The sequence below is a fragment of the Varanus komodoensis genome, unplaced genomic scaffold (genome assembly GCF_004798865.1).
Source record: "Varanus komodoensis strain SLA01 unplaced genomic scaffold, ASM479886v1 scaffold29_1, whole genome shotgun sequence".
Lineage (NCBI taxonomy): Eukaryota > Metazoa > Chordata > Lepidosauria > Squamata > Varanidae > Varanus > Varanus komodoensis.
Window position 1 is genome coordinate 8,537,504 of NW_025335759.1, and position 67,225 is coordinate 8,604,728.

The 67,225-nt window shown below is 44.4% G+C and overlaps 1 protein-coding gene across 1 annotated transcript; it reads right to left on the minus strand.

The window, feature by feature from the left end:
• Positions 1–8,354: 8,354 nt before the first annotated feature.
• Positions 8,355–58,099, minus strand: CLIC4 (chloride intracellular channel 4). Its single transcript, XM_044434788.1, has 6 exons — positions 57,798–58,099; positions 34,073–34,182; positions 24,125–24,250; positions 20,397–20,503; positions 15,181–15,362; positions 8,355–13,819 (listed from the first exon to the last, which is right to left on the minus strand). The coding sequence occupies exons 1-6, from the start codon at positions 57,867–57,869 to the stop codon at positions 13,655–13,657; spliced, it is 762 nt and encodes a 253-aa protein (XP_044290723.1). The 5' UTR covers positions 57,870–58,099; the 3' UTR covers positions 8,355–13,654.
• Positions 58,100–67,225: the final 9,126 nt, after the last annotated feature.

Below are 67,225 nucleotides of genomic sequence, written 5' to 3' on the forward strand. Positions count from 1 at the left end.
GCTACAACCCTCAGGAGCCTTCCTGGTTTGTGCCAAAGTCACTTTCCCACCTGCAGAGTCACCGTGGTGCAGGAGAGCTTGCCCTGGCTTAATAGACAGGGCTGCTTCCCAGAATCCTCTGCTCTTGTGCCGGGCAAGCAACGACTGGTGGCGGGTCTGGCAAGCCCACTCCCAACGGAAGCACAAGCACTTGTGCTCATGGGAAGGACCTCTCCAGTTTCGCCAGCCTTCCCGTTGGTGCTTCTCTTCCTCACACACATGTACAAAAATATCGGGATGCAGCTCATGCTGTGCATCTGGTCCCCAGAAGCTGCCTGTGGTCTCACGTGGCTTGTCACTCTCTGGGAGGTTTTGCTGTCAAGAGATGTGAGCGTGGGCTTGGGCTTAGCCAAACAGAGCTGACTGAGCCAACACAGTGGTACTCCAGCAGTGAGCCCATCCTGGGTTCTGAAATCTAGTAAGCTTTAGCTTTGTATTTTACTCCATTTCGCCAGGTTCTGCTTCGTGGATAATATGGAGATTTTGTCTTCTTAACTGGACCCCCAGCATGGCTTTGCCTCCGCTAAGGGACCAGTGCTCCCCACCCCCTGATTTGTATCCTGCCTTTTTCCTACAAAGGGCTCAAGGCAGCTTACATCATTCTTCTCCTCCATCTTATCCCCACAACAACAACCCTGTGAGGTCGGTTGGGCTGAGAGTCTGTGTCTGGCCCACAGTCACCCCGTTGGCTCCATGGCCGAGTGGGGACTCGAACCCAGATCGCCTGCATCCCAGTCCCACGCTCTTAACCACTGCGCCACACTGGCTCTGCTTTGAAACCTGCTTCTCCGCAGAAAGGAGATGCCCACCCTCCTTCAGTCTGAAATTCAGCTTTGGAGCTGCTCTCAGGGGCTGGTTCCCAGCAGTGCCTGGGCCAACACACGGGACCAAAAGCACCCGCAGACTTTCGCTTAGAGCTCCTGCTGCCCAGAGCAACCCTGGACCTTTCAGAATGGGGAGCCAGCGCACAACGGCCAGCGAGTCTTTCGCCACCATTGGCTGATGATTGCTGGGAAGGGCGAAGGCCAGAGGAGGGGAGTAGCCATCTGGGCAACTCCAGAGGGCCAACGTTGGATCCCCAGGGGGTTAGTGGTCTGCCTTGCGTGGCCAACGCCGGGACATGCCTCTGAAAGCTAGGGACTCAGCCAGGGAGCATGTAAAGAGTCAAAAGCTGCACAAGGACATGCACAGAGTGTCTCCTGGAGCCTTGAACTGCTTGTGCGTGGAGATTAAGCCAGGGTGAAGGGCCTGGAAGTTTTCAGGCAAGCTGGAGCCTCTGTTGGTACAGGGTGGATGCAGGCCCTCGGTCGTCACTGGCACACCTGCCCGCAGAAGCTTTTGTGGCACCTGGAGCAAAGGGACTCACACTGCTCCTGCGGCAGAAGGACCTGCTCCCTCCTGCTGACAGACCCACCTCAGAGGGCCCGCTGCCTTTCCCCTGCTGGACTGGGGCTGGCGGGGTGGAGGGGCTCTGATTTGGCAGCCCTGAGCTCTTGGGAGTGCGCGGTGCATGGAGAGGCCTTGCAAAGTGCAGCAACACGCCAAGCTCTCACGACTGCCCTGGAGCCCCGGCACCGTCCAGCCAGCCGCTCTTTTGCTGCAGAAGGTGGCACAGGAGGGAGGTGGCCACAGGCCTCTCTGGGGGCCCCACGGGGTGGCAGCGAGCTCTCTGGGCAGAAGCGCCGCCTCATCTGCCAGCTGTCCAGTTCTGCCGCCTTGTGCCGCCTCGCGCTGCTTCATGGGCAAGACAACCCGATCCAGCACATGTGCACATGCAAGGCTGGCAGCTGAAAACGGAGGCTTCCCGGGAATGGCCCAACATTCCCAAAGGAAGGAACTGGATTGGCCAGGACATTCGACGGATCTTTACCCAGGTGCAACACATCTTCTAAACCCGCTTTTAAACTGTACTATGCTTCTAGCCCTCAGCGTTGACTTGAAAGGTACATGACAGTAGATTCAAGAAGAAGGCTTCTTTTACGGCCTTTCCAAAGATGCAGCCGTAAGGGAGGCGGGGAAGGCTAGAGGGGAACTCTCTCGCCACCACGGCCAGGCAAGAGCGGCAGCTGCTTGGGGAGGGTGTTGGAAGGTGGGACCGTGCCCTGGCACACCATCTCAAGGCCTCATCAGCTCGAGGCTGGGGAAACAGTCTGGCTGGCCAAGCACAGTAACGACCCAAGCCAGGGCAGGGCAGGATGGTGTGGCTGGCCATCAATACTCTCCAGGGAGGTATTTGCTGGGCTCCTTTGCTTGCTTGGCTGGGGCTCGGGTTTCATTGGCCAGGGAGCCGCACTGGGAGTGACCATGCTTTCACGAAGTTCCAGTCCTGCGGCTGTGGGTGCAGGGGAAGCACCAACCTACCCAGCCTCACTGATACCCAGAGCAGTGCAGGGTCTCCTCAGCCGCCCCGTCCAGACAGACAAGCTCATGTCACGGTGGACGCTGGAACTGCAGAACAGAGGACCTGCATCACCAGAAGAGGGGAAAGCTGTTTGCATGTTGTAACTAATATTTGGAGGAGTTATTATACTTTAAATAGAAATTCTCTCTCTCCATGACCAGCTGGCCTGCCTTCCCCGTCTGCTGTCCAAGGGCCAGCTGTGGATGGGCAAATTTTATGCCGAGCGCTGTCCTCAGTTGTCTTTTTGGTGGGAGGGAGCTTCAAAAGCAGCTGGTCTACTTAATGCTCTCGCCTTCTGCTGAAGTGTCCTGTCAGAGGCAGCCCACGATGCTTGCTGCCTGAGGCAGAGCAGAACACGTCTCTCTCCCACCCCGCAAATCCAGGCAAATAATAAATCTGATCTTTATCAACCTGCAGCCATCGCTTGACATCCAAATTTGCTTCTTACACAGTCACCAGCCCACTCTGCCTAATGGGGCACCAGTCTCAGTTTCTTGGCTGCCCACCAAAGCAGTGGTGCAGACATCTGAGAAGTTCCAGTTCTTCTATTAGGAGGATGGAGAATATCTTGGGGAAGTGCCACATCTGTCTCTTTCCCATCCTCCCTTTTGCTTGGAGTAGCAAACAGGAACAACTTCGTTTTGTCCTGAGCTTTGCTGCTGCTTGTCCACTTTATTCTGAAGCAATGTTTAGAAAGCTGGGCCTGTTTTCAGATAGAGCTTCAGTGTCTGCATGTATCTGTTTTAGGCTGCAATCCTGAGGAAACTCCATCGAGATAAGTGGGATTTACTTCCAAGGAAATATGCAGTGGACGCTCTGGCAGTCTGTGGGAGTTCTGTTGACAACCTCTCAAGCCAGGAGATACAAACAAAAATGGGCTCTTTCATAAGGTAAATGTAGCCAAGCATGGCCTGAAGTCACTCCTTGTGATTTATAGTTGCATGTGATTTGAAGCCAGACCTTTCTAGTCCATGCCTGACCCATGGCACCACAGATGTTGGAAGCAGGGGGGGAAGACAACTGGATTCTTCAAGTGAACAAGAGTCTACAACACAGAAAACTAGAGTTTGTGCATGAACTGAGGGGGAACAGAATTCCTGTTTGCCTTCCCTGCCTCACAAAAAACACGCTGATGAAAACCTTCCTGTAGGACGGCTTGAAGAACATTTTACAGAGGTTTAAGGGGCTACTGGCTTTTCAACCAACAACATCCAATCCTTAACTTCTGCCATGCCACTGGGGCACACTAGGATTTTTTTCAGAGGCACCAAAGGGGTCCCTTCCATAGGGGACACGAGGAGACACATCAATGTCCATCAACAGTGGTGCAACTGGATAATTTTAGATCTCAGACAAAAAGGACTTTTGGGGGTCTCACTTAAGTTGACTGGGTGTTTGCCTGAACTTGCACCTGGCCTCCGGCTTCCCCTACCCCTGCACAGAAGACGTACCCAGAAGATGTGTCGCTTTGTACACTGAAACCCTCGGAGCACCACAAATGTGGGGAGAACCTGGGATGGGCTTCGGTCGTCCCACATCACCAGCCACTCCCTGGGAAGTTGTCCAAGGTGGGCAGCAGGCTCGGCTCCATGGAAAGGTCCTGGCTGCAGAGGAAAGGTGCCAGAGAAACCTGCCACCATTCCCCAGGGCTGCACCAGCTTGAAAGAGCAACCTCGCTTCAGATCAAATCAGAGCTTTTCCTTGGTGGAATCCTCATTATTAAAAAAAGAAAAAAAGACTGACAAAAATCATTCTGACAGTGCTCCACCAAGCCCTCTGCCTGAGGCATCGAAGATGTGGGAGCTGTCACTTGGCATTCCCTTGTTTGAAGTTCACATGCTTGATCTTTGTCTTGGAACCAGTTGATTCATCTGTGTGTCCAGTGGGAAAAACACAAGCCTCCCATCAAAAGGATCATGAGTTTTGTCTTTTTCTGCCTTCACTGGAACTTTTCCAGCATCAGCTGGGAGTGAGTGGCAAAGCACACAAGGCACATACGCAGCAGCCGTACCAGCCCACGGAGCCCTGCGCATGGAAAGCCCAGCAGCCACGCCAGCTGGCCCTCCCTGGCTCTCTGCACGGCTGTTCCAGGCTGCCCCTCTGAGAGCAGAGGGGCAGGGGCCAACAGCCAGGGTCCCTTCCCCCGGGCCCACCCCCATCACCCAATGACTGGCTGGCGCTGTCCTGGTTTTCCCCCATTCCGGAAGTTTAAAACCCTCCTCCCTCTTGTGGCTTGATTACTGGCTGCAAGCGCTGAGGGGGGAGGGGTGCAGTTGTGGCTCCCCCACTGGAATGCAACCTGCCAACAGCTTTTCCAAATCTGAATTGGTCCATTCAGGAAATAACCCGGCGGGGAACACAAGGCATCTCTTCAGGGGCACCAAAAGGGTCCCTTCCACAGGGAGGGACCTATGGCTCCCCACCCATTCTAAGCAGCTTGCCGTGGTCCCGATTTGCCAGCGTGGGAGGTGGGCATGGCTGCACAGCCCAGGAGGGGAACCCGGTGGTGCTCCAGGTGCTGGACTGCTGCTCCTACACCCTTCGCATTGGCCCAAGGTGGCAACAGCTGCAGCTGAAGTGCCAGGCGCCCCACCCCTGGTCTGGACGACACACAGGGAGGGGGAACAAGGGTCTGAATGGGCTTAAGGCAGCTCCTAATGCTTCTGCGCTGGGGGTGGGCAACAGCAGGCCATATAAAGGGGGCCCTGGCAGTTCTCCACTTCTCACTCCCCTCATCGCTACCCCAGTTGCCGCAGTGGTGGGAAATCAGGCAGTGACTGAATTGAGGCCACCCAGGTGAGCTCCCATCAGAATCACACACTAACTGCATCCAGGGCAGTGCAGCAGGACAGTAAAAATATAAAAGGCTGACGGGAGATCAAGAGGGAAGGTGACGGTCAGCATTAAATGGTGCTAGGATGGAGCTCTTGGCCAGTGTGTAGAGAGAGCCACTTCAAAATATCCCCAGCAAGCCCCAAGCCCCGAGAGAAATGGAGGAGTCACTTTTTCCTCCCGGCTGCAGCAGTCACACTCCGGCCTCAGAGCGGTTCATCCTGTTTCAGAAAGAGGCCTGATGCTGCCCCGGGACCTTTCTGCAAACCCACTTGGAGGGCTTGTGCTGTGCCGTGGGGAACCTTTAGGGGCTGGAGGGTGGAGATTTGTAAAGGAATTAAAAAGCCATGCCATACCCCACACACACACACATGTGCAAACCAATCTGGAAGATCATTTTAAAACGCTAACTAGCCAGTGAATGTGGTGGCTTCCAATGGCACAGTGGAACGGGTTGCGTCTCTTCCCAAGCAAAAAATGGGGAGGGGGCTCTGAGCTGGTGACCTGGAAAGCAGAAATACGCTTTAAAAGCCAACAGTGGGGAACATGTGTCTCCTCAGTGTTGTCAGAGGGGCGATTCCTGTAAGCTCTAGCCAATAAACCCTACAAGCATGATGGGTGTTGGGGTCCATCAGCATGTGGAGGGCCACATGTTCCCCGACTCTAAGCTAAATCCACGCCCTGTTTTCAGGGCCTTCTCAGCATTATTTTCTAATATCTTTCCTGCCCCCAGTTGGAAATGGGAATGGCTCTGAGCTGGCGCTTGGAGCAGTCAGCATGCCATGACTGGGCACCTGCTTGGCGTGTGGAGGCTGGCGGTTGATCCAGGGCTTCTCCAGTGGAAATGCTCTGATGCGGGCAATATGGAAGAGCACAGGCAGCCAGCGTGGAGGGAAGGCCCTCTTGGGCTGAGGCCCAGGAGCTCCCATGCAGTCGGGGTAGAGAAAACTGGGCTAGCAAGGCCAGAAGAAACATCTGGCTTGTTCAAAGGGAAGCAAGCCCAGCTCAGGCCCCCGAATGCATCCCAGTCTCGCTCGAACTCAGCAAGCAGCCGTCAGTTACCTGCTAACAGCAGTCCCTACTTGGAGGAGCCACAGAGGGAGCTGAGGACCTTCTGCAAGCAAACCAAGCACAGGTCCCTTTCAGAGACACGGCCTTGCAAGCAAGATGCAGCAAGAGCGCCATCTATTGGCCATCCTGATGAGACCAGAGGTCCCCAGGAGCCAGCAGTCTATTATTATTATTATTATTATTATTATTATTATTATTATTATTATTATTATTATTCATTACATTCCTATACTGCCTGTAGCAGAAGCTCTCTGGGCAGTCTGCAATGTTAAGTCACCCATCCAGATTTCAACCAGGCACAACCCTGCTTAGCTTCCAAGATTGGACAGGAACAGGCACTTCTGCCTACATGGAAGCTGCTCCACTCCCGCCACCTCCAGTTCAGGCAACCAATTTCCCACATCAGGCACTCGAATGGCAGTAAGCTACAGGCCCTGCCCAGGAAGCTGTCCTCTGTGCAGAATTCAGAACCGTCCGGGCCAGCAGCCTCTGGCTCCCAGCATCGCAGATGGGAAGGGGGATCTTTCCCAGCCCTATGTGGCGCTGACAGGCCACAAAGCAGGGGCCCTTTCCAGGCAACGTATGTGAGCCCCCCGAGTTCTGGTAAGCCCAGAAGCGAAATGGGACAACGGGGGCACCTCACTGAATGAACACCACGACTCCCTGCAGACAGCCACTCTCACTTTAAAAAAAAATTACCACCACTAGATAAAACCATACAAATAAAATGTGACCGCAGAGTTTCATTTCAAATTAGTAATTTAATCTGTATATATTAGGAAGTTCAGCTTTCTGGAAAAAATACAGGAAGTGCAGACAAAATGGTGTATGTAACCGCTGCCTCCCGCTCAGTCTACATTCTTCCCCAGCTAACTTCCCATACCAGAGGCAAGAAGGGAGCAAAATCAATGACCCAAATCCATGCCAGAAGCCACCTCCTTGGGAGGCAGCGGTGGATGGCCTCGCATGTTTTCCTTCCGCTCATTAAAAGGTCTCCACTTCCCCATTTGGGCAAGCACTAGAACCATGCTCCCGAATCCCTCAGTCCTGGGCAGCCAACTTGCAGGCCGAAACAATTGAACTCTGATTTCTGCTTGCATTTATCTTGCAGCCCCTTGGCTCAAGGAAATATGATGACATTTATCACTCCCTGCCCATTATTGGATCTTTGGTAGCGTTTTTTTCCCCCCTCCTCCAGGTCATAGTGATGGAGTGTCAGACCAGAGAATGCAGATTACTGAGTGGTACCAGTGTGCTGTGCTTTTAAATTTTTAAAAAAATTTTGAAGCATTTTTATGCCACCCCCTTTGCAACAAGCCTCGGGGTGGCTTACAAACTGCTTCCCAGTGGACAAGAGCTCAGATAGTTCAAAACTCAGAATGTTCGTATATTCACCTTTTAAAAGTTGAATATGAGTTAAGACATACCTTCAACCTCAGCTTCCCATCTGCAAAATGGACACATGGATCCACATGGTACGGTCAAGGTGACAGTGCTGCATTTGCAAACTGTGAAGCAGATCACGCTGTAGATTCAAAACCACCAGTGTAGTGCAAGTACTAAACTAAAAGATAAATGTTTCTTGCAAGCTCCACTATGTACCAGATTGAGACTATTTCTTGCATCTCTGCAAGATCCATTGCTCTGCTTTTAAGTCTGATCACACCTCTCTATTATGGACTATTCAATCTTTCCAACAGCTAAGATGCATTGGAAGGACTGAAACACCTTCTTTGCATAGGCACCACAAATTCTAGTTGTAGATGGGCAAGTCTTTTGTTCTTCTGAACAGAGCTAACAAGGATCCTTACTCGAATGAGCTGGGAGATGAAGCTGTTTTACATTTCTCTGCATGAATGGACACAGGTCAAATCCCAATTTTCTTAAAGCTTTCCCGTGTGGTCTCCTGATGAAGAATCGCATTCATCGCAGACTAGATAGGCTATTTTACATGCCCGCTGTACACTTTACACACCCGCTTTATTTTTTAAGAGAACAGTCCAGTCATCTGTAAGTGAAAATATAAATTTTATTCTTTAAAACAATAGCTGCCAGCAGTTTGCCAGTATATCTGTAAAAGATATTCCAGAAAAGTGAGGAGACAAGCATATTACAGTATGTCATATGGAGACTCTAGGTATCTCTCTATACAAAAGCAAAAATTAATGTCCTGCCTACCCTGGGAATTTGTTCCCACTCACGATAGGTGAGCAGATTAAAATACCAAAAAAAAAAAAAAAGTATCTGCCCCTCCCCCAAATAATCTTCTTTTCAGATATGTTCCAGAAGAAAAGAAGGAACATGCACGTCTATCAGCAATTACGGCTTGAGGTGACACTGCTTCTTTCATTGTCACAGCTGAAAGGAACACAAATTAGCATTGCCTGGCTGCCAAGGAAGCTTTTAGCTAAATACTCTTCCGTAGGAAAGGCAGGGTCATCCCTACACATTGGGGAGGGGAAGGAGCAGGGCTAGCACGTTCCCCACGGCCCCCAGTATGGCTTGAGGCATTCTGCATCTCTGCCCTCCCTGTACTTCCCCAGGATCCTTGGGCACAACCCACAGGGGACATCTCCCGCTGAAATGAACACGAGTGGCATCAGGAAGGTGGCACAGGAGACCCTCCCGAGTGCCTCATGGGTTGCCTTCCAGTTTCCACTCTGCCCGCCCTAACCAGTGCCGACACCAGCAGCACCTGGAAGACACACGGGAGCGGGCCCGCATGTACCGCCATTTGCAATACACCTCCTGGCCTACGGTTAGGCCAGTTCTGGGAATATTTGATGTTAGAATAAAGAAACTTTGGGTCAGCCTTCTTCAATTTCGTGCCCTTCGGGCCTGCTAAGCATTCAGCTCACATAGTCTTCCCCATGGCCAGACTGGCTGGGAATTATGGGAGCTGTAGTCTAATGTATCTGGAGGAAACAGATTTGGGGAAAGTGACTCTGAATGGGAACTGGAATCATTTTTAATGCAGGAGGAGTTCATCATGCCTCCAGAAAGCTATTTGGAAAGACCAAATAACGTGACGACTGTATAGGAGGAGTTGTGCCACCTGTGGCCGCTTGCCCACATCTGATGTCATCAGGGCAACTCGGTTTAAGGACTGGCTACAGTCCAGCATAAGCTGCTTTTGCTTGCACTTCTGGTTCTCATGTGACTATCCACCCATGCTCACAAGTCCAAGGACGATCTGGCAGAGGGAGAAATTTCTAAGAGAAGAGTTCCTACTTCTGTTAATTAGGATGGCTGGAAGCAGAATGCCGTACCCAGATAGAGTCAACCTATTGAGATCAATAGGACTTCACTGAGTTATGATTCATTCAAGTCTTGTACCCATATCACTAGGTTCACTCTGACTAACCTGGATCCAATCCAGAATGTTTGAAAATTGAAACAGGATGAACATAAAAGGTCAGTTTTGTAAGAAACTGGCAGACAGCAAGATCATTAATGACACATATAGTTAATTCTTTACAGTAATTAATTCTCCACAACCCCTAAACTATACAGTATGTATCACAGCTCAAGCAGAGGAGGGAGATTTTCCAAGTTCTGGACTAAAGCTTTCCCTCCTTTCTAACCTTAAACTGCAACAAAATCAAGATGGAATCTCTCAATCTTCTAGAAAGCTGGTCAGTCTGTTTCACCAATGAATGCTATTAATCTGACAAACTAAAACAGATACCAACTAATGGCCTTCTAACTAACCATGACAAAAGATAGCTATACTGATGGTGGGACATAGCCCCTCAGCAGAAACTGCACCACTTTCATCTATGTGAGCTGTTGAGGACACTCAAATGATCATTATGTGTACCCTAACATGTGGGAGCAATTACCTTGACTATACACAGTGGATAACTGGCCAGAGAAGAAACCATCATTCTTGACAGAAAGCTAAGGCTGTTTTCAGAAATCTATTTTCAAAAAACTTCCCTGTTCTAGCTGAATAGAATCACACATATAAATTTAATCACTTCCAGTATTTCAAATATTAAGTTGCTTGAACAGTGCAAAGGCACAGCCAGTATCAAATGAAAGATTGTCCTAGGTGATATACAGTACAGTTTAAATTAACTTGAAAGCTGCTCCCTCCCTTTTGATTGATGCAGGTGGGAGGTGTTAACTTAATTAGGTTACAGAAAAGATCTTAACTCGTATCCTGAATCATTAAGGGAAATGTTCCCATGTCCAAAATCATCCAACCACCTCTTCTGGGATAACTGGATTTAGTAACCAAATAGAAAAAAAGCAATTAGGCAACAGGTGGTGTGTACACAGTCATTTGGCAAAATTTAGACTAACAGCCCATATCTTTCTATCTTCTTCCAACCCTTTACATTTTGTTCTAGTTCACCATTACTGTATTGACATGCCAACAAGAAGACAGAATTCTGGGGAATCTTGGCTTATTGTGAGCCAGTTTGCATGTTGGTGAATGCGGCCTACTAGCTCCCACTTTACTCCTCCCCATTAGTATGGGAGGGCTGTCTGAAGCCCAAGCCCCTAAACTGGCACGTCAAGCTTTTTACTCCAACACGAGCCTGGCTTTGAGGGGACCAAGTTCTGTTTTGGAATTCTTAGACAGCATGTGAAATCAGCCCTTCCTGGATGACTTGGCTGTAGCTGGCATTAGAAAAGCGGAAATGGCACGGCACTGTCCACCAGCTCATGCTCAGTAAGACAGGGTTCTCCATGTTCTGGGTCTGCACTGCATCCAGACGCGATCAGTCTGAAGGGGCCAGCTCTACAACGCTGAGTATTCAGTCTGCCGAGAGAGGTGACAACTGGAAGGCCACGCCGGCAGGGGCATTGGGAAAGTTCAGCACCCACCTACCATTTAAAAGTCCACCATGTCGTTACAAATGCAATTCTACCATTTTGTGACCTCATTACTGAATAGGCAACACCAGGTTGGTCAGTAGACCAAAAGGCAACACAGGCAAATCAGCGAGAACTCAGAGCAGATTTCAGTTGTGACAAACTAGGAGTTGATGACACAAATGATTGAGGTGGCTTGTGTTTTAGTACTCATGAGAGACCTAGAGAAGGTTTTGAGTCCATGTGTTGCAACAGCATAGGCAGAGAAAGGATTGTGCCAGTATAGCATATTTTACATCTTAGAAGGAGCAAGATGGCACCGCAGTGTCATGTTTAATGAAAAAAAAAAAGCTATTACTGAAATCATTGCGATCCTTGAAGCAAATCAGTGGAACACTGTAAAGATGCAATCCTATGCAGGTTTAGGCCAAAAAACCCTACAACTTGCAGCATGCAGGCTGGGGCATGCTGGGAGCTGTGTATCTTTTTTTTCTCCGGAAACCTGCAAGGATTGCACCTTAAGTATTAATATGAGGACTTATACCCAAAAGCTATAAAAAAAATCGGTTCATAATCCTCTTCTGTGCTCTGCGCTTATGTTCAGTACCTCAGGCTCCAATCTTGTGCATTCTAACTCAAGAGTAAGTAAACACAGTGGGACTTGCTTCTGCAGCAGCATACAAACCTAAATGAAGCTGTACTTCTTGACTGCCAGAGAGATGTCAATTAACAAATGTCCTTAAACTTTACAAAAAATAGTATGTAAGAGAAAAAGTATGCTGGTGAATCTAATGTTCCTTGGAGGTGTCCTTGATGGCATTTAAAATAAATGAAAAAGTTGCTCCATACCTCAAACTCTGGCCTTACTTTATTAAAGAAAATCCAATTTAGTGGTACAATTTTTGCTTTTTTCAACTACATTAGTTTTCCTTGATATTATAGAAAAAACACAAATGACCTGAAACATGATGACTGTGGCAGGAAAAATTATAGAGGTACAAAAGCAACCCTCAGACAAAGAAACTAGTGGACGTAGGACTGAAAACCTCACACTTGGCTTATTCCTCGGACAGAATCATTGCAATTGGATTACGTACATGGTCTGTTAAGGCAAAGACTCTAGTTTGCGAAGGTCACTTGTATGTTGCTTTAAATAAAAAAAGAGCAAGATCCTGACTTTAGCAAAGTGAGAAAGGAAAGGTGTCTGGCACCCAGCCACTGTACTTCTAACTTGCAACGTAATAGTAACTCTTTCTTGAGAAAAGGCTTCGTACTTTCCCTAGGCCACGTGACAGCTCAGTTTTTGAGTGACAGTTACTTAGGAAGTAAATTCTACAAATTGATAAGTCCCTTAGGGAGCATCCCTATGCAACCTGAGACAGGAACATGGCCTACAAATTCCAGCATCAGGCAGCTATTCCAGCTAGTGAATGTCAGGAGTGACTGGGCTTTTTCTGTCTCAAGTATGTTGGACTGCATGTTCAGGGCCTTAAAAAGAAACCAACTGCTGTTACACCCTCAGGTTATTAGTTTGCACCATGAAAGAAGGACCTCCTGTACTGATGCTTTATGACCAAGGGAGATTGGATGTGATCCAATCATCTGGAGGAACTACAGCAAAATTCTAGACCTCTTCAAGAATACGCAATTAAGGTTACACCTCCCCTCTCCCTCCCCAACTCCTAGAGTATAGTTTGCTGAGCAACAGTTTCTGGTAACTCAGCTTGTTCAAATCTGCCTTTTGCAAGGTCTTTGCCCAAGTATTTCAAAAGTAGTTCTTTTTGCCAAAGGCAGTAACAGCGCTCGTATGTCATTCAAACAGACCAACAGAAGTGTTTCGGAGAGCTGCTACAGCATTCCCAAGCTCCGTAAATCACCATCAGGAAGTGCCCCTGGACTGATGTAAGAATCCCAGATTCAACTGGAGATCTCAGAGCCACTTTCCATGATCAGCAGTATCAAGAGGTAACACTTTCCTAGACTAAGTTTCCTTGGGAGAAGGGGTGAAGAGACTATATAGATCCCCCCATGAAAAATGCTCTGCACATAAAAAATACTTGAGCAAAAAAGGATAGGCTGAACCAATCTTCCTCCAAAGTCAGAGCGCAAGAAATGGAAAGAGTGTTCAGCTCTGCAACCCACCCACACCCCGAAGTGGGTCGGTCCATCTAGTTCATTGAACTATGTACACTGGCCCCCCAGCCACTGTGGGCTCAAGTATCTGCAGACCATGCTAGCGAGCAGAGGTCCACTCAGCCAAATTGCTTCACTGCAAAATTAACCACTGCATTCACCTCATTATAGGAGGCAAAAAGGTAAGCAGCATAATATCAGTTTGCATTTTTAAAAACAAATTACTGTATCTGTTCTACCCAACGTAATACTGCATAACTGCAAATACATGCAAAGTAAATTGCTATCTTAAAAAGACAAAAAGGGAGACGTCTGTTAAAAGAAGCGTTGTTATGCACGTGCGTGAGGTGCTGCTTATTTCGTGAGTCTCTTGGCTACGTCGCTGTAAGCTATTTCGATCTCCTTGTCTCCAGGACAAGTGTTGGTGAACTCATCGCGGCCGTAGGCATTCATCAGGTACCTCCAGACCCCAGTCATTGCCTTGGGAATATCAAAGTCACGATACTTTTTAGCCACCACCTAGAGTCGAAGGAAGGGGGAAACCGCTTTTACGTGGTGTTCACAGCAAACAGAACAAGTCCCAACATTTCTTTTTGGGAGGCAGAAAACAAAAGGGAGCCCACACAGACATGGTGCATAACCCAGTTGGAAGGCTTCCCACACAAGCGTCCCCGAAACGAAGCCACCACCGTGCTCTGGTCCTACTTTTCTGCGATGGACGTACGTGGTTCTCATCCCACCCATTTTACTGTCCCAAGACGGGCAAGTGAGGATCTGAGCCGGCCAGTGGCATGCTGGCAGCTACAGTCCAACACATCTGGTCAGAGAGGCTGGCCGGCCCCAGCATTCAGGGCACTGCACCATCCACTCACTTGCAGGGGCATTTATTCACTACAACAGCGCTTGCACTGCAGACCTTCTTGAACAGCTGTGCCTACCCGTGAGCTTTCCTCAGGATGTCCAGGCCGCCTATCTCTGCCAGCTCACTTTGGCCTAACTGTGCTTGAATCTGACCACATTTCAATACGTCTCTATTTTAAACTGACTTTTAAATTTAATTTGCCACTGCACTTCTGAGGTAGAGTGGAGGGGTCCACTTGATGTGTGCCGAGACCTGGGGAACATGCTCAGTTTTCCCCTCCTGGTGGGCCATGCAGCAAGACCATTGTCTGGAGGGTTCGGCAGTGAGGTTGCTGTTATCCATGCGGAATCCACCTCCTTCTCCAGGAGACCAATCTACTCAGAACAGCTGGTGCTGGGCCTTGGAGGACTGGTGCACCCATTAGTGTCCGGTGGTGCCCGGCATGGTGCTGGAAATCATCAGGTCGGCTGTTTTCAGGGATTGTGATATTCATACCGGAGGACCAGGCCAGACTTCATGGTTGCCACAACCATTGTGGAGCCTGTTTTGACAGGTTCTTGGCACAGCACATTTTGTACATCACAGAGCTGGCCTGTGAGCAGTTTCAGCTGAGGGGGTGGCAGTCTGAAGGCACTCATGCTGCACTGTTGTCATGTGGGAACATTTCCTGGGACGGTTTGGTGGACAGTAGCCACACCCCTCCGTACCTTATTTCAGAGCAGACTTAGTCCCTCTAGCTCCACATTGTCTTCTGCCTGCAGGGGCTCCATTGGGTCTCAGGAAGAAAAGATTTTCTTTTAACCTGCTGTGCACTGCACCTGAGACTTATGCAGGGCATGCCCTAAGCTACTGTCCCTCTCGGTAGATGATGGTGATGGGGAAGTGACTGGTCCTGGTGAAGCTACCCAACAAAATGTTTGCAATACACACTTTACTGAAGGCAGTTCACATTCAGCTAAGTGTTACTATGCACCAAATGTGGAGTTGTGAACTGCTCCTCAAACCAAGTTCCACATACCTTGACAATATGGAGTTTGGGCAACAGGTTGCAATCTGCGAGTGTCATCTCGTCTCCATCCAGAAACTTGCGGGTGGAAGTCGTGACATCCTCCATGCTGTTCTCATCAATCTCATCTGGGAGAGGAGCATTCAGGTAGTCATCCAGCTTCTGAAGTGTTTTCAGAAGATTCCTTTCCAAGCCTGAAGTAAAGAGGCAGCTGTGTCAGCCAGCGGAAATGGAAGCCGGAAAGCCAGCAAGACAGAATGCGTCAATCACAGCCTGAGGTCTCAATGCCCAAACACACACCTCTCCCTTCTGTGCAACTTGCATCACCAGTGGAGATGCGTTCCAGGTGGCCCGTACCTGTCAAGCCATCTTCAACAAAGAGCTGGCTTCCTAAGTCTCTGTCCAGGGGCTATGCAATGGCCTACCAGAGGCAGTCTGCTGATTCTATTTATGCAGCACAACACACAACCAAAAAGGGTCCCAAAGCACCACGCAAAGAAATGAGAACAAAAGGAAATACAATGCAAAGCAACTTTCCTTAAAACCATGCACATTCACCTACAGACCACCACTGCTCATGCTGGTTGGGGCTTCTGGGAGTAAAAGCCCCAAACAGGATTACAGCCTTGGCATAGGGATACAGGAAGACGAACACAGGATAATTTTGCCATCTCCTTTTCTTTCAGATTTCTTAACATGAGTTTCTCCATTGCCACTGCTTTCATTTGTACTGATAAGGTTTCTGCAAGCCACTGTGAACCTGTAAATCAGGTGTTTAAAGTTTGTCTTTTTAATGTCAGGCTAAGGATCCATGCTGCTGTCCTATAAAAGGAATATTAATGATCCCAGGTGCTCCCTTTGGATGCTTCTGCTTCTATCACCACCCCTTCGGTTTTCCTTTTTGTCCTTAGATGGCCCTTGACTAGAAAAGACCAAGCTACAATCAAAGCATAAAATCCATAACTTGTTTATTTTAGGTGCAATCTAAAAGAACAGCCCTTCAGCCCTGTTAAAGCCAAGCACGGAAAAACTAGATTCTCTGCGCAGGCTCAACAACTGCATTGTCTTCATTCTTAAAGCAGAGTAACAGCAGAGGGCAATCTTGATCCAACAAAGTTCTTACAGGACTGCAAGAGAGTTTTTCTCTTCCCTTTTCACACTGCAGGAAGAATGTTGGGGTTAGAGACATTTATGTAATCCTGCAGTAAGAGGATAAGCAATGTTCCTCTAGGACATTTCAAATGAAACCCCAAAACTGGACAACAGTGTACGACCTAGTTGACAAGGACCTCATTGTTTTTGTTCTGTTTTAAAGAGGGCATGAAACATAATCTAAGATCTATAGGTCGGTGCACCAAGTTGTGTCAATTTGAGGTTGCCAAGGGCAGCACAGTGAACTGACCTGACACTTGACATTTCTTTGTTATGTTAAATCTTTGCAGGTAATCTGGTTTTACCTACTCATTGTAGGTGAAGTTGCAGGCAGATTTCTCTAGTCCAGTCTGGTAAGGTGCCCTAGGAAATCTCGGTGTTAAGGTAGCAAGGGGCACTAAAAGAAAGCCCCCTTGTGAGTCAGAGGAGATCAAAACAGTGACTCATGTCCTTTTGTATAGCCCTTTTTATCAGGATATACCAAAAGGTTTTATTGAACCTATCTTTTTCAATTTGCTAGGACATCCAGATGCTTTTAATGTTCATTTACTTCTTTCTGATGTAAAAACACTTGCCCTCTTATGATACTAAACTTTGTGCAGCAGTGTCTCTGACCTGAGGCTGCACCTTATTCATTCCACTATTTGTTTTTGGCTTAATAATTGTTTGTCTGACTACATGCTGGTCAATTGAGCATAATAAATTACTTGACTTAAAAGAAAGGTCCTTTTGAAGACTCCTGACTTACAAAGGCCCATGTGTTAGGCACATGGAAAAGACCTTTTCCTGCATTGTTCCCAAACTCTAGCATGCACTTGCTTTGGAGTTACATGGTCCGCATTCTCACTGCATTCAGGAATAAATCAAAACATATCTTTATAATTTGGCTTAAAAAAATAGTTCGTGTGGTTTAAGGTGGTTTTTAATGCTTTACTATGTCTTTGGTTGTGATTTTTGTTCTCTAACTTTTTGCAAACTGCCTTGGCTTGTTCCAGAAATGGAACTTAAGCATGCAGAGATTTTTTCCCTAGGCAGAGACTTTTCTCCTAGAAGGAAATAAATGCTGATACTAGATATTTAGAGACATGTCTGAGAGAAGCATCTTTTTCCAGAGGTTGCTGATGACAAGATGACAGGGTAATGCTTCAGCAAGGTAAATTTGAGTAAAAAATGAGGCTTCCTAAGTAAGGGTGGGCAACTTGGGGCCTTCCAAATGTTTTGGCCCTGCAACATGCATGATCCCACACCAATGGATGTACTAGCTAGGGCTGATGGGAGTTGTGCACCAAAGCATCAGGAAGGCCACGGGTTTCTCACACCAGTAAGAGAGAGAGGGTCTGCTGGCATGATCAGTGTGTGAAATGTACAGCACACAGTAGCGTCTGAGAATCTCAGCTTGGCAGATCTATCAGCAACCCAACTAAGTCTCAAAAATCCAGTGCACTAACCTACCTTCAAGCTACTGCTTGGTGGATTTCTACCTCCACTGTATATCTGTCCCCTTTCCTTTTGTTTTCTTAAGAACTTTATTCTTAGGAGCATTTTTAAACAGCGCTAAATGTAAATTTGAATTGTTTGCTTAATTAGCATGAAATTTTAATTTTATTTTTTGCACAGAGTATAACATCCCTAAATATAAAATACAGTTGTATGAATGTCCAGATGCTTGACCATTCCTTATAGTAAAGCCCAGTCAAGAAGAGTCTCAAGTCTTAAAAACGGACCTACTGTGACAGAAGCTTTTGTGATATATTATCTTCAGCTGAAAAGATTCAAATAGCAATGGGGAAGTTGTAAACAATGGGGCCAAATGCTCATGTAACATATTTCATGATTCCTTCTCCCCCTCCCCCACCCCCTCCCCATTTTCTGTATCTGGATATGACCACATACATGCCCATACCTCTGCTTTTGCACATATGTATAAGCTGATGATCACATTCTATGCATCTAATGAAGGCAGCTCCAGGCTACAAAAGCTTAGACTATAATAAGCTTGCTTGCCTTTAAGGCACCACCAAACACTGCTCAGACATGGGAAGACATTTTTCATTGGATTTCTGCCTATTCAAGACAATCCAAAATTACATCATCTTTTTCAGATTCACAGTTGCGGTGCACAGAAAAGTTGTAAAAGATTTCCTCCATCCTTTCAGCACATCCTTTGTGTGCTCTGGAGATTGTAATCTGCACAAGGCACCATAAGCACAAAGCCTGCTTATGTAGCAAAGGATTCTAAGAAACTGCTATTGACGCTGAATCTGTACCATGCTCAGCAATCAATCTGTTCCAGTACAACACGGTGTTCCTTTCCATAACCTAATAATCTTTGTAGAGCAAGCCCAGTGAGAAGAACCAGCATGAGCCCCACTTACAGCTGTCAGGGACTAGCAGCAGGTCATTACACTGCAAATGCAAACACACGCCTGAAAAACAACCACTCTGGTTTCATGAGAACATTAAAAACTACCCTAGCAAACATATGCTACTGAATACAAATCTCACAAATGTCTCTCCTGATACACAACTGCTTGCAGAGAGCAACAGCAGAAGGGCTGTTGTAGGGTGTTTGAGCAAATATGACAGGCTCCATCCTTTTTAGCAGCTTTGACCATTTTTTTTTTTTTTTTGCCTTTAACAGGCCACTGTTGTCTGCAGAGTCCCCAAAAGCTCATGTGCTCATGCCCACAGCTTGCACATCTCTTTTGTATGTTAAAAGCCCTGAATTATAAATCAAAGGATGCTGAAGAAACAGCTGTGCCTTTGTTCAAAGCTCTTTCAGGTAGAGATTGCAGCCATAGCTATTACAGGGCCATCCTTAATGAAGAAAGCCTATTTACAGATGCAAAAGCAGATATAAATATAAATTAGGCACTGAAAACAACAAGTGACTGGCTGCTCATGACTACACAAAGTGAGCATCTAATGTAGGAAACAGCTGTGTACAAAACACACATAGGATTCAAGGATTTCCAGGGTTCTGTGCAACTTGCGCTCATTTTAATTGGCCTGTGCCACCAGATAAATTTGGCAAAGGGGTTCTGACAGATGCATTTTCCATTCTGCTGTCCTTGATAATACCAAGGATCCACTTTCTAGGGTGGTAGGTGCTTCAGCTTTGGTTGCGGAAGTGCACACACACAGGTCTCAGCCCACCAAGTCAGGAACAGGCTGAGTGTTGCGATAAGCACTAGCTGCCTTGCTGCATCAAACCGAAGGCCCAGAGACATTTGTGTTAGCCAGCCAGGGAACCTACAGCTTAAAGTATGGCATATAATTTGAATAAAGAAACACACAGGCACACACACCAAGCCACCTCCAGCACTGGCCAGCAAATGCTTCACAAAATTTATACCTGAGGTGCACAGCAATAGCCACGCCCATTTGCCCCCAGACAGCAGTTAGAAGGGCTCTGGCCATGTTCTAGAAATGCGCACCTCTCAGATGAAGTCCCCATTACGCATGGCTTCGCTTGGGCAGCGCTTCACATGCTGGTCACAATGCCATCACGCAATGGCATTGCCCACTTCATCCCTTATCAGAGAATACTCAAGGGTTAGAAGCTTATATCCTTCAGAACTCTTACTAAAGCTTGAAGTGAATACACTTAACAAAATGCCACTGGCTTCTGCCTCCACTTTTTGAAATGCTGGATTGGCAGGAGACTATTTACAGTAATGTGCCGGGGATAAGCCAAACTCTGCTCTGTCTATTCATGAACTCCCAATTATGCATTCTCCCAGCCATTTTCCTCCTGAAGGATTGAAAAGCAGTGCTTGTAAGTCCATGATAGGGCAAAAGCAGCTTGGTTGAAATGGAGCAGAGAAAATGCAGGAATTCTTCCTGTTCCCTACATCTCATCTCCTACAGCAGCGGCTACAAAAGCAACAGTATCAGGGTTCAGTTATAGCTCTGTGCATAACTTACAGCTGCTCTTAGGAAAGATGCCTTGCCTGGGAGCACAGGAGCAGATGAGAAACTGTGCCCCTGCACCAGTAGGAATAAGGAGAGCCAGGTACAGGTAACCAGCAAACAGATACCATAAAACACACGAAAGCAAAGAATGCATGCCCTACCTTCATTTGCTTCAGGCCTGGAATTCTTGATAAAGGCTGAAAATTTAGCAAAGATGTCCATTCCGGCAGTGTTTGATTCTGGATGTTTTGGTGAAAGTTTTGCATACCTGAAGAGGAATGTATTTAAATTACAGTGTGATTTAGATTACAACAAGGTAATGTACAACTTAGGTGCATAATATTCTACAAAGTATTAACTTTACTGCTGGTGTCCCATTTGGCAATCATTTTAGCTACTTAATTCTGCCTTCATAGAGGGCATTGCTTCTTCCTCCAATCCTACAGCAACTCTAGCAGCTAATGACGTTGCCTTAGGCCCATTTCCGATCTGAGGCACCTCCACTGGAGCAACCTTTTCCAGTGCCAGAACGCATGCTACCATTCTCTGCAAGCTGCCATTCCCAACTTCCAGGTGGCAGGCCAGGTAAAAGGCATGGCTAGAGAGTTGCGGCGCTCTCACCAGCTTGGGGAAGGAGCACAGCAGCCTTCTTTCTCCAAGTGGAAACGAGATGCATGCAGCATCGCCACTAACCATCCCAGCTTTAAGCGACGGAAGACACAAACACAGCACTCCGGGGCTCTTCCCAAACCAGATGTGGGGAGAATTCCATCTGCCTGAACTCAGAGGAGCCATTCATTTGCAGTGTCAGCAGTCATTTGAAATGTTGCCAAAGCAAGCAGTGACTGATTACATTAAACGAAGACTGTTGCAGCTTGGAAATGCCGGTTCGGTCCTTATGAATTCCACAGATTTGTGAAGTTCGTGCCTGGAGCTCAGCTCTCCAAGTAATATTTAAATGGGTGCTATTCAGACACATGAAGAGCTACTTAACATCAATTCCTCTTGATGCTGGTTCAGAGCACCAAATATGCTCATATTTTTGACAGATCCTTGGAATTACGTTTAGACCAGCACTGGAATTATGCTTCAGAATGCTGCAAGTTGTACAGATATACCTAAACCATGGAAATTTTGATATTTCTTCCCAAAGAAAGTAATAATTCAAAGCTGACTTCAACTTGGGATTCAATATGGCCCAGAAATCAGATTGGTTAATTGTGAGATGGTGGATTATTTACAAAGCATAATTAACTAGGGCACTGAATTCCTGCCTTAAAATCTTTAACATGGTCTACAAATTGGGGCTGGCCTCCGTAGCCAGCTGCAGTCTGCCGTTACCACCAACCCAGTTCTACGCATAATGTTCTTAGGAAGCAACCCTGAGCACAGGCTGTGCCTTTGCCTCTCAGTTCAGGGTGATCGGGAAAGTAGACTCTCTATGCACTGAAGCAGTTCCAAAGATACTGGAACACCTGATCCCTAAGCTAGCAGGATTGTCACAGGAATCCAGCTACCCTGCAAACATCAGTGCAAGGTCTGGGAGACACCCACTGCCCTTCCCCTGAGCCAGAACAGCAGGGGTGCAGGAATATCTGGGACCCTGTAAGCCTCAGAAAGGCCAGCAAAACCAGCAGGGAAGTGCCCTACTATGTTCCAAGTCCCTCCGAAGCTCAGCAAGCGGTCAGGAGGAATTCAGGGGGTCTCAACAGATTTTCTTTTTAAATCATGTATCTGCCAGTTGCAAGCATCTTTGTAGAATTGTGCTGAGAAGACATCCCGCATTTGTGGTGAAAGGATGGTTTGTTAACTCAGGCAACATTTTACATGACAGGGCTGAGGAAAATGCTAAGAGAAGTTGTCCGGGAAAGTAAGTCTTCAAACGGAGGAATGGGCTTGGCTTTACCCCAAGCAAGAGCAGCATCAGTAGCACTGCTGTTGTGTAGAATTTTGGACAGCAGGTCCCTGGTAGTCATCAAGGCCCTCTGGCCCCTCCTCCTACTGTAACGTTCCTTCTGCCTGAAAGACCTGCTTGGCCATAGTCTGGTACGTCTAATGATGAATGATGTGCAGATGAGAGACACATTTTCCTAAGTGTTGACATCCTGATCCCCTCCCCACTCACATTAGCAAAAGGGGAGGAGAAACGCCAAATGCATAGTAGCCCACAGCAGGATGTGAAATATACTGGGGAGAAATGGAACTGAAGGGGAAAGAGTGAGTCAAGGATAACAGCAAAGCAGCAGACTGGCATCGGTATGGGGTAGGGTGGATTCCATTTAAATCAAATAGATTTAAATCACAATTTAAGTCACTAGTCAGTGAGATAATTGTTTAGCATGCATTCCTGCCTTACCCATGGGTAGAGGAACTTCATAAAAATATTCCTAAACTGGGTCTCTTTTACAGCCTGCTGTCATTATAGGTTTTCTCCTCCAGGGAAAGGATGTGATAGTCCTGAGGCTATACACAAAAGGATCCAAAGACTCCTGGAGTATTCTGCTCAAAAGGTTTCACTTTCATTTTTACTGCTTGCCCCTCCCTCCTCCCACTTAGCTTTTTGTGCAGATCTATTTCACCTTATATTCATTTAATCGTTTGAAACCTGAACTAAGAAGTTGATTCTGTGTACATCAATTTGAAAATAAATAGTGGGATTAAGTTCTTTTTGTCAACTCTGTAGGTTTAGTTTAAAACATTTTGCTGTGGAAAAGAAGCAGGTGGTCTCTGCAGACACTAATTCACAGTTTTGAGAACCGTAAAACCAAGCATCTGTGATCATATCTTCTAGATAGAATAATTGCTCAATAATCTTACAGAAACTCTGGAAGAACATGACATTATGAATGGATTAATGGAATTCATTTACCAAAACATTTAAAGTTTGCTTGAATATTTTGCAATATTACAATATTATGCTTCAATTATGCTACATAATTAAAAACTAATCCATATTTCATGATGAATAACCGTAGGACTATAATGTATCTTAGAAAACTATCTTGAGATAGATTTTCTTCAAAAAGCATTTTATTATTTTAAAATACAATTTAAATTAAAAATCTAGCTTAAATAAAAAAGCCAAATTTATTTATTTTTAATCTGATTTTTAAAAAATCATTTATTTTTATCCACCGTGTTAATACTTGGTAATGCAAAGTTGTTTTGGATCCAAAGCTTTTCTTCCCAGTTAACATTATGAAACTGACACATTAAGAAGCGCAACTACGAAACAAAGACCTAAATTCCCTATGCAGTCTAATCAGAAAGGGCAGGCAAACTTAACAAAAAGAATCACCTTACCTGAAAAGTGTACTTGTTCCCTTAATAATAAAAGAGATAGGAAAATGTTCACCAGGTGAATGGTAAGAAATCACACTTGCCCCAATTATTTGTGGTTCCATACCTGGATGTCAACTTGGGTTTGAAGGCGCCTAATCTATGGAATGCGCTCCCCAGAGAGGTCCGCCTGGCGCCGTCGTTATTTGTTTTTTGGCGCCAGGCGAAGACCTTTTTATTTAAGCGTCATTTTAATTGTTAATATTATTTGATTTTATCTGGCCAGGGCGACTTATTTTATATTGTTATTTTTTGTATTTTAACTTAATGTTTGTATTTTACAAACATTTTAACTTAATGTTGTGAGCCGCCCCGAGGCTTCAGCGAATGGGGCAGCATAGAAATGTTTTAATAAATAAATAAATAAATAAATAAATACCTATCATGCATGCATACTACAAAAAACCTTTAACAGAGGATTCTCCTTATCATTTCAACCGGTACAGCTGACTTTTCTACTACCCAAAAAAACAGTTTGACACAACAGACCTGGTGTAAAGAGTACATGATGATAATCAACACCACAGTCGCTCTCTCTGATGACACTTACTTGGGTGGGCAGAGAACTTCTTCAAGGAACTCTTCAATCTTGTTCACATCAGTTTTCACTTCATTATTAAATGTTATGAAGGGTGGGTGGGTTCCTGGAGCCAAGTTCTGAAGATCTGCAGGCTTCCTGTGGTGTAAACAGAATTCTGTTTACATTACAAACATTCAGTATGTTGAGCAATTCTAGTCAGGTCATCATGGCTCATGCTAGCAACACATGGCTACCATGTAGCATCTTAAATAAAGGAGAATCCTAAATTGTGGCAAACAGATGTAGCTTTAATGCAAAAAGGGGCACCCAAGGTAGGGGAGGGCTCCACAGCAAATTTACAGGGTTTGCTGTAAGTTTACAAAGTGAATCAACAAAATGCTGCACAGGTTTGCTTTAGGGACCTGAATTAACAGATCTTCAAACCCAGGTTAGAAATGGCTTGGATTACTATGCCCAGCTCTGTGTATCTGCATTATCTATGGAATGTTCCACCTATTCACATAAGCTCTTTTTATACCACTTCCCACACCTATCTTGTCATGCATCTCAAGATCCATTTCTTAAGATATATAACAAAGTGATGCCTGTGTGTATCTCCTGTTTCATGGCTGAGCCACAACTCTGGCTGGCTGGATTCTTTCTCACCTAAACCAAAGTTAACCACTGATGACTCCATCTAGGAGGTGCCATGAAAACCACACTGTGTGGACAGTATGTGTCCTGCCCAAACATTTCAAGCTCAGTATTCCTCTTCCCTGTTTTGCAGGAAGTACAGGGCACACAAGGCTGACATGCAGATAAATTCAGGGATGGGGATCGTACTATTAGTTGTAACAGACTCAGCATAAACTGCAAAAGCAGGTTATCCTACCAGATTTGGAGACATAATTATTCCTCAAATGTGCTCCTTGTAAGACAACAACTACAACACTCTGTCCCAGGAGTTAAGATCTTTTTGCACACAGAGCAGCTCTTCCTTGCTCAGAACAATTTCATCAGCCAGGGCAAGTCGGGATTTGTTTGGCAACACTTTTCAGGAGAGTGCAGTGCAGTTGGGCCCGCAGGGGAAAGCAGCCCAGACTCCCCATTGCAGACACAGGAGAATCAGCCTCCTGCAACTACACAAGGACATCAAAGAAGCTGCAACTATTTAAGAACAGAGGGGAATTCAACAGACTATGGGGAGGGGGCAAGGCAATGTTCCATTAAATGCAGTGAAAAGACAGAAGCAGCCATTCTGAGTATTGTGTTTTGATACACTTGAGACATAACATATGTAAACAACCATTCTAAGGGACAGCAGAAAAAGTGGGAAAGATGCTGGGAAGGGGGAACAACATGAGGAAGCTGCCCTGGGCCACTGAAATAGGATACAGTATATATTTAAATAGAATATACTTTAAATACACAGTGCTGCCCCCCGCTTTCTTTTATTGCTTTAGCTTTGATGGGAAAAAAAACCTGGGATGCTGCAAAAATACAGCCCTCCAATATCAACTTTGTTTGGAGTATCTTTATCTTTATTTGGAGTATTTTTTCTTTTGGAGTTCAGACCGCCCCCCCCCCAAACACAGAGATCTTTGGGAATTTTTTTAAATGTCTCACCAATTTGCTTTCTGAAAAATTATAGCTTTCCGGAGCTGGAAAACGAAGGATTTGTGACACTGTGGTTGCGGTTCAGTGAAGTACTGACCAAACCCGTTTTGTGAGAGCGTGCACAACACCCTCAAAACCCCAAATGTGCCCACCAATACAAAAAGGCTGGGGGCAACCACTGTAATTCCTGGACTGTGGCTATGATTTAACTGTTGTTAGTTAAGGTGGTACTGTCACCATGTATAAACTTGACAATATGGGCCAGTCAAAATCCACCATTTACCACATCCGCTCTATGAGGATCCATGTGGATTTAACAAAGGCCAGGAATGCTGGATAGATGGATTTTCACAGTCCCCTTCAATCTCAACAGCACTTGCATGAGAACCTTAGTGGATTGTGGCCCACTGACTTATGTTTTTATTATATTTATATGCCATCTGTGGCAGAAGACTTAGGTAGGCATCACAGCTGACAAACAGGTCTCGCCTCTGGTGCTAAGTTCAGGTTCAATTTGATATTTTTTCATTTAGTTTGCATAGAAGTTTGAAGAAAAAATACAGCAGGGGTTTTAACAAAATCAATGTGCCAAATGCTAAATATTAAATTGCAGATCTGAGTCATATCAAGCAAGAAAGGACCTTTTTAATATTCTAATCATACAAGTTCATGTTAGATGAACTGCAGGCAATGTTGCATCAAACCCACTGTTCTCTCTACTTCGGTATCTCCTGTTTCTGTTTGACAGCAGAAACTATCCAGCTGATGAAACCCCAACTGTTGCAAACCTGCCCCAGACTGCGTACGCACATCACGCATCCCTAATTTGTCCTTCTGCAAAAGCTGCTGAGAATTGTGAGTCAGTTACATACCTCAAGCAGCTTAAGCTTCAATTAAAACACTGCTGTGCACACCCACAATAATTACAGGAAATTACTAGAGTGGCTCCATTCCAACTTTTCCATTGGCTTGAGAATGTCCCTTTTAGGGAAAAAATAGTTTAAGTCAAATATGTCAAACTGTACTTACTGACTGTGAAAGTCACTTTCTGTTCTCAGAGCAGGCAAGACCAAACCTTTGTCAACTGCCAAAAGGAAGTTCTGAGACGTGGGCGTGAACCTTCTGGTACACTATGGATCTTTCCCTCACCAAAAGAAGGCATGTTAAAACCAGCTGCTGGCACAATCCCCCTTAGCTGCATCAGGCCTAGTCAGTCCCATGCCGGCTTCATTTCCCTTCTCTGCTTCCCATTCCAGCCAGTAGTTCTACTCTGCATGTTTGCACCAGTCCAAATATACAAAGTGAACTTCTGGGAACACACATGAGATGCTTAAGCATGCCAGACTTTTTAAACAGACAACTGTTTTGATGCACTGCTTTTTAAAGAGGGGATGCCTAGGATTGCATTCCCAAACCAGTCCTTGAACTGGATTTCCACATTACTCTCCAAAAGAAAGTATGTAGGGCGTGCACTAGAGAGATGCCAATGATACCTATGAAGTCACTGCATCAACAGAAACTACAGCCAATGGTGGCTTTCAGTTTAATACCAGAAGGTTAGGCTGCATGTGACACTTTTTCCAGTAAGTAGAAGCACAGCAAAAAAAAAAAAGAGAAAGAGAGAGAGAGAGAGAGAGAGAGCTCCAGAAACAGCCCATATACTGACTAAGATGGCTAAGGTGGAGCACATACACAGGGAGATGGCAGACAAACTGGCCTGAATAATTTGCTTCAAATACGTGGCACAGGGATGTTCTTCCAAGAGCAGGAAGTAATATTTAGGCCTGACAACCTCCTCAAAAAAGTTACAATATTTGTACAAGCCTGCTTACAGATACTGGTGTATGCCATTTGTGCCTGGAAGACCTGATCTTCATAATATTTCTTAAAACAACTTTCCATGACGGTAAGCTACTTAAGCTTCTGCTTTGCCACACAACTTCATGCCCAACTGTTTCAACAGAAATGCCACCCACATTGCAAATTATGAATGGTGTGGGCACAGCTTAAGGAAGGGCTAGAAAGGAGGTAAATCTCTGATTCATAAGTTGAGAAGGATGTCTTTCTCCCAATTGTTCAATAAGAGCAAAAGAGATAGCTTGGCTTCAATCATTCTCAGATTAGATTACTGCAATGTACGCTACATGGCAATGCCCTCAAAGACTGCTTAGAAGCTGCTGCTTGTGCAAAATGCAGCACCCAGGCTAATCCCTGGGCCCAGAAGGTCTGAGCACATTACATCATTTCAGCCTGCTTGCCCTGGCTGCCTTATATGCTCTCATGACAGAGTCCTATAATGCATAACCTATTAGTGCCTTACATATCTCAGGAGTGCAGTACTTGATGGAATGCCTCTTCCAATCTCAATTCACACACACACACTGATCAACATCTGGGGCCTTCCTCCAAGTGCTACCTGCAAGGTAGGTTGAGAGGGTAGTTTTAGGGGGGGGGTGGCCTTTTCAGTGGTGATCCCCAGATGTGGAATGATCTCCCTACTGAGGCTAAATTATTTGTAAATGCAACTGTTTTTAAATTTTGCCATATGAAAAAATGTATGGTTGCTTTTTCATATTATGTCCCTGTTTCTAGGATCTGCTGTAAACCACTCAGAGGACTTAACTACTGGGCGATACAGAAATGAAATGAAATAAAACAGCTACACACAACTCCTAAATTATAGTGCTGAAATTAAGAAAACTTATAGCTGTCAGGAGTACTGTGAGCTTCATTCAATTCTGGTATTAAAAAAAATTCCTGGGCTCAGAATTGCTTAATTTCTAAGAATGTGCCTTTTGCACCAGGCTCTAGCTGGTGGAACTAGTAAAACAAGACAAAACCAAATTCCACTCCTGGCCTAAATGAACTATTGTAAACTGCCTGCCAAAACTGCCAAAGGAAGCTTTGGCTTTTGGATGATACAGAAATGAAATTTAAAAAATAACAGCAACCCCAAATTACTGCATTGCATTGCAGCTACTGAACTCATATGGTTTCCGTGCATAGATGAAGCTTGTACCCCTTGCTTCTAGGTGTAGATGAGCTAACACTTAATTCCTGCCCTCATCCCATGCTGCTCTGGGCAACACAGGAGGAGGTAGGAGATACAGGGAATAACCCACTGACCTTATTTGCATGTTTGAGTCATGGGTTGTCATCATGCAAACCCTGAACTAGGGATTAACTTAGGTTTATTAATCATGAGCAAGAAAATCCATGGTTTGTTAGGTTGTAAGTGCTGGGCTGTTTGCGGTTAATAACCCATGAGTTCACAACAGCCCACGATTCAACAAGCACTTACAAAAATCTACGTCCTCGACTGTCATTATGTGTGGCCTCCCAAGTTACTCAGCCTGTTGTCTTGGTTGCCATTATATGTGAACCAGCCCATTATAGTTCAAAAGCCCACGGAAACAGATTCCCCCATGCAAGACTTACTTGCTCAAAACCACCCAAAGGGCTCCATTAAGCAAGCAGGGTTTTGAACCTGGACTGCTCCTGTCCACTCTGTTCTCACCGCCACACTTGTTCTCATCAAGCAACGGAGAAGGAGGAGAGAAAGAAAGGTCAGTTGTTGGTATCTAATAATTAAGCCCCTGGTATTTTGCCAGGCTCTGAGCAAAGTCTAACTTGGCCAAAAGAGGACAAAAGCAAGCTCCATGTGCCTATGGTGGAGACTGTTTAGCTCCATGGAACATTGCTATAAATACTTCTGGTAAAAAAGAACATCCATCTTTTCCAGTCTGCCAAGGAGGGAGTGGCACTGCTGTTGGTCATTCTAGCGTTCATTACTTAGTGTGCTTAACGTTCACTGGATGAATGGCTGAGCAGACTGGCCAGAGGGTTTTCTGAAGCCTACAGAACAGGATGGAACATACATTGAACTAGTAATGGTTAAGTTCTTCAGGCTCAATTTGGAATGGGTACAAAATAACTTGTTGAAACTTGTCTTGTCTCCTTCGCTCAATGCAGCTCTCCCTCCCATCTCCTTACCATACACACTTATCTGGACATGGCTGGCCTCCCATTAGTCCACAGAGATTGGCAACCCCAAGTCATCAAGCACAAGATGCAGTTCCTTTAGTCCCTGACCATCCCAGAGGCTCAAGAGGATCTCCCCCTACTGCTGCTTAAGCTTGGGTAGGTAACAGTGGTAGTAGTAGCATCAGGGAGTAATTATATGGGTTGAGCTATTACAACCATGCCTTAACTTCTGAACAGTTGTTTGCAAAGGGATTTGTTTCCAACCTCCAACTTCTGCTCATTCATTCAGTAACATTACCAATCGAAATGCACAAAATTGCACCTGGCTGCACTTATCACTCAGTTCTCAGGACATAGTCCACAAGAGTTAGTACATCCATGAAGAAACAATTGCTACTTCAACTTTCCAATGCAACTTGCTCATAAGTTGTTTCATGACATCTGAACACAGGATTCTGGGTCACTTAGGTATTAAACTACCCAAAATTAACCCAAGAACATACAATGGATCCAACATGCAGTCACACCAGTTCCAGGAACTGAGTGTTAACATTTAAATGGGCTCAATATGTTAGCCTAGTGATTTTCAAAGTTCCCTTCAGGGAACTCTATTTGGCTGTTGAGAAAACCCCATGTATTTTATTTATTTATTTATTTATTAAAACATTTTTATGCCGCCCCATTCGCCGAAGCCTCGGGGCGGCTTACAACAATAAATAAAACCAATAAGTTAAAATATACAATATATTTGCTCTGGAATCCCAGTTCCTTGCAAAAGATTCTGGTAGTTCACTTAGACAGAGGTGCTGCCTAGGTCTGTTGTCCTTAAATTTTGCCACGCATAAGCTACATGTACCCTAAAATACCACAGGCACTATCTCCTGCTGCAGCTGGGAAAGCCTAGAAACTGTGGGTAGCTTGCCATGCAAACTTTCCCAGAGGGCATTAACAACTGAGGAATTCCAGCTTCTGAGGAGCTTCCCTACAACACTGGCTCAGATTTTGCCACATACTTCTCAAACAACATTTGAAAAACCAAAACCAGAAGCTTTGTTTTCTCAGACAAGTTCCACTCTGCATATTACACCACTGCTCTAGCCAACAACAAAAGACATCTAATTCCTGCACACTGACACAAGTTGCATTCCTGAAGAGGGAAAAGAATGAAGCCTCTGTCTTTAGTGACTGCAGGAAGGCAGAAAACATAAACATTCAGTAGATAGAAAAGGCTGGCATGTCCCCATTTAGCCCATGTGTATTTTTTGCTTGTGTCCATAGCTACTAGGAGAACTGGACTGGAAATATCCTCCTGTTGGCACCAAGCTATATTTAACAAGATCATACAAAGGAAAATACGTGTTGCAGAACAGTAAGTTTCTAAGTTTCCTGTGCTCCACAGCTTCTTCCCTCTGAACTTTTATACCAGTAGGAGCCTAGGACATTTTGAAGGCCATATACTTCTCAGCAAAAGAGCAGTAATAAACCTGCATTAAACTGCACAGCAGATAAACTCAGATAATCTTCAATATCATACAGTAATCACATTCAGTGGAGTCATAAATAAGCATAAATAAGATTGCTAAGCCACACCTGTTTAAGCTATTTTCCTGATAAACATATAATCATTCCCTCTATAGGGCATTCAGCTAATTTTGCTATCAGTGAAGAAGAACTACCTTCTTTTAATTACTGGTTTCTCTACGTAGTCAAAACCTGAAAGTGCTAAAGAAAAAGAAAACAGCCCAAGGACCAGTGAGCTTCCAAACAGGTGAGCTTGAGAAAATGCTACCAGTAACTCATCCTGTAGGGTGGAGCTGGAATTTCCAGGTTATCACTGAATTACAGCAATCCAGCTCTTGTCTGATGGGAACTTTGGGGGTAAGGGAAAAAGAAGTGCCATTTTTTAATCACAGCTATGCTAAAATCCTGTTTCACTGTTGCTTTCTAAAGGCAATTTTACTTCTCCACTGAGCAAAACAATCTTGACCTTTTTCAGGAAATAGGAATTGTTACATGCACTATAATTAAGTAGGTAAGAAACTCATAGGACAGTAAAAATGTAAGTCAGACTGACCTAGTTTACCCATCACACTAACCCATGGGGTATTTAAGGGCTAAAAGCTGACAGTTCGCTACCCTAACCAGGGCTTGCCTGGTATACTAACACGCTGATATATTTTCTCAGTCCCTGATTTGCTTCCTTCTTCTTTTTCTTCTCTAAATCCCAAAGGTCTTTGTGAAACGGTAATATTGCCATGCAGAGAAGCCGGTATTTTTGATCATTCTTGCTCGCTGCCTCTGAAGCCTTGTGAAACAACCTATGGTTCCACGGCAATGTGCTTCATAGGGAGTTATGCTTGTGCCTGGTTTAGAAGCCACGGCTCATGCAGAATGCAGCAGCCAGGGTGTATTCACTGCTATGCTCATTTAACACCTCTGATAAAAGAACTTCACTTGCTGCCTATCTGAACCTATGTTATTGACATAAAGCCCTAAGCAACCTGAGACCATGATAATTCCTACGGGCATACAGGCCCGCCGTTACCTAAGGCAAAGACACGACCAATGAACCTTTAAGACACTCAGAGGAGGCCTTGTGGGTCATTCCACAACCTGACAGCAAGGCTTCTTTGCGGTGGCACCCACTCTTTCAAAATCCTACCCATGTGCAATTTGGGAGACAGAAGATGCGGCATATTTCAAATGCCTCTTCAAAATGCACTTGCTCAGGATTTATTGCAACTAATCAGGCTCCTCTAACTTACTGCCCTGTACTATTATTATAACAGGAATTATTTTTAATAGGGATCTTTAAACATAACTGTAGTATTTCTATATTATGAACTGAGGCTAGTGAGGCTTGTTAAAAACAACAAAAAAGCCTTCTTCAGTTATGTCCAAAACAGAAGACAAACAAAAGACAGGGGAATCCAGCAACTCAATGTGGACAGCAAAAAGGTGACAGGTGACAAGGAAAAGGCAGAGGTGCTTAACTCCTATTTCGGCTCACTCTTCTTCCACAAGAGAAAATACCACCTATCACAGGGGAGGAAGTCCAAGACAAAAAGGCAGGATGGCAGCCTAAGAACAATGGACAAATGATCATGGAGCACCTTGATAAACTTAATGCATTCAAATCACCAGGACCTGACGAGTTCCATCCTAGAGTCATAAAGGAACTGACGAAAAAACACTGAACCACTATCCATAATTGTCAAGAAATCTTGGAAAACAGGGGAAGCGCCGGATGACTGGAGAAGAGCTGAAGTTGTCCCCATCTACAAGAAAGGGAAAAGATGAACCAGGGAGCTATAGACCAGTCAGTCTAACATCAATCCCTGGAAAAACACTGCAGCAGTTGCCAAGAGAGGTTGTGGGCTCTCCCACCCTAGAGAGATTCAAGGCAAAACTGGACAGTAATCTGAGTGGGATGGGTGACTTGGCATCCTGCACCAGCAGGGGCTGGACCTGATGGCCTTCTTGGCCCCTTCCAACCCTACTATTCTATGTATCTATAAATTATACATACATATTAAAGCATATATAGAACTACTAAGGGATTGTAAAAATTACTATTCATGCATGCATGCATGAATAGTAAGTTTGTACTTACAAAATCAATTTTTTAAACCCAGAGTTCATAAACCAACAGCAAACCATGGATTCAGACTCTGGGATATTCAGGGTTAACAAACTTTATTAGCACAGCTGGGTTTGCATATCACAACAGCCAATTATTCAACAACTTGAAGATTAAATCATGCATTAGCATTATGTACAAATGAGGTCATTGTGTTTTGTCTTTGTAATAATCCAATAAACAAAAAAAAGTTGCACCTTATTAATGAAGTTGTTTTATCTTTGCCTCCACTATGAAAACAGTTTCAACATTACTTTTTTCCTATCTGAACTTTATTATTGCTAGCTTCCAATACAAATGCATGCTGCAATTATTTCGAAGTATATTATAAACTTCCCTGAGCACAGGGAACTGTATACTGCTTCAGTGTGATGACAACCAAGCAATTTGTCACACATTGTCTTGTGTCAGTAACAAGGAGAACAGTTAGAATCCTAAGAACATGTGAAAAGCTGTGCTGGATCTGGCTAAACATCTATGAAGTTCACTGCTCTGTTCCCAAATTGGATAGCCATAAACCTATAGAAAGCCAAAAAGAAGGGCATGAGTACAAAAGCCCATTCACGTGCCCCAGAAACGGGTATGGAGAAGCATACCACATCGGATACATAATCTAAAATATGACTAAAAGTTATTAACAGAAGTAACTCCTTTAAAATTTAAAATTCTGCTGCATAGCAAAGGAAACAGAAAACCAGATATTAAATGAAAGATCAGGTAAATTGTACATTTCCTACCTTTTTAAGTCAACTGTTGTTACACTAAATACCACTCCTTTGAGCCACAAAATCATGAAGAGTCTCTGAGAAAAGGGACAGTTGCCTATGCTTTCACCATCACTGCCAGCCTGTGAAAGGAAGAAAGGATATTAATAGAAGTGGACCAAGCATGTGGATTGTCTTCTGACACTTAAGCAGTTGACTCTGCAAACAGTAACCATTTCAGCCTTGCCACAGGTAGCTTTGTCAGAGAAGAGAGGGTGATCATGGCCATGTGTGGCATATTTTAAAGTTTCCCAGGAGAAGAGACCAGGAAGTCCATACCTTTGCAAGATAAAATATGTTATCCTTACTCAATAAGTTTCCAAGAATTCATAATCTATTGCTGTGTACATAGCTCATTGGAAAGCCAGTCCATGATAGCTTTGCCACAGCTAATGAAGTTAGCTTTTGCATACACCTAGAATTAGACCGGCTCAATTTGTGAGTCATTAAAACAAAACATGTTTGCAAAGGGCTCCATAAATGTTGTCTTGTTGCTGTTTGTCTAAGGTTGCAAAATAGGGTGTGTTATTGTGCACCTAACCAGTCATAATGCATAATCAGGGGAGTGTGCTTGGAAAAAGAGACTTATAATATGAAGGTTTTCTGACAAATTTAGCAGGCAGTGGCTGGAAATTTACTGTGGCTATACCAGGGAGTAACTTGATGACAAAACCAAAGGGCTGGAGGGAAAGCAAAAATCTACCCAAGTCCTCCTCTCTCCATGGTTTAACACAAGGTTCTATTCTATGACACCCAAAGTGACTACATTCTGGTTAATCTGGCAAGAGGAAGCAAGAATAAATTATTCCAACCATCTACACAGATTCAAGCAGGGCAATCTGGAAGACACAGGACTTTCTCTTCAGGCTTTCAGTCAGGACAGACCCCAAGGCAGCTCTACCTCAGTCCTGGGTGCGCATGCAGACACACCACTCAAGCAATACCATCTCCGAAGATCAGCCAGCCTCTCTGGCGTTCTAGCAGATGACTAACAATAGCCAAGTGGTCTGAATTGCCATTAAAGTGACAGGTTGGGAAAGCTGGCTCATCTGAACTTACACATATCTACTTCCACTTCAAAATATTTATGTATGTATGTATTTATTTATTTATTAAAACATTTTTATGCTGCCCCATTCGCCGAAGCCTCGGGGCGGCTTACAACAATAAGTTAAAAAATAATTATAACATTAAATTAAAAAAAAATATATAATATCCCACCTATTTTTCTTCCAAGAAATTCACATCATTCTCCTCCTGCTGCTCTCAATCTCATCCTAACCCCATAACAACTCTGTGAGGTAGATGGGCTAGAAGTCCATGGCTGGTCCAAATGTCACCCAGTGAGTATCATGGCTGAGCGGAGACTAGAACCCAGATCACCTGAGTCCCAGTCTCACACCCGTAACCACTACACCACACTGGTTTTGTGCATTTCTAGCAGTCCTGATTACCACCACTTCTATTCCAAGAGATGCAAAGGCATTCAGGAATTGCCTTACCTTTTCCAAACAGAATGAGGAGGGTCTATTGCTGATAAATGAATACAGCATTTATTAAATCCATATTAAGCATCTTGAATACATAATTGTCTATATTTCATTACAAAGAGTAAACTGCCATGCAATCCATCATGAAAATGCGGTTTGAATTGAAGCGACAAGCACAATGACTGAGTTCACAAACATATATTTCATAATTTTAACACACGGCATCTAAGCCCTACACAGGCAGAGATGGAGAAACATGAAGAATGCAAGAGTTTCGGCTTCAGCTGCCCCAATTTAGTGCTATTCTTTTCTCATCCCAAACTTATTCCTAAACCACCATCTTCTCTAAAGCTGTGATCTATACTTAAGGCCTGTTGCTCAGCTCCTAGTATAGCAATAACTGAAGGAGATACTGTTAGGGATAGTTCAGTAAGGTTAGTTAAAATTCACTGTTTTGAGTAACAAATCTCCTTGTATCATACACAATTCAATTACTGTAGTCTCAAGAACAGAGATGCAACTTCTATTTATTTTTATGTTATTTTATTATTTTATGATCATCATTATTATTTTAAGTTGACACACATGGTTCCGCTCCCATTTTATCTTTATAACTCCCCTATGCAGTAGGCCAGACTGGGAGATACTGGTCATGCACTGAATGTTGTAAGCCGCCCCGAGGCTTCGGCGAATGGGGCGGCATAAAAATGTTTTAATAAATAAATAAATGAATGAATTAATGAACGAACGAACGAACGAACGAACGAACTCTGGGCCTCTGATACAAGACCACTATACTGCCCTGGTTCTCACCAACGGCTTTTCTGACCCAGGGTGTCATGTAGAGGAAAGTGACTTTAATGCTAATGGTTTACAGATGTGAAGTGTTTTGAAGAGTCCCTGGAATCAGAACCATTCCACTTAACAATCTTTGAAGAAGTACAATACGAACGGGAAATGCATCGTTTGCCGTGCCTCTGAAGTAAAACTGGTGCCAGCTGCTCTTCTCTATTTCCAGAAAGGTGGGTCCATTCCAGAAACGCCAGTATCAACATTTGCAATAGTTACTACTACTCAGTACAGTCTGGAAAAATAAAAGAGTGAACAGGGAGCACAAGTAGTGTGTTGGAAGTTGCAAATATGTATCACTCCCATATCTAACCTCTCTGCCACTTTATGTCAGACACCAACAATCGTGTTCTTTCATAATTATTAAAAGCTTACTTGCCTCCCCCAACCCAGCATCCCTATAAAAGGGAGGGGCTCCCGTCATTTCCCTCAGTTCCAGCAAGCCTGCCCTGTGCCCTCAGGCCCAAAGGGGGATCAGCAGTACTGGCCTCACATTGAGCGAAGCAGTACCATCTCCACATTAAGGAGTGACAGAACCATACTTGCATTATTGAGTGGTACCACAGATGGGAGACATTCACAGCAAAAGGACAAACACGTGCAGCACAAATAGCTAGGTTGCTCATGACACCCAGTGGGGTAGGCGGGTGGGTTGTGTGAATGCAGAGGTGACAACCTGAAGAATGACGGTTACAGGTAAGCATCCTGCCCTCCTTCTCCATGGTCCCTGTGCATCACACACAGGGGCGACCAGCAAGCTTACCCATACGACCATGAAGAAGAATGCTGTGGTTTTATAGTGCTGTGGTTTTATTCTTCTATAGTTTGTTATTGTTAAAATGAGAAAAGGCATATAAATATTTGTAAATAAATAACTGGGAGCACCCTTGTAAACAGACAGATTGGTTCAGAGACAGAAAATCATAACTATTTTTTTTTACAACCATCTATGGAAGTTTGAGAGTAACGTATTAACGGTGTGCATGCTTTCTACTTAACCTAAGAAGTGATGTTTCAGAAAATGCAGAAATAACATTTCATCAAAAGAAACTGGATCCAAAATATAATCCAGACCTAAAACCAGAGATGAAGTCTTCAGGAAGTCACTGTGTTTCTCTGCAGTCTTTATTTGTATTCCCCAAAGTGTCCTAAGTTATTCTGAGCACACAGTAAGAATGCTGTAGGAATGCCAAGAAAAATTTGGCTTTGGGACTGAAAAAGTATTCTCCCAAGCAACTGTGCATAGAAAGAATGCAAGTGTGACAAGCATAAGGCTCGTCAGTATTATTTGAGGTGTCCTTCTGAGAAACTAAACATTACAACTTTTTAACTATGGCTAAATGAGAACATCAGAGCCTGGGTCTAGAAGAGAGTTCTAGGTAATTTTCAGAACTATGTTGGAACGCAAAATTAAAAAGAGATATGCAAAGGCATACTCTCAAGCTATTTCAGATACATAATATTAAGGAAAAAAACACTGCAACAGAAAGACAGTTAATTAATCTTACAGATGAGTCTACGTGACTGAGAAAGGCAGCAACACACACACACACACACACACACACACACACACACACACACACACTTCATGCATGTTTCTGGAGATGCAATTACTTAGCAGTCTATAAACAAGGGCTCCTGTTACGCAAAACAGTTAAAATGTGGAGCAAATATCAATGTAATACAAACTGTGAAATGCTACTATGTTGGGTAGAATTACAAAAACCAGTTAAATAGTTTAATAAAATTGTATTCTAGAAACACTTATCTGTACACCTAACTTCAACAAAGAGGGAAATCAGAAACTTAAAGTATGTTTAGTCCAAGAAGGAATTCCCTGAATTTCTTAATCAGACCCACCCTTCTTCCAAATCCTAGTTTCACTAAGAATGATAATATAACAAAATTTACATGCTTAGTATTTCCTAAAAGGGAGGGAAGCATGCCAAGGTATTTGATATGAGGCTGGAAAATATTTCTCAAGTGTTGAATCTCACCCATGCTCAATCAGATAGACTCTTCAACAATTTAGACCTAATCTCTGTTTACAGCTAGCTACACAGAACATTTTTAGATTTTAAGACATTTCTGCTAATAGAATTAAACTATACAGATTTAAACATTTCTAGTAGAATTAAATCAAACAGACATTAAATTATGAAACAGTAAAGAATTACACACTGGGACTTGATATAAGGTGGACTAGATGTGTGTGTTCTTTTTAAATCAAGTGCTAAGTTGTCATATTCACATGCCCATTTTCCAACGGCAGGAATTCAAATTAGCTCCCTCCCCCCACAGCTGTACCATTCTTTCCCACCAACTTTTGAAAGCTTTCCATTAAGTTAACAAGAAACATTAACATGCTTTTAGTTAAGCCAGCAATTCTTCTATTGCTTCTATAGAATACCATTTCATGCATGTATCAGAGGCCTGCAAAAACAAAGTCAACGAACCAAAGAAACTAACTGTTTTGCTCAGTTTCATCCTGGTAGATGTAATCAAGATGAAATCAACAGCTGTGTTTCTCTTCTGCAGTTTCTAACCCAGATTACCAGCTAGTAAAGTAGCATTAAGCTTAGAAAGAACTTCTAGATCAAAGTGTTTTTTGATCCCACGTTTTAAATAAACAGCCAAGGAAGCCAAGAGGGGAAGCTTTGTTGTCATTTCTTATTATTGCTACATATAAAAATTTACTAGATTAGATTGCAGCAATTTATGGTCTAATCAATTTCAACCCCAAACCTGTTGCTACCTAGAGGTAGGTACTGCTCCCAAATTACTCACCTCCTGGATTTTTATCATTATAATTATCTTACACTTAGGAATGCCTGACTGTGCCACCAATTTACCCTTGTCAATTTATTTATTTATTTATTTATTTATTTATTTATTTATTTATTTATTTATTAAAACATTTTTATGCCGCCCCATTCGCCGAAGCCTCGGGGCGGCTTACAACATAGATAAAACAAGTTAAAATCCATATAAAATAATCTTAATTAAAACTGCAGGCAGCATACTGTACAAAGCTTCTATGAAACTAATTGCTTCCCATTCATCTCACTTCTTCTAAATGGCCCAAAGTCAACAGACCCTATAAGGGACAAAAGTTGCACGCTCATGACAGATGAGGTCAACAGTGCTGAGAGTCTCAAAGAACTCAGCTGCCAACATGCAGGATGGAAGCTGAATGTTCAAAGAACAGAGCCTCAGCCTTTATTGAGAAACAGCTGGCCAGGAACATGGAGGCTTTGGAATGTCAGAAAGAATGCCTGCCAAGTTCAGCTTTGTGCACATTCATTTTACTGCAGGGTTATTATTAATCTTCATTAGGTTCCAAATTTGAAATGAGAACTCAGAATACCAGCAGAACCTATTACAATCACCGGATGTCACTGCATGTACATGGACAACACTTTTTAAGGACCAGAAGCTACTAAAAGCTACTACATCTGAATTCCCAAAATCCATGATTTCAAAAAGACTATCTGTAGTGGAGAAATCCGAGATAAGGAAACAGAGAGGTACACCCTCCTGTTCTCTCCACTAGAAGTGGTTTTCCCAGTTTTAAAAAAAGTGCTGCTGGGTAATATTAAATACATCTGCATGTCAAGTCTAGTTTGGCCCTCAAAAACTCTTGATTTGAAATGCAGGAACTGAACTCCATTATCTCACCCTGTTTCCCTTTGATATTTGGAGCATGTGATCAGCTATATATGATTGGTTCAGATACGTTTAGGCAGAAAGTGAAGTAGAATTCTGTTTGCAGAAGAAGTCATTTAATGTACCTGAAATGTGCCTATACATTTCTTCCGGTTATTGGGACCTAATCTTGAGAAGGGGTGTAGAAAGCAGTTGAAATGCCCCCGTGATACAATGAAGAATGTGGTTTTTATATCTTTAGAGTACTTTTTTAATTAAGTACAACAAAGTTTCCATCTCAAGGCTCTTACCTATATGAAGATTGGATACATTACTGTAGACTATTTGCAGAATATCAAAAAAAGCAATCCTTTTTTTTTTGCAGGGGGGAGAATGGAGAATGGTTTATTCCTGACTATTAATATTTATTAGGGGATGCAGGTGGCGTAGTGGTTTAAACTGCTGTGCTGCCGGGCTTGTTGATCAAAAGGTCCCCGGTTCGAATCTGCACAATGGAGTGAGTTCCCGTTGCTCCGTCCCAGCTCCTGCCAACCTTGCAGTTCGAAAGCATGCAAATGCAGGTAGATAAAAAGGTACCACTTTGATGGGCAGGTAACAGCGTTCCGTGCACTTCGGTGTTTAGTCATGCCGGCCACATGACCTGTCTGCGGACAAATGCTGGCTCCCTCAGCCAGGAAACGGAGATGAGCACTGCCCCCTAGAGTCTGGCATGACTGGACTTCACGTCAAGGGGAAATCTTTACCTTTTATTCCTACTTATTATGCATCACAAGATCTATTTTCCAATGAGATCTGAGTACCTCTATACTTTCTGAAAAAGAGGGCTTTAAAAAAAGAGTAAGGCTGCAATTCCTAGAAATACAGATAAAAGTCATGCTTTGTCTCGGATGATTTAGCAGTAGCTCATTAAACTTTTAGTCACTTCACTGATGGGACCTTTGCAGAACTTTGTACTTTCCTCAGAATCATTCCCCCATGCCCAGTGTTGCTTACAGGTTCCCTGTAGGTCCAATGACTGCCCCTCTATTAATTCATTACTTTGCGATGAAGAAAGATTACTCATTCTGCCAAAGCTAAATGGAATGTCCATAAGAAGAAGCTGGGTGGCTTATCGGTTCTGGAAAATATTATCTAAACCAATTTAACAGATACACCTGTTAACAGCTGAACATGAGGGATAGCAAATAATGCAGCCACTCACTCTTTTCAATAATACAGCTTTCCTGGGGACAGAGCTCTGACTTGTAAAACAAATGGTAAATGTTGCCATTTAGCAATATGGATTCCATTCCAATTATATCCAGGTTTTGGCTGAGTGAGAGTAAGAAAGATACAATGCAGAAATGGTTGGCCAACATATTCTGACAATTCAGTGGCCACACCTTGACACCCCCCGCCCCAAATAGGCAGCACATCTCTCAAACAAGAGATGTTCAGCTTCAAGGTTCTATTCAGTTGTAGGCAATAGCCAAGAGTGCTTTCAACGGGCTCTGCCTTCACTGGAAGCTGCAGCTTTCTTGAAAAACTCAGACCTGAGTCACATATGTCCTAGACACTGGCATGAACTGGGCATGTTCGGCTTTGAGAAGAGAAGACTGAGGGGGGACATGATAGCCCTCTATAAGTACCTCAAAGGCTGTCACAAAGAGGAAGGTCAAGATCTCTTCTTGCTGATGCCAGAGTGCAGGACACAGAATAATCAGTTCAAGTTGTGACAACTCATGGCTGGACATCAGGAAGTGCTTCCTCACTGTCACAGCAATACAACGGTGGAACCAGCTGCCTGGAGAGGTGGTGGGCTCTCCCACACTGGAGGCATTCCAAAAGGAATGGGACAGCCATCTGAGTGGGATGGTGTGACTCGGTGTCCTGCAACTGAAGGGTGTTGGACCCGATGGCCTTCATGGCCCCTACCAACTCTACTATTCTATGATTCTATGTTGCATTACAGTAATGCATTTCACACAGGGCTGCCCTTAGAGACGATCAGAAAACTTCCATGGGCCCAGTACACAGCTGCTGCTAGTGCTGTCTAGAGTCAGATCACATTATACCGACAATGCACAACTTCACTGGCAATCATAAAGTGCCCTCCCACACAAACCACCCCACATTTTTCATTCTTCGCAGGTCCTCCTTTTTGCTCCCCCATCAGATGCACAGCAGGAGTCCAAGAAAGATAAACAAACAGTCTCTCCAGAGAAGCAGGGCTAGCCCCATCCCATCAGTAATGCTGACTGCTTGAGAGCTACAAGCCAACACAACAATGTTACCTTCAGGAAGGACCATCACAATAAAAGGATAATGCCATTCTGTTGAACAGACTGGCAGAAAGTGCCACTGCACAAGAGTACATTGTTACTCTTAGTTGTACAACAATAGTTGTTACCACAAACAAAAACAACTTTTTTGTTCTGCTTCACACAAAGTCATGTTTGGCTTTATCCTTTTCTTGGAGAAATTCAGCGCAAGCACATACAGATTCTATAGCCATTCATCTTGGCAGGTAGATGTATCCTATGAATAGTGACTTCTGTGAGACCAAAATGTCAATTTGTTTACCAGACCAGTCCTCTTATAGTTGCCTCCTGTGTTACTTGTCGCTATTTGCAATCCTTAAATCACATGAGGAAGTAGTTAATGGACAGAGATGTGCCTTTTTAGCAAATCAAGACAATTTTCAAAACGTTATGTTACTATGTTGACAACTGTGCTTTTACTAGTTTGCATGTACAACTGTTTGACATTTTAACCTAAAAAGTAGATTAATCCAATGAGGTAAAGTGTTCATGAAGCGGCAATGAAAAGGATGCTAGCCAGGGCCGGGCTGGACGAAGGATGGGAATCCTTGAAGAGCTTAACTATTTTTTCTTTTAAAAGACTAGATAGATGAGTGCTTCTGTGTGTGCTTGCTATAGTGGGTGTCCTCATATTCAGGTTATCACTGTAAGATGTTACAAATGTCTTTTAAAGGACAAAAGGCAAGCACTATCACATGCATGACATACTAAGGCAATTACACACCTTACAGCATTCACAGATTGCTCTAGAGCTGCTGGGAAAAAAGATGAATTATCATGACAAATATATGATTGTGGGGAAAAATATTTCCTTGGAACACAAGCACAAAGGGGAAGGACAACTGCTTCTGCTGTGTACCACCTCAATCACTTTAAAGAAACACTGACATGACATTTCCTGGACAGAGATGCTTAAGTATCTGGCATCATGGCTCAAAGATCCAAGGTAATATTTGTAATAATTTCCAGAGAGACAGCCAGTTTGTTGCCCTCCCAAAATAAGTTTCTGTGACAGCTTAAAGATGAAGAAATTTAGTTATAGACTACAATCCACCATCACATGTGTCATAAAATCTGTTTGTTTCTAAGGTGCCACAAGATTCCATTTTGTTTTGTTTATGCTACTTCTAAAGTTTTCAAAACGAAAGCTTCATGCAATTATAAATTATAAATTTATTTTATACTGATAATTCTAATTTTATATTTGTAAATCAATGTATTTTTTGTATTTTTGTATTTAATGGTAATTTATTATGTACTATTGTATTTCAATGTATTTTATCATGTTGTAAGCCGCCCCGAGGTTTCGGCAAGGGGCGGCATAGAAATGTTATAATAATAATAGTAATAATAATAATAATAATAATAATAAATTAGAGTGCCTCCTGTCTTAAAAACTAGATTTCAGTCAGCTTTCCAACTCCAGTTTGGCAATATTTTAATCGTTTGATGCAGGTGAAACTTTAAGTACTTTGGTGGACTCCAGACAACATGCCAGAAAAGCATCAGAGTTACTTTTTTCAGCACAGCATGTTAACAAAATGTGTTGCCAAAAGCATCAGATAATGGGTGCAACATGAGTTCAAATCCTCCTAAAACTCACTGGGTGACCCTGAACCCAACCTACCTACTGCACAAGGTTATTGTCAGTATAAACACTTCATATTCCTATCTAATAAGCAATAGTTACAATTCCACAGCCCCTCAAAACCAGTTCAGCCCAATGGCCTATAGAGGTATTGACACCAAAAGCTACACTCCTACTATACAATTCAACAGTTCTGCAAAATCTCTGTGTTACCAAGCCGAAGATAAAGTGCTGAAGTGTTCAAGTGGAAAGATTTCCAAATTGCAGCGTGGCTGCAGGCTGTCAAGTTTGCTTTATATTTAAAAATTGGTTCAGATTCAATGTTACACATTAACAAGGGCCCTGAAGAGCTATTGTCCAAGAACTCTGCTCCTCTGAGTGAGCAAGCACAGTACAGCATGTGCTTTGGCAGAAACACAGAAAACCTACCCTCTAGTTTCCACGTGGCCTCATTGCAAAGACAGCAAATGCTTGAAAATCCATATTAGAAGGGAGTTATTTCCTCCCACTACTCCAAACTGTTATTTTTTTAAATAAAAACACAGAATTGGACTGCTGGGGCCACAATTATTCAGGACTAAAAATGTTTTCTGCAAAAGAGTACAAGGTTAGGGACCTCTGTTGCTTTTTTACACCTTCTGTGACCAACTTGTTTAAACAAACACCCTTCCACCACTCGCCTTTTGTTCTTCGCATGTACACACCTGCACGCATACAGACAAGACAAATACATGGATACAACTACAGTACAGATGCTTTGAGTTTGGCCCATAGGCACCAATTGGCTCAGTTATGTGGGGGAGAAAGTACAATGATTCTGAGGTCTTGACAATGCCAACGAAAACTTAAATTGCTAAATTAGCTGTTTTAGTAGGGTAAGAGAAAGCAAATTATTTAATCTAGCAACTGTCTAGGTAGAAATCAGTAGAGCAAATTGGAACTGGATTTCCATATATACTCCTCTGTGGTTTTGGTTTGCTACAGCTATAACTACGTTTATTGAAGGCCGTCCACTTGAACGTTTTCTTGTTTCAGTATATTTTAAACTACACTGCAAAACATGCATGGTGGTATTAAGCCCCTACATACTACAGCCCACATACTTCTTGATGATCTAATTCAGAAAAGAACAGAGGTACTGAGAACTACTGACACTCTAATTTTAGCAGTCCAAAGAACCGTGTACAATAGGCTGATAACAATTCATCTGTTTCAACAGCTCAACTGTCTTCTGTTATTTCAGTCTTGCTGTTACCACTATTATTTCTACTTATAATAGTAGAATATTATAAGTAGAAATAATAATAATAATAATAATAATAATAAAATGAGCAAATATGTATTTCAAAGACACGAGTATTTTTTCCACATACTAAGGTTAATCCTGGAATCCATTCATTGTTACTTATTTATTTTCAAATTTATAAGCTGCTGTATAGCCCTCTAACAGCTATCTAAGTGGCTAACAGTATTAAAAACAGGCCAACAGTACAATTATAAGTATGGGGGGGGGGGGGACCTGTTTGTAGCAGAGTGAGCTTTTACAAGCAGGTGTAAAAGACAGGTTTTGAAAAATCTTCAAGAGGACGGTTTTCGTCAAAATGAAAGTACTGACAGTGACAGACCGACCGCTTTAAAAAGCCCATCCCAAAGATAGGGAGAAGCCACTGTGAAGACCCTTCTTTTAGTGGCCATCCCTTTTACCTTCTGTAGGAATGGCTCTTTCAGAAGGACCTCATTCCCAGAACTCAATGGGTGAGTAGGTAATGACTTTACAAAAAAGTTTTTTTTTTCCCTTGGAAAAAATTCAACACCATTAGTCATGCCACATCATGAAGATTTTGCTTATGTTTCTCCTTTGCTCCTTCTGATGAAACTGACTATATCATTGGCCACTTGCTACATGATCCTGCCAATTGCGTTACTCTTAGTCCAGGCTTGCAATCTGGGCAAATAAACAAGTAGGCCTCTCCCCATCCCACACATACAGCTAGTATGCCATGGCAGCCATTTGCAGTGAATTCAGAGTTATGCCTGCTGCACCGGAGAAATAATTTGCTAGAATACAGTCTGGGTGACTCATATCTCTAAAAAGTCAAAAGGCTCAGCAATTGTCCCTTGGAAAGTTAACATACCAAGCCATTCTATTTAGTCTCACAGGCACTCTGTAAGGGGAAAACTACACAGCTTTATACAATGAAGTGTGTTCAAAAATTCATAGCTCATTTCTGCTTCAGCTTTATTTTTGGAAAAATCTGTTCCTTATAATAAACTAGTTTATTTTTCCAAAACCATGAAGTACTTAGCACTCTGGACACTAGCGTTGGCAAGTTAAAAGCATTACGGTACAGGAGGAAATTGAGACTGAAGGCAATCCAGTAGCAATGACTGATCTCACTGCCTTCTTGAAAATTTACAGATGTGACTTCACTCCTGGGTTATACTATATTTAGTTTATGCCTAATAAGGATTCAAGTAGAGGAGAGACAGCTACTTCCTTTCTCCAAGTAAAGGAACCTCCATGTCCTTTGTTTAGCCAACAATGCAAGGATTAAATAATTACTTTAGTGAAACGCATTGAATACACGCATAATTAAAAGGGAGTATGATTTATTCTTAGCATAACATACATTTTAGGGATGAAAGTGGAAGCTGCTCAAGATCTAAACCTGTTGATAAAATTTCACTTGCTTCTCCAAGAACAGTGTTCTGGACTCAGGTATTACAAAACTTTATGATTAGACAAGCTACTAGCAATTGGCTGTAAGCAAGCAAATGTTATGGAAGATTAATTTCTAAGTAAGGGTTTGAGCAAAGGCAAGTGCATCAATTAAAAAACATCCTATTTACATGGGTGAGTCATTATTCTGAAGTCACTGACCTTGAAAACTGATTTTTCCGAACTGTCTCTCCTGGAACCATGAGAAATCAAATTGTTTTTACTAAAAATGGCCAGTTCCCATTTTGATGAAAAGGGCGTAAGACCAAGGACTGTCAACATACAGAATGCACTTGTCTTTCTATTTAACTATGCCTGACAAAGCTTGTAAAATATATGTTCTCAGGACCTATTTTACTGTTTCTAGTTCTCATTTGTAGGGGCAAACTTAACACCAAATATAAAGCACCTAAATGTGTTGGTTTTACCCTCACAACTTCAGTACATTATCAGAGTATGCAGACAGCTTTTTCACAGGATATTTAGACTCAGATTACTCAGATAAGAGCATGATCCAGGCACAATTAATTACTTTGAATCACCTTTGCTTTCATGTGAGTGAAGTCTGTGCTTGACCTATGATAAACTGTATTGGTCATCTAACCAAAAACCCATTAAATAAAATACTTATTGCAATTGGACTGTGACTAGTATATGTTGTGTGTAACAAGAGCACCTTTACCAAACTCTGCCTTGTGTGCTATTTGAGACCATTCAAACCATACAAGGTTTTGGTAACTTCTGCACTAGGCTACTGTGATGTACTCCATGTGGGACTACCTCTGAAATGTGTCTGGAGAGCTAGTCCAGAAAGCCACAGAAACATAGCTGAGTGTACGCTGTAAAGGAAAAGCGACGTCTGTTCTCAAAGAACTGCACTGGCAACCAGTAAGTTTCCAGGCAGATGTCACGGTTATTGCCCTTCCAAGCCCTACACAATCCTTTACCACAGTTATTGGAAAGGGTATACAAAGATATACCCTTTGAGTATACAGGCCCTAGTATAAGTACCCAATGCTCAGAAGCAAGGCAGATCTACAATTACTTGATGCAAGGCCTTTTCCATGAGCACAATAAACTCTCCATGTACAGTGGCTGGCTTTTTTTCTGTGTGTTTGGGAGAAAAAATCAAAACCTTTCTCTTTAACATAAACTTGGCAGCTTGGATATACATCTGATTATCCTAACCAACTACTTGAGCTTTTGTATTTTGGCAGTTTGATTTTGTCTTAATTTGATTTTGCTTGAGTATGTTTTAATACTGTAAGCTGCTTGAGGGGACACATATTTTGAGAAAGGGAATATAAGCATAAATAGCAACAGCTGTAGTTCAGGTCCTATCACAGCTACAGCAATGATTATATGCACCCATAGTTATGCCAATTTGACTGTTTCCTTCTGGTTCATTACATATTCCAGCACAGGCCTTCATCACTGCATTACAATCATTTTACATACTGTTCGCTGGTATACTTGCACAAGCCCACCACAAACAATAGGGACATTAATCCTTTCTATGAAAACACAGTCTTCATCTTCAAAGCGCTGCAAAAACAATTACTTATGACAGAGTCATCAGTTGCATTAACAAAGCTACTATAAATAGGCACAGTAAAGCAGGATATACTCAGCTTCACAAGCTCCTTGAAATACTCTGAAGCACTACCGCCAGCTCAACTTATATAGATCAACCCCACCCCTGAAAAAAAATCCACTAAAAGGACTTTAGTTTTGTTATCGCATAAATTTAGTCTTCTGTTGCATTTTCAGAAGTGGAGTTAGAGGTCAGGAAAACCAAGAATTTTACAAGCAGCTGGAACTCTTCTTGCGTAGCTATACTGAAAGAGAAAAGTTCTATGAGTCAACTTTTAGGCCGCTTGGAAAGAGGGTACATGTCCTCAATTTTTGGGGCCCTATTATCTGTCTATAATTTGTTACAATGTAGCAGAGGCCAAGTCAATACTAGTATGACCATATCTGGAAAGCCATTTTCAGGAGCACATTCCTAGCATTTTCAGAAATGAGACAGAACTCCACTCATTAAATCAAGTTTACTTGTTTCAATTCTCCATTCGTGCATAGACAACTAGAAAACATCATGCATGCATTCATAGCCATAGCTTCTCCTTACATAACAGTTATTGCCAAGAAAAAAACAAATCATGTGAAGCAGCTCTGAAGCAACCAAGGGGAGGGAACACCGCTTTATGCTAAACCTGAAATGTCAATTTTTGCCACAAAATACACAGTTTCTGCAAGGAGCAGGATCATGCCAAGAACTGGACGATGAAGGGCAGCGAAACATGGGTAGTCCAGAAAGCAGATTCTGTTCCATTCTATCTCCTCTATGGTTGTTTTAACCTATCAGCTGTAAAAGCTAGACATTTAGCTTTATAAAAACAGGCAGCAAATTCAGACTCACAAATCCAAATAATGTTTGCTAAGCTCCAAGTACCAGACAACAAATTTCTCCAACTGCAGCCAAAGCTGAATAGGCTTTGCCTCTCTCTCAAATTCAGAAGGTAAAAAAAAAGCAGAGCCAACACTTAAACACCTGACCCCCTCCCTCCAGAGGCTCTGACCCTGAACTCACTTCAGGTGACTACCTTCTCAGGTCTGATTTCTTAGCATGCTAATATTGTCTCAAGCTGCCCACTGAAAGATTAGCTGGTGCTATGGACTCTCTTCCTCACTTTCAAAGAGTGGCCAATAACTTTAGGTAAGCTCTTAATTAGCCACATAAGATGGGGTGGCCAAGTGAGTTTCAGCCTGTCCAAACTGCTTTTGTGCCACCTCCAATATATGTATCCGTTGGCAGAGAATATCTTTTCCTTGGCACAGGAATAAAAGGAACATAGAGCCATGCATGACCTCTAATGCTCTGCCAAAATCTATACAACCAAGAGTGTTTAGTGAAAAAAGCAAGTGCTTTCTGGGCAGCAGTTGCACACACATAAAAGTTTTAAAATCACCATGGAGGCATATTCACACAGAACGGATGAAGCACTTAGGATCACTGAAGGAGAATGCTGTCCAAAAGTTTGCATAATTGCATCTTTATGGTAAAACACAAACATCTGTGATACTGATTAAGTGTGCCTTCACTAGGTTGGGCAAACAGATCCCACTGCTTATCCCAGCACTAAAGCACAGGCGTCAGATATAATATGGCATTGTGGACATCCCAATTCAAACATAACACAATCCCTTGGCCAACTTGTCTTCACAAAGACAAAGGAAGAATGTATGAAGTTGATTCTTTGTTGATGAAACAAGAGTCAGCCAAAGGCCACCTTAAATTTGCATCTAAGGCGATGTTTGAACTGGGGAGTTCTTGCCTGACAGTTTCATCTTGGTTTCTACAGTGAACTAGTTCCACTAACCAGTAACATGCCCTATTTGCTCCCATGCCCCACAGCTGAAAAGATGCTAACATTCTTCAGCAAAGTCTCTCTCCAGCAAATGAAGGAAGTGATGACCACACTTCTATTTCATTTCTCTACCCTCTATCCTTCTGCATGTTTAATACCACTTTTCTTCTTTACCAGCTACCTGTATGAACAGAATTCATACCCAACAATAGATCACGCCCTCCAAGTGCAGCTATTAGCTGGCCCAACAGTACTGGAGATAGCCAAGAACTCTCGAAATCACACATTTATGACTGGCTGGTAAGCTGTTTGGAGCTCAATGTCTTAAATTCTTCTGAATGCACTGAACAGGCAACACTTGATCCTGTGACAGGCAGGCAATACAAAGCTTCAAGGCTGGGTAATAAATGCAGTAAAGGTTCCACAGAATGCAGTTCAGGTTCCAGTTTCCAAAAGTGCCCTTTGGGTCCACAAACTGCAGAACCCACACTGCCAGTCCAATGTGGGCATGACTGTCTGCCGCTTGATATTCTCTATCCCTGAAAGGTAACATCCCACTTGTATTTCCTAAATGTATTTCAGACCAAGGTAAAGGGTTTTTCACAAGATAATCCTTTAGCAAGAATGCTGCACCTACCATAAGGACTGTGCATAATGAGATTATTTTGATGCTGAGCTAGACCTCTGAGTAAGATTATCTTCTGACACCAAGACTAGAAATGAATACAGAGCACTTATCTCCTCTCTCCACACCCTTTGTTTTTCTTTCTAAGGTACACTGTTGAAACATACAACAATTCTTTGGAAAAGAATTTATGATGTTACAGTTCAAGAGGAGATAACCAATTATACATGCTGGGTCAGATTATTCTGGACCAGTTCCCATATGGTTTCTTGAACTCAGAGTAGCTATTTGGCCAGCTGCTGAAACAGCCAAAATAAGGCATGGAAATTAAAAATCAACATCTGATTATCATAACTGGAACCAAGAAAAAACTTCCCAGGAGCTCAGATTAGCCCACTTACTTGAGACCAAAGTTCAACATTTTCACTTAGTGCAGCAAACATGCTCTAGCAGATTCAACAAATCCAAGCCTGCTTCCAATATCCTGATGTTGCAAAAGGAGGGACCGGTCAGGACAATCACATGCTGTTCACTGCCACCATCTAGTCCTAAAATCAGATTGGGCTGTTTGCTCACTTTCCATAACTCTGCCCACACCAACAAAGCCCTGCTCCTCTGTCTCCAACCCCAGGGCAGAGAGAATATTTCCCTTTATCTTGCACAGTTGCATAAGCTCAAGGATATGGAGAAGCAGAATTCTGGTGGCCACCATCTCTGGCTTGGCTGTAGTGCCAACAAAAATGTGTGGATCACTGCCTGAAACAATTTAATTTCACTAACAGAGTGAATACGGTTATAACTCTGGAATAGAGAACATGGTTTTTTTCCCTGCTCATGCCACAATATAACCAAAAAATCCAAAAAACTTTCCAGTATCCTGCAGCACAAAGTGGTCATGCATAAGGCTACAAAGTCTGTCTCTCTCATGCAGAGGGGAGTTCCGGAGAGAGAAGGATGAGAGCTGAACTACCCTTGACACTTGTCTAGTCTTATGATTCTATGATACTGTTAAAGAGCTGTCCTTTTTGTAAAGATGGAGAGATCACATTTTAATATGTACCATTTGTTTTGTCCGGAGTCACACTCCACTACTAGGGTATTTCGAAATGCCGAGGCCTTGGCTTTTAACCAATCAGTTTCCAAGAAGTGGGTAGCTACGAGCCAACTTCAGTTCTTGCACATACCAAATCTGCAGTTTCACTACACTCTTTATGGTCAGATGTTTTTAAATAATACTATTTCTATCTAATTCAGGGATTTTTTTAGGCCCGGTGAGAGATATACCAGTACATCCATTTATTGGTGGAAAAATTACCATTATTCTTCCTCTCTTCAAAAGGGTAACCTGGATATGGCTAGTACTAGCTCGACAGGCAGGTGCACGAAAGTATCACATTTAACCCTTCCATTCATGCAGCCTTCTAAATTCACAAAATATATCCATGTTACATCAATAGCTAGGGAAATGCAACCAACTCTATCTACAAAAATTTCATATTGGTTGACAAGTTGTACTTGCCAAATCAAACTTTGCTACAAATGTTAATAGTGCAAACTTACATTAATGATGTACTATCAAACAGCAGGCAGCACTCCCAATACCATTTCCTTTTAACTAAGGCAAGAGTAGCAGCTCAGCAGGTGTTATTGGACAAGACCCATGCAAGATTGGTGCCAACAATCTTGCTTGAAAATAGTTTTCTTAATCAAGTTTCTAGATCTTATGGAGGCAGAGAAAAGCTTGGAATATTCCTGGTATTCAAGTATCAGGGAATTCCATCATCCTTGCCCCTACTGTTCTCTCATGCTCATAAATTTCTCATCTTCCTTTCTTTATACCTAAATTGTTACTTGCATGTTCTTAAAAATGATGAAGTCTTGGTACTATCAATAAGCTTAGAAAACCAAAATAGCTATTCGCAGTTTATTCTGAACTTGCATAACCTGAGAATGCTCAATGACTAGGACGTAAGAAACTAAAAGGAGACCAGCTGGACCAGGCCAAAGGTGCAGCGTTCTGTTCAACTGCCGCCCAGGTTCCCTAACAGATGTCTCTGAGAAGGGAGGTACCACTTAGCCTCAGGACTGGTAACCATTGATAGCCTTATCTCCCACGAATTTGCCTAATCTCCTTTCAAAACCATCCAAATTGGGGATCATCACTACATACTCACACGTATAATAGTGTTACATGAAGTACTACCTTTTATCCATCTTCAATCACGCATTAGTCAGCTTCATAGGATGGCCCTTTGGGGCTCCGGTATTATGGGAAGGGAATTAAAATGCCTATCTGATAAACAGATTTTTGTAACCTTTCCTGACAGTGAAGCAGCTCCAGCCCCTTGTTCATTTTAATTTCCCTTTGGTGCACTTTTTCCAACTTTACAATATCCAGTCATTGTACCTGGACTTGTATTTGTATCTCTGCTCAGTCAAACTTAAGACCCACTTCTGTTCTCTTGAATTAGAGAAGTGTGACTTATCCACACAGGACTGTGATACAGACAATGGCTGTACATCACACTTATGATAACATTCTTGTTCTGATTTTTGTTCTAATTCAACTTAACTAATCCTGGCTATAGCCACACAACTATATCCCGATCTTTAATTCTGTAATAATCCAAATGGGTGTATTAAACATTGCTGCTTGATACTGGAAGCAACTCATCTTTATCAATTATACATGTGAATATGCCTCATTCCTAACCACTTCTCAAGATTAGCTTGTGCTGCTTTATCAGCATTAAGACAGCAAATATTTGCACTTCAAGTTAGCACAGACTGTAAAAGAGCAAAGGCACTTGACGAAGGCACCAGCCTAAGTTTTTTATTACCACAGACCACCAGTGTAAGTGCTAGAGTTTGCTTTACAAATATGGTTTAGAGAAGGAAAAGGCCATGCATTATAGCAGACTGAGTATAAATATTGTTCTTTCAGAGGCACTTCAGAAGTCACAATGACTATGTTTAACCACTCAGTTGAAAACTAGTGACTTCTATTTTTCTCTCCTATACATGTCACCCACTTTTTAAAATATGCTTTTTGGTAAATAACCTAGTGTGCGTGGGGGGTACACTGCTATAGCCCATTAATGATAAAGATTAGGAAAGATCCCATCCGTACGTCACCTATGTCTAAAATGCAATAGTCTTAACTCCCCCATTGAAACAATTTCCTTCAGACTGCATTCAGACTGAACATGGAACACGCATCCCTCCTATTACTGATAGCTAAAATGATTTGGAGCTGTATTTGTACTACTCTGCACATTTTAAAAAAATTACAGCCTGGTCCTTAGAAGTCAAATGATGAACAAAGACATGCAGTTCCAAAAAGTGAATCAGAAAATGTTTTCAAGACATTTACCATTCACCACAATAGCAGATATGATAATGGGGTAGAAGCCATGGAGTCCTGTTTCTTCAACTGGTGTATCAGTGCCAGTACCATGGGTGGAACAGGTTATGTGATAATGCCTCTGTAAATCAAAGGACTCATATATGCATCTGTATACTCAAAGTGACTATATTTTAAATTCAAGTAGCCTCTTATAATCCCCCCCACTGCAAAAAAAAAAAAAAAAAAACCAAAAAAAATTTACCAAAAAAAAAAAAAAAAAAAAAAAAAAAAACCCTTTAAAACCCCCCCCAAAAAAAAAAAAAAAAAAAAAACCCGAAAAAACTTTGCAGTAGTAGTAGGAAGAACATAAGCCAACAACCCTTTACGTCACCCTCCAAGAGCAAATGAGTAACTATGAGTAAATGGACTATTCATAGCATGCATGAAGTAATGACTTCTGGAGAAGATTACTTCATCCAGACTCCATCAATTCTCCACCCCTTATTCCCAGCTCAAGTCTGCTTTCAACTGTGCCTGTTACATTCCAGAAGGAAGCTGGTGCGTTCTTTTGCAAAAAGGGAGAGGTGCATAGATGAGGATTTTACTAACAGAGCATAGGAGAACAGGCACTATCTTAAAAAGGGGCTTCCCAAAGCAAGGTTTCACACCCTATGTTAAAGGCTGAGTATTTCATGTGATCAACAAGGCAAAGGTTGATGTTGTGGCAACATGCAAAAGTAATGAAATACAAGAAGTCATTTCATAAATCATCTGATATCTTCTTTCTACCAAAAACTAGAAACATAGATGCTTTTATAAAGAGTTTTTACATAAGATCTCTTTACACTTTTTAAAGATTATGTCCAATATTAATGGACTCACTCCTTACAAGTGTAAAGTTAGAGATAAACAGGAAATAGAATAGTAGAAAAAAAGGTTCCACATACTATTTCAAAGCAGTAACTTCTTAAAAGGAAATATAATTTGGAACATTAGTGATGATTATGACATTTTGTGATTAATGGATTAACATAGCAGGAGAAGGAGACATTACGAGAAAACAGAAAGTTTTAGTAGGAGAAATGGGGAGGAGACATTATCTGAAGCATGATGCTCATGATGAGACATCATCCAAAGCAAAGTCTTCAGAATCCAGTGACTAAAAGAAAGCCATTTCAGGATCATAATGATATCTATAGAGAGCTTTTTGGCTGGTGGGTGATACAAAAACAAACAACAAAGTTTATGCTAGCCTTATACCACTTCTGCCTATTCTTGAGATCAGTAAGCATTCCATTCATTCTTTGTTAAGAATGTACCAAGATTCACACGTGCTCAACAGACTGAATAGAAAGAATCTGAAGATTATTCTAAAAATCAACATCAAATAAATGAAACTTGGAGATTCAACCACCCAGGCAGAGTGCTAAGGTGTTAAAAGTCTAGCTTTGAATCCTTATGTATTCTAGCATTATTTGTGGTGTTGATCCAGACCTATAATCTTTTTCTGGCAGGCTCAGTTTTAATGAGAGTTCTCTCCAGGTTAGAAATAGTTGCAACTATTGAATGCAACTATTGCATACTGCTGGAAAAGTGAACATACTTCTGTTCACTTTTAATAAACGTTTATCAATATTCGTATATTTCTACATAAACAAGAAAGAGGCTTGAGAGTTTAAAAACCTGGATGCAGGAGAAAACTGAATGGACAGTTTTGTTCATCCCTATTCCATTAAAGAAGGTAGCACTGCAATACCAAAAGAAATATGTTTGCTCATTTCTCACCTGTCACACACTAATTATAGCATCCCATACCATTATTGAGGGAAATGGTCCAAAATAAATGTCAGATTTATCTTCTGGAATCCAAGACTGGGTGTCAGGGCAGTGGGGGCAGGGGGAGAACAAGGCAAAGAACAAGCTAAAAAGATTGCGAGAAACTCCAAATAGTTTTATTTAATAACTTTTATGATAATTTTCCTACAATAAATGCACAAAGCAATGCATATGTAGAATTTATTGGCATAAGGTAATACAAAGCCCTCAGGTTACAAAACAGTACAAAGTGGCTCTTAAAGGATATAGCAGTGGCATCTTCAGATGCTACTTAAGAACCTACCACCATGCATGAAGATCCTGGGTGCACTCAAAGGAGAAGCAAGATGTATAAAGAGGGGAGGACTGTACTAGTCTAATACTAATGGAGGCCATATCAAGCAGAAAGTAAAGAGCTGTGGTGAGGTGTGGCTGTTAAGGACAGGGTTTCAGTGAAGAGATAGTTTCAGAATGAGATGAGCCACATGTAGGGGCCCCAAATGGTAGAAGTGAAACTATGAGGAGGCTTTTGTTCCAAGCTAAGAGAACACAGGAGTATCCCAGCTTGAAGACACCACACATGATGGGATGCAAACAAGCAAAGACAACTGACTATACTAAATATAAACAATTTTGAGGGGTTACTTGGACTGGAGTGCAAGAACTGATGATTTCACACCAGGACAGAAAAATTGCAGCATGCCCTAAAAGCTCTCTGAACTCATGACAGGATCCATAATTTTCACAAGGTGTGTACTTTTATGTTTAAGAAGGAATGCTAGAGGGGCAGCATGCAGCAGATTATCATCTCCCAAACTGGAGAGGTGGAAACAAAAATCAAGCAAATTAGTCCCCACTTACTGTTTTAAAGCCCTCATTTCATCAACTAAGTAGCAGTGGGGCACACAAAAATAAGAAACTCTTCATTTGCTCAGACGTTTTAAACTAACTTTTTTGTGGTAGAACCAGTTTTATACCTTCCCATTTTATCTTTTAGGTTACTGAGGATCTGATTTCTGTGTAGACCACAGTGAGGTTGTTTTTAATGGGGTGGTAGCGGTGATAAAAATAGCCCTGGTGGACCACGCCATCTAGTCCAGCTTTCTATTCACCCAGTGGCCACTCAGATCCCTGCAGAAAGTTCACAAGCAGGGCTGGACTGCGAGAGAGAGCATCCTCTGTCCCTCTTGTTCCCCAGCAAGCGGAATGCACGGGCGCACGGCCAGTTCTGGAAGGGGCAGAGGGCGGTCAGGACAAGCAGCCACCGACAGCATCTCCCCCAGGCATGTCACCAGCTTATGACTTGCCCCCAGCTCCATTTCGGGGGTGGGGGGCAGGTTCAGCAGCCTGGCCCAAATCTACGGTCTGCTTCTCGGGGGTTGATCCCTCACCAGACCTCGCTTTGCTCAACCCTAATGGCTAAAAATGGATGGGGCGGGGGGGGCGGAAAGGAAGCAAGTGGGTCGTGGCCAAAGCTGGGCTGGGTCCTGGGAGAGCCGCGCTCAAGTCCCCACTCAGCCATGAAGCTCGCGGGGCGACTTTAGGCTCTCTGCCTAGCCTACCCACAGAGCTGCTGAGGACAAAATGGAGAGGAGCAGGACTTCGTAAGGCCCCTCGGACTGCTCGCAGTAAGAAAAAGGGCGGGATACAACGCAGTAATAGTACTAATAATCCGCACGGGGCTCCTTTAGAGGATTCGGGAGGGGAGACTGAAGTTGTGGAGCGGAAAGAAAAGATTTCATCAGAGAACTTGACCGCGCCTGAGAAATACGCTGGGGACGGAGCTCCCGCGGAGATGCAGGAGAGAGCGAGTCAAGCCGACTCCCTCAGTGAGGAGCACGCAGGGAAATGAGGGGGGGACCATTCTGCGGAGCGGAGCACCGAAGAGAAGGGATAGGCTTAGCCCAGCCGCGCTGAGGAGCCGCTTACCTTAACGAAGAGCTCGATGAGCGGCTCCTTGTCGCCCTCCTTCACCCCGTTGACCGGCAGCGAGAGCGCCATGCTCTGCCTTCCTCCCTCCTTCGCTCGCTCGCTCGCCCGCTCCGCTCCGCGTGGAGACTCCGACGGCGCCCCTCGCGCGAACGAGCTGCCTCCCCTCGTTCGGCCTTTCCCTTCCTCACGGCACGCGCGCGCGCCTGCGGTTCGGGTTCTCGCCCTCTCCTCCGCGTCCCGCGCTTGCCGCTCCGCTCTGCCGACTAAGGCGGTCCCGCGACTGAAAAGGCGGTGGCAAAGACGCCGGCAATTTATACTGAGGGGCGGGGACTGCGCCGCGAAGGGGCGTGGCTCGGCGCGCCGGGGACCCGCGACCAAAAGCCGTCTTTCGTGACGCCGTCCCGTCCCGCCAAGAGCAGGGCCCTGAGGAGGGAGCGAAGGCACCCTCACAGAGGTGCGGGCGTGGCCTCGGGTGGGGAAGGGGCGGGGCTTACGGCGAAGGGGCGGGGCTGTGGTGGTACCGCCTCACGCCCTTTTAGCCCTGCCAAGCGGGAGGGGCATGGCGCCACTTAATGGGCGCCCGCGAGCGGCTGGCCGCGAGGAAGCTTGGACTGGGGGCTCCTTCTGTAACTGGTTGAGAGTTGCTAGTCCCCAACGAGTTTGATTTGTTATCTGTGAGTATCTTGCCGCCCTTCATCGGGCTGCAAGCATCAATACGAAACTGATTCACAAATAACCCCAAATCACTTTTGTGTATTTATTTACAAGAGAATACATCTAAAGATTTTAATGCACTCAAAGCATGCAAGTAACAAACACCTAAAGACGGATGCATATAATATCCCTAAAATGTTCAACTAGCTGCCTGCCATGTCCAGTGGCAGAAGACCCATGTACCATTCTGCCCAGAAGACTGGGCTCAGTGAAGATGCGGCTTCTGCCAAATCTTGCAAGCCCTTCAGTCACCCTAATGCAAGTCACAGCTTGTGTCCTTTTTCCTACATTTGACATGGGGCGGGGGGGGGGGGGGGGGGGAGCTGTACAACTCCCAGCTGGCTGGGACATGCAGGCAGTCGTACAACTTCTTTTTGTCTAAACTTGCACCCTAATTCTTTTCACGGGGTAGGGGAACGACTACAAGCATGTCACCATTTCTGTTGTGAAATTTGGAGTCATGCTGCATCCTCATATGCTGATGCGGTTTGCATCGCCATAGCATTTAAGTTCTGAGAAGTTTCATTTCTAGGGGACGTCTGAAGAAAAAAATGGATTTCTGTTGGCTCCAACTTGTTGAAAAATTCCTTTCCATCTTGGATGTTTCATCCCTGTTCTATGATCCCATCCTTGCCAGAGTAATTAGTCCAGTAGCAAACTTAACTGAAGCAATGTCAAGTTTTAGCAGAACTTTCCCCAGCATGGGGCCCTCTAGATGTTGGACTGTAACTCCAGAGTTCCCAGCCAACATGGAATGATGGGATTTGCGGTCCACTGGGTTGGGGAAGGCTCCCTTGCCGTCTCATCTCATTCCCTAGAGCTGTGCTCATACCACACCCTAGGCTAATTTGGGATTGGAGGACTGGTTTCAGTTCTTGCTTCATAGAATAAGCTTTCTGTTTGTCTGCGTAAGAGGAGGGGAAGCGGGGCCTGCCAGAGCCAACGTGTTGGTGCCATGCCCAGTGACCTCACGTCTGGGACAGCCGCTGCGCAGAGCTGTGCTTGGCAAGGACTGGGCAGGAAAGCAGCTTCGTCCACATCAGGGCTGGATCTGAGATGGCAGAAATAGGTCAAAGCACGCTGAGTCCGGAGAAGGTTTCCGCACCCCACGCAGGGGCAACTTGCGGCATGTCAGATGCTTTGGCCTACAGCTCCAGTCATCCCTCACCAGCAGACCCCATGGCTGGGGATGATGGGAGCTGAAAGCCAGACATCTGAAGGACCACCAAGAGCAATCTGTTCTAATTCTCCCGGGGAGACAATGGCAAGGCACCAGCAGCTCTTAACGAGCACTTCTGCCAGAGATGCGGCCGGGGGTCCTCTCGATGTTGTGGGCTTAATCTCCCACCGGTTGCCACTCTCCAAAGCTCTCAAGGGGCTGGCACCCAGCCGGCGGAGGCCCCAGAGGCTAAGCAGAGCGTCCGGGAAGGATGGGAGCTGGGAGAGGCCGTGCTCACTGGCCACTGCAGAGAGGCAGGCTAAGCGGGGCTGGTGGGACTCGGTGCCCACCGAGGACTCACTGTCCCGTGTGGTGGAGGAGGGAGGCTGTGCAGGGTGCAGGAGCCCGGTATGCAGGGCCTTCCTGAGAAAAGGCACTTTGCACAGGAAGGGAGTACCTCTAAGCCCCCTCTTCTGCTCGACTGGCCCAAGGCCCCAGTGGCCAGATCCCGGCCCCCTCGGTGCACCTGCTCAGCCCAACCAATGTAACTGTCTTGCACAGGGCAGCCCCCACCTGCTCATCTCTGATTCTCCCAGACTTAGCTAGGGAGACCCAGTGCGGTTTAGCCGTTAGCCTGTCAGGGTAGGTAGGGCAGGGGAATTCCTGCACGAAATCCCCCAACACGACCGCAAACCACACTGGGTAGCAGCCAGTCGCCCACTGTCTCTTGCAGCTTGTCCTACCTGGCAAGGGTGTCATGAGGATAAACTGGAGGTGAGGGGAAGAACCACTGTTGTCTGGACTGCCCCTCCCCCATAAAAGTCTGTGAGTGAGGCAGAGTACTGACCTTCTCAAAGCCTTGTCCAGAAGTGCCTGAAAAACCTATTTGTGGTGAGGAGACTGAATGGCTTTGCGCCAGCTGCGACTTGGTAGTTCTAGGACCCCCTTTCTGGAAATCCCCTCAGCAAAGAAGCGGGGGGAGCACGCGGGAAGGCGATGAGCGGCAAGGCGATGGCACCGCAGAGGCCGCACCTGCCAGCAACGCCCCGAGAGAGCGTGGCGGGGCTTCCTTCTGAGTCAGCATGCAAAGGATCCCCCTGGTCTGGTCGCTGTGCCTGGAGCAAGCTTATCTCGTGCAGCTTTTAAAAACCGCCTCCTCTCAGCTGACCCAGAGGAAAGCAGGGGCGACTCACCAGCAGGGGCTTTTTGGCCCCCTCCGGCCCATCTTCTTTCTCTGCCCTCTGCTGCACCCTTTGATTTGTCGTTGGCCTGACTTTCCTCGGATTTAATAGACTCATTCTCTTTCACGCTTGAGACTGAGGATGGTTGGGTGGAAGAGGACTCCTTAATCCAGTACGCGAACCAGAAGTGGAGGCTGGAGCATTTTCTGGAGGGACCTCTGGGCCAGAGGGAGGGAGAGTGCGGGCTGCCGGCACCCCTGGCATCCCAGGAGACCCGGGCTAGCTGCAGAACTCAAGCCCCCCCCCCCCCATTTTTGACCAGTGCTGCATTTCACGAAGGGCAGCCCTTGCTGTTCATGAAGGGCGAGACTCTGTGTCCACTCTGGGTGCCGTGGGGTTTGCCCTCTGGCAAACTCTGCAGCCCTCGGAGTTGCTGCTCTCTCATGCAGCAGTTGCGGGTTGCGGTTTTCTTGCCCTGGTCTGGGGCTTCTGCTTGCAGCCTGACATACAGAAATGGACTGGGTGTCATTCTACAGGGAGGAAGGCCTTTCCTGGGCAGAACAACCCTGTGGGGATGGGAGAGAGAGCCCATGAAGAGCATCCAGATCCAAGTGGAAGGGGCAAAAGGGTGCGTGCTTTGGACCGTCTTTTTTAATTGTTGCTCTCTCCCTCTCTCTGATGTGTTTCTTTCCTATTACTCTTCCTCATGATTCCAGTGTGTGAAAGGAAGGGGAGGGCTTGGACCCGCCCTGTAAGATGCCCCTGCAAAGCCCCCATTGTGCCCCAAAGGGTAGGAGGAACGGCACTGGGCCTTTTTGCCTCTGCTAAGGAGGGCATTCATGGGCAGGCCTCCCTCTCTAAGGGCAGGAAGGGGCTCCACTATACTCTGTAACCTCTGGAAAAAGTTTGACGGTCCCAGGAGTTACCCTGCCCCACGCCGTGCGCACTGTTGTGACCTCTGGGAGGGACACTCAGAGATCGTTTGCCCCCTCCTAGTGGCTGAGATCAGTGCTGGCTGCATCCCAAGGTTGCAGATGTGGCTTCGGATGGGAAGGAAAGGAGGTGTTCCAGTAGGTGGGGAAGGCACAGGCCGGGATAGGAGAAATCCTATGGCCTCCCAGCCCTAGCCCAGTCCCTGTACAGCTCCTCTAAATGGGCTCAGAGACTTATTTGGGGGCAGAAAAAGTAAAAGGTAGGCAAAATTGCCTCAAGTTGCTTACAATAGCCCTGCAGGGCACCAAATTATAATAAGCCTCCGCAATTGGAGCCTTCTAAGGACCTCCATCTGTCCGTCCATCCATCCGTCCGTTCATCCATCGGCAGAATCCTAAACCAGCTGGGGGGCTCCAGATTAGGGGAAGCTGCCTTCTTCCAAGGGCCATTCTTCTGGCAGGAGACAAACGACAGTTTCAGGATACAGTCCTATGCATAGTTAGACAAGAAACTTCTATGCTTTTTTTCTCCCTTTTTAGACAAAAAAACTCCTTAAGTCTAAACATTCAGGCAAGAAAATCCTTTTCTCTCCCTTTACGCTTTCACAGGATGGTACCCAAAGTTGTTTAAACACCACAAAGCTGTCCCCAGAGTTGCTTAAAGAGGCCTACAACACGTGCGTGAAGGAGTAGGTTGTTCCAGAAAGAGAGGGGGATTGTGAACAGGAGAACATTCAGCAGCAAATGTTTATCTTGACATCGAGTAGTTGGTTGCTGTGAGAGGCTATTTGGAAATCCATGATCTCCAGAGGTCTGGTTCTTTGCAGTTGTGTTTCGGTTACTTGGGTCAAGGCTTCAGGAAGTGGCAAGAGTGAAAAAACACCCTTGAGATTCTGCTGGGGGTGCACAATCCAAAGAACATGTTCTTTTTTTCTTTCCTTTTTTTCAGACAGGAAATACATGTGGCCTGTAGGCAGCCCCTGAAGGGACTTCCAAGAGGCAGTCTGTGCAAGATGCTTTTATAGCCTCTCAGTTACACTCCCCTTGTAGGCAGTTTGCTAGGGGCACATGAGAATGAAGCAAAAGGGCTGAATGGGGTTCGGACAACACAATCCAGAAAGAAGACCCTTCAGGACAGGCAAAGCTTAGCGATTCTGGAGTGTCCGTGGGAAGCAAGACTTGCAACATGGATTCCTGATCAGTTCAGCAATCCCACCATCAGAATAAAGCTGTTCTTATAGTGTCAGGCTTTTAGCAGCCGTATTATGGTAGCGCTTTTGCTCATTTTGTCCTAACAGAGGCATTAAGTCTCCCACCACCAATGCCATTTAGGACACAACTTTATGCATATTCAGGCAGGAAAAAAAGCAGAAAAAACCCTAAATCTCCCAGCATTCCCTAGCCAATCATTCTCCCTGCCCAACACGTAGGGCTGTGCCCTTATGAATTTCAATTTCTGTGATATTAAGCTATTACTTTGGTAGCAAAGAGGAAAGAAAGATGGCTCACCCAATATCCACAGAACATAATGGCGATCCCTTGCTTCAGAACAGCACTGCAACTGATGGGCAGGCATTGAGTGGCCCGCTCCTTTGCTTTTAATAGCAGCTTGATCTGCAAGGAAAAACAGGCAGACATTTGCATGGCACACTTTCAAAACCAGCTGACCTGTCTTGCCTTTAAGAGACCAAGGAGCAGGGATGACAATAAAGATTCCCAGAAAGGCATCACACAGGCTGGGGACTCCTTGATCTGCCAGCAATCAAGGCAAGCCACAAGGCATGCGTGTGTACTTCAAAGCTTGTGAGCTCTACCAACAAACGAGGTGCAAATGACTGTGTTTAAACAGATCCTGGAATGCCAGGAACTGGCTGTGCTGTTCCACTTGAACTCGCTCGGCCTTCCTTAGAACAACCTTCCCTAACCCGGAACCTCCCAGATGTGCTGGGTGTGGATCCCATCATTCGTGGCTGGCCTGCCCATGCTAGCTGGAGCAGTGAGAGTTGCAGGCCAACACAGACTGCGGGGAGGAGGGGAACAGGAAAGGGGCGCACTGGAGGGGAAGGACGTGTCTTTTCCAAGGGGGTTTTGGAAAATGGGGCACAGTTTCCCCCAACTTCCCCCCAAGCTTTTCACATCTCTAACCCAACACATCTGGAGGACACAGGTTGGGAGAGACTGCCCCAGAGGCTTTGAGTCGCGGCTGTGTCCTCTGGGAGCTGGATAGATCCTGCGTGTGTTTCCACGCTCAGCCACCTATTGGGCCCAGAAAAGGGCCATGGAGAGAAAGGCACAAAGGGAGCATTGTCTGCAGGTTCCCTTGTTTAGGGCCCGGCAAGGCCCAGCAGGAGATGCAGGCTCCGGAAGTCCCGCTGGAAGCCCTCATGCCACCAGACATGGTGCTAGAAGCGCCCCACTGAGGTCGGAGCCCCGAATCATCCGTTCCATGCCCCAGATCCCTGGAAGGCCTTGCACCCAGCACCCGGCAGTCCTGGAACAAACTGCAGGGGCCCTGTTAATTGCTGCTGCTGTACCTGAGCCTGCAGGATAAACTGGGTTTTGATCACAGGTGTTTCGCCTCCTGCCCCCTCCCCAAATTATTCTGCCTGAGGGTTTTCCCTGAAATCAAATGCCCTCCTCTCTCCTGTTCCCACATCCCTTTTCACACATTAGGAAATAAGGTTTCTTTTTTTAAGATACACACACATACAGAGGGACTTTAGAACACCTCTCCATGCTCAGCAGGGACAGTTTGGGGGTCTTCAAATCATGGGGCTGCCACTCTTTTGGAAAACAAACTGGAATGCCTGTCACACACACACAAATATTTGCTGTGTAGTTATGCACATTAATGTCGGGAAGGGTTGTCCTTCAGTAGCTGAGCACATAGTTTGCACGAGGGAGAACATGAATGTTCATGCAGGCCAGGGAAATGGTCTGAGGCCGCCCGGAGCTGCTTCTCTGGGATGAAGAACTGCTGGTGCCAAACCGATTTGCACTAGTGTGATTGATTCCTTCGTTAATTTTGAGCTCGGGAAGTGCATTTCCCTGGAACAGCCCGGCAAAGAGCATGCCCATATGGAATTACAGCTCTTCAGCTTCACTGGCCGCTGTCTGTCTTCCAGGCATGAATTGACAGGTGTTGTCTTGAATTGCAAAAGATGCTTAACCCAAAAGAAGGAGCACATAGACCGGAGCATCAGAGCATCAGCACAAATTCCTCCCGTTTCGCCTTGTTTTGTGTAACTCGTGTATGGAGATGGAGTTGTTCCCAGTTCTCTTTCTGCAGCTTCAGGCTAATGGGGCCAAGGGGGACCCTTTCCAATTAAAACAATGCCATGGAGCCCATCTATTCTCCCTGACAGCTGTCCCATCTGGATTTCTTTTACCCTCCCTTCCTGTCCGTTTAAATGATGCTGAAGGCTCCAGAGGAGAGCAAAACAAGGATAAGCAAATCCGTTTATTTAGACTAGCTCATGTTCCCCCTGGCTCTTTGGCTGGAGACAGACCTCATGTTCTCAGAGCGATTTCCCTCAGACCACTTTGGTTGTTGCAGTTCTTCCTGGCACTGCGTTGCACTGTGGATAACTGAAATGAAGGTGCATGAGATTCTTGCTTTGGGGCTCGTGTCGCTTTTCAGCCTGTTTTCAGCAGGGCAGCCTTCCCAAGCTGGACACCCTCCAGGATTTTGGATCACAACTCCTAGCATGGTTGCTGTTGCCCATGCTGGGGCTGATGGGATACGAGGCCCCAAACATCTGGAAGGCACCAGGCTGGGGAAGGCTGCTGGGAGGGATTTGCATCTGTTTTGGGACAAATGAAAAATTGAACCTGATTAACCTGAGTACAATGCATTTTTATTCCTTTAGGACACAATCCAATGACCTTTAAGCCTCCAGATGCGGAGGATTATGGACATTTTATGCAAGGTGGGAAATTGAAGAGGCAGTCTTGGGCAGGCAATTTTAGCCGTTTAGCTGAGGCGCTTCAGACAGGGAGGGAAGAAGGCTAAAGTGCTGCCTGGATGCGCCATATCTCAGAGCCCTTCCCTCCTGTCCACTCCTGGAACGGCCTCTTTACACCTTCTCCAAGATAGCTTTTAAGACCTTGTGTGGTTGGCTGGAGTGAGTGAGGAGCAGGAACTGTGTGCCAGTCCCCAGCTCTCAGATCAGCAGAGCTATTTGCCATCATAGGTGGGAATCCAAAGCATCCTGTGGCCCCTGGACACTGTCTAGTGGGCTAAAGGGTCTCTGCTACTATTTTAAAGCAGTTGCTCTGAATGGTTAATCAATAACATATGGCAGCTCCAATAAGAACAGTCGGTGCACAGGAGCCAAACCAACAACGAGTCCCAAGACACCCAAAACCTGGAGTCTTTCACCCCAAGATCTGAACTCAATTTCAGAGAAGCCCTGGGAGGGGTGTGTGTGGAGGGAGGAGAAACATCCCAGTGGTGGGCCGGGTGAAAGCAAAAGGGGTGGGACGAGAAATACACCCCAAACCTCCACCAGAACATTTTGGCTTCAGACTAGTACTGCCCTATCAGCTAAACTTTCGGGGAGGCAGTTTTGCCTTTTAAAACAGATTAATCAGCACTCGAGCCAGGAAACCAGCAACTAATTGGTGGTTGTCAGAGGGGAGGAAATGGGTCTGGCAAAGGGAAGAGGCGTGGCCATCTGGAGAACCCTGGAGAGCTGGTTTGCGACCCCAAAAGCCAGGTTTCGTCCTTCAGCTTGGGATCCCCACCCTGCCCTGTTACTACAGCACAAGCGCTCGTGCACTGGAATCCTCCATGAAGGGACATGAAGAATTCTTCAAAGATGGCATGGCAGTTAAGGACAACACTTGGCCTTTGATCTCACCCAGCACAGGAACATGGCCTCTGGGAACTTCTTCAGGAATGAATTCAGCTCTTGGAATTGCGGATCTGATGATGTGGGTTCTGGTCCACAAATCCTCTTGTCCTTCCAGTTTTTAAAGTGAGGAGTCACTGAACGTCTAAGCCCAAATAGGTGGCTTAATTTTTAATATCAGTCTTACTGAAGGCTCGTTTTTTGCTTTGACGATACTCTTCGCTGCTTTTGCTACAGCCAGGCAACCCAGCCACCCGCTGGAAAGAGTCTTGGCCAGAAACTGAGTACTTTTGCAATAAACCACGGCGTCTGAGGCGATGGGGGGGGGGGGGCAATAAGGGTTCTCCATGTTCCAGTCCAACCTAAATTTAGGCTTCAAGAGACTGGCGTCCTGGTAACAGAGGGAGGGAAAGAAAGAGACGTTGGAATGAGAGAATTCTTCTTCAGCATATGCTCCTCTCTCTCCCCCCTTTTTGGTCTTCCTGCCCCTGCCTGGCCAGCGCTGTGAGCAGCAGTTGGATTTCTTCTCTCGGCTGACCTTTCCAGCTGCAGCTTTCTCTGCCAAGCCTCCACAAATGAGCTCACA

Coding starts and splice junctions, on each gene's coding strand:
- CLIC4 (XM_044434788.1), bottom strand. CDS start 57,869: ATGGCGCTCTCGCTGCCGGTCAACGGGGTGAAGGAGGGCGACAAGGAG. Junction 20,504..24,124: donor GAAGTTCTCTGCCCACCCAA/GTAAGTGTCATC, acceptor ATTCCTCTTCAG/GTATGCAAAACTTTCACCAA. Junction 15,363..20,396: donor CAGGCCTGAAGCAAATGAAG/GTAGGGCATGCA, acceptor TCTTTACTTCAG/GCTTGGAAAGGAATCTTCTG.